This window comes from Ruditapes philippinarum, unplaced genomic scaffold (assembly GCF_026571515.1).
Source record: "Ruditapes philippinarum isolate M1 unplaced genomic scaffold, ASM2657151v2 ctg4244_1_1_1_1, whole genome shotgun sequence".
Classification (NCBI taxonomy): Eukaryota; Metazoa; Mollusca; class Bivalvia; order Venerida; family Veneridae; genus Ruditapes; species Ruditapes philippinarum.
Window position 1 is genome coordinate 40,706 of NW_026854973.1, and position 60,768 is coordinate 101,473.

Sequence of the window (60,768 nt, forward strand, 5' to 3'; positions counted from 1 at the left end):
CAACATGGAAACTCGTAAAACCATATATATTGACTGCGTAGATTTGCTCTTATAACATTTCAAACATTAGTTGAAGGTTTTGGAGGTTAATATATTTATAATCATGGAAACATCCAGAATTGCAATAGCAAGATATAGAATGACCTTTTGACCTCATATTTAAAGTGGCAGATAGCACTTTAATGTGTTTCCAAACAGAAAGTTTGAAATTCCCAAGCGCTTTCAATTAAGGTGACAACAGACACTTTCCGTGGTACTCACATAAATGTCATTTAAACCAACTTATTTAAGTAATAATTGTTATTCATTTAATCTTTGTGCATTAAATGTCGTTGATCATCATAAAAAATAACATATTTGAAAATAATGCCTTTGTAAATGATTGATTTTGAATAAAAATCCTAAAATTTTAAATCGTCATATCAAAGTCATTTTTTATTTTTTTGTCATCAAACTATTGGAAAATAACCATACTAATATTATCTGGGGAACGGTGTCTCAAATTTTTTATATCTTTTCTCAAAAAATATTACGTAACGTCAAACATTTTATGCGACTTTTTTCACCATACATATTACGTTATTAAAGATAATTAAGTCGCTGATTGAGCAAACAAAAATCCCTGACACGGTTCCCTCCGTAAATGAATTTCCTTTCATGTGCTTTAAACCGCATGTTAATTGCTTGATTATTAAAAAAGTTATGCCGATTCAAAGTTAGTCCGACCCGCATCAAACGAAGTGTCATAAATCGGCTGTTCTCTCTCGGACCCCTACGTTTCACGCTAAATAATTGCATAATACACAAATATCGCACCAGAGAGGGTCACAAGTTGCGGTAACATACTCTAACAACATTTTATGACCCAGTGACATCTGACCAATTAAAAAGCTGCTGATTAATATCAGTTTATAGCCGAAATTTCTTCAATTCTTAACGTGATTTACTGTTCGTCTGGTATCTGTCGCACATGTCACGTGACTATCGGTAAAATTTGAGGCACTCAGTGGGGGCAAATGGAACGCATTTGCGCACCGCTAGCGGGGTATTTAATTGTTTCCTATTTGAAGTTTATTATTATTATCATCAGCATTATTATTGTATTATACCAGTGTCACTCTGCCTGTGTATTCGTGTATGAAATTCCGTTAAAATATAAAATAAAATAACAAAAAACTGAGCTTCTGACAGTCTTTTAAAGTCCATGGTAGATGTACAAATAAGAACGGGATAGTATATATTTTTTCCACCAAATTGATAATGCTTCACATATTTTAATAGAAATAAAAGGCATTACTCGATCATTATGATGTGGCCTTCTTGACTTCTATTATCATGAATATCATCTATGCACGGCATAGAGATCCAGTTTCTACCGGGATAGACAATAAATTTCATACTTTGTCCCAGATTTATTAGTACTGTGTCGGATTTACTGGCGAACAATTTATTTTCACTGAGAATATATTTTAATATCTTTTTTTATTCATAGAGAAATAATCATCCTTAGACAATCTAAAATGGTTTAGAAATTTGTCAGGGACACCTTACCACAAGTCATATAAGCGTTCACATAAAAAATGTCGCCTGTTGTTGTTTTACTTGACATTGTAAGAAAACGAGGTTGAATGTAAAGTAAGCCCTTGAATCCGTACAAAAGTCTATCAACTCAATGTTATATATATATCAGATTAACGGGATAGACCAATTATTTTCACACATTATGGATATTTTAGCAACTACATTTTTAATCAACCCCGTGGTCGTGCGATTTGCCGCTATGCTTAATTATTTATGTTTCATACATTATGTTACGTACATTGGCCGACAATTTCTTAATTTATAAAAAAGGCTAAATGTTGAGATATTCATAAAAGATGTACGGTAGATGAACGATACATGTATTACGAGAAGTATGGACCAGTATGGACCTGTAATTCACGGATATATGGAACTACCGATTTCCCTCATTGATGCCTCAACAGGGGGCGGAGCGTTATCGATAATCGACAGGTTACGCGAATAGCAGATACAAATAGTATAGGTACCGTTTAAAATAGTTTAAAAACACATTTTTTGGACTAACTGCTTCCAAAATTAAATCACGAATGTGTTCAGAAAAGGTTGATAAATCTACTTAGCAAAAAATCTCATTTTAGGTATTTTCAGTGATAATTGACTCCGTTGTCACCTTAATGGCAAGTTTTATATTTCTTTATTTTCGTTATTATAGGTTCCAGTGATCTTGCCTATTGATCTTTAGACCTTTAAATGGTTTGTTGCGGGTAGAAATCATCAAGGTGCATCTACAAATAAAGTTTCAATGTTACGGCTATGTTAACATTGAAGTTAAAGACCATAAACGAAAACTTAACCGGAAGGTTAACCAACCCAGTAAGGCTGACAAAAGCTTCGCCTTTTCTTCGAAAATCGAAACTCAAATGACTCAAAACTCAAACTGAAACGCAATACTTATGTTAGTAAAGTGGTGATTTCGTCTTTGTCCAAGTTGTATGTTATCCTTTACTGTCTTTTAACAAAACTATGTGTTGAGTATATTTTGATACAGTCAGGTTTCATTGATAAATTGATGCATACTTGTTTAACTATTAACATCTTTTAATCCTTTATTTTCGTAAAGCTACCATTTTTAGTTTTGTTATTGTTTTGTTCTATGAATGCTAGGAGTTCCATAGATTAGTACAATGTAATAAGGTTGCAGTGCTCACCATTTAATTCACCATCGCCTAATTTGCAACTTTGAGATTCGGTGCATATCAGGGAGTTCTCACTGACTGTGCTGTTCTGATTGTTTTCAATTTGTTTGTTGTAAAGTTTGTATTACCACGAGCTTTCAAAATGTCTGCAAACACAACTTTTCGCAAACAACAAATGGAACACAAACCATAATAACAATCTCATCTTGTAATTTTTTCATTCAGTTATCTAGCATTTGTAAAATACGTAATGTAAGGAATATCTTAGCGTAACTGATGGATTCTTTCCCCCTCAAGATATGGCATTTTAATAGAACGTTCGAGCACATTCGTTACACAATACATAGGGTAGAATTGAATTGATCAGTATGTGCATGCATCCATTTGTTCAGTTGATAATGACAGTCCTTTCGCCAGAAGGTGTAAAAGAATAAATCTACCATTGCGCAGAGAATAACGTATACATATGTATTTCAAGGGCAGTAATAAAAATTTATCGTTTCATCTTGCAAGAAATATGGCATTTATTAATTTATTAAAATTGTATATGGATTTCATTAAGGTTGTTATTTTCAAATTTTTATATTTAAACATAAAGATATTTCACAATTTATCATTTGTAGTAAAGAAATAAAATATCTGGTGGCCATTCGTGATAACATCTTTGGTGCTGCATATTAATGACATTTTTCTTTATGGAAACTTTTTATGTTTAACACATGTTTAATAAACCAGGCAAGTCATGAATAGTTTTCCAAGACAATTAACAACATGTATTCACTAGGCTTAATACGAGTACAAATGTGCCGTGTCATGACAAAACCAACATAGTGCGCTTGCGACCAACATGGATCCAGATCAGCCTGCGCAGTCTGATCAGGATTCATGCTGTTCGCTATCAGTTTCTCTACTTGTAATAGGGTTTGTAAGCGAACAGCATGGATCCTGATCAGACTGCACGGATGCGCAGGCTTGTCTGGATCCGTGCTGGTCGCAAATACACTATGTTGGGTTTTCATGGCACGGCTCAAATAACATATGGACTTTCAAAATTCATGTTTTTGTTGTTATGTTTACTACCGAAAAGGATCAAGATAACTGAAAGTTTGTTTTAACTTTTATGTTCATATCATGTCCATTCAAGCAGTAGATAAATCTATATTATGGTTGTAATCAAAATTATAAATTAATATGAAATTGATAAATAATATTGTTGGTGTCAAGAACAATGTGAGCTTTAAAGGCCTATTATGCCCATTAAATGCTTTTACTTTTATTTCACAGCTATATAGGAGCTTTAATTTTTGGTGTTCTGTTCCAGTTTCTAAACACTTGCTCATTGGCCAGTTACATAAATCATCTTTTACATCTGTTCTTTTTTCTCAATTAGAACAGTTACAGTGATTTAGTATTTTGTATGGAAGTCAAAAAACTACTATGTTTACATTTTGCTACTTTTATGACCAATGATTTCACTTTCATTGCTACTTTCTTCAGGTGATGAGCAACTATGACACCATCTAAGACCATTGTCTAAATGTTATAAAACTCATGCTTTCCCTTTCTAAAGATGGAAAATGTTTATTTATATCTGTGGCATAATGTGCCATTAAGGTTCACCATAAAATTTTATTACTTAACAATACATCTTTGATATAAATAACGAAATGATAAAACAAGGCGAATAATTAAATTTCACTTTATTACAGCAAATATTCGAGAATGATAAAATTTCTAGGCATAATTTGATTTTATTACAAAGAAGATATATTTATAGCCGTTAGGAAAACATTGGCATCTGTAACATTCTTCTTTTTGTTATCCAATGTTAAAAGTATACCAGAATATAATTTTATGATATCTCTTTAACAATTGATTAAACAAAACAACAAAAACTACAAAAAAAAAATGGTGTACAAAAAATAACAAGAGGCTTAAAATATGATGGAAATAAACATTATTTAAGTAACAAACTTAAATATGATGAAAATATCACAGTTAAATGCTTTAACACATGGTTACATTAAATCTATAATACATAATAACATTATTTGCATATATTATATAATTTACAATTCAAAACATGTATGGTATGGGACAACTTCATTGTTTAAAAATTCATTTTTTAAAAATAATCATAAAAAATAAAAGACAGCAAATGTCCTAAATGTAACCGCATATGTATATGGAGGTCAACCATCTATGTGTTCATAGTACATAAGTGTTTATATAAGTACTGATGCGCAGGCTGGTCTGGATCCATGCTGGTCGCAAACGCACTATGTTGGTTTTGTCATGACGCGGCTCATTAATAATGTTAATGTCGTCGACTAGAACAGTTTTCCCATTTTATAAGACGTAATATCAGAAGCATAATGGATGTTTTGTTTGTTTATTTTATTTACGAAATACGTGTAGTCAACATGTCTATGAGTAAACAATATCATACACATAAATGCAGAAACACTTAGTCAATTCATTGTGCATATGTTATATTTCTAAAATGTAATTGACATCAAAGTTCGGTTAAAAACAACAAAAATAACAATAGTACAACAATGAGGCACAAGTTTTACAAATGGTCACAATTAAATACCATTTCATCTAAATACCGAATGTAAATTATGAGCCACCAATTCTACTTTAAACATTTAAAAGATGAACATTGATAATTTTCATATTTTGTGGTATTAACAATCCAATAAATCTTTTTTGCCAACACTATTCAAGTTGTTTTCAAAATCATTCAATTTGGTACATTCAAATAATACACGAAACTCATCTTCTAATTTCGAGTTATTATCATTAAATTTTCTTGCATTATAAGGGGTTGCTTCAGGTTTATGCGATCTATCATCTCTACCTTTAAACAATATGAATACAAATGAAGGAATAAAATGAATTAAAAAAATTGAATGGATGTATTCTACACGTTTACATGTAAAATATTGGTTACTTCCCTTACTCAAAACAAAAACAACAAAATTTAGATGGCCATCGTTTCTCCACCTATAAATGCCATCTAAACAAATCAATTTTTAAACATGATCACAAATAACAAATTATAGAAGAAGAAGAAGTAATAATGTTAAAGAGTATCTTTCATTTGAAACATATCACCAAATATTTACACAAAACAATAGCTTTTGCAAAAACTTAATACATTCTATTTTTGTAGACACACAGTTTCAATACGTAATATAAGCCGTGAATAAAATGATAATATATTTTATATATAAGCTGTTATTCAAAAAGAAAGGATGACGAGTAGCTTTTGATAAACAATAAAGACACATACAACAATCAGGAAAAAGTTGAATGATGAACGCAAATCATATATGTATAAATCCAAATTCACATAAAACTTTCACGGTAGAAATAGGGGTCAATGACCCCTCTCTTTTAATCAATGTATGCGCTTTCAAGCAGAATGTTGAATAGAATATTGGAAATTTAGGTTTCAATAGGCGTCATGTTGCCATCTTTGCTTGGTTCTATTTCATGTAATTTGTTTGTTTTATTACTTTCATGTTCAATAGACTCGCTATGGCATGCTTTGTCAGCAAATATTTCTTGAAATAGCAATTGCACAACGCTATTTAGAGAGTTATTCATGTTAAGCATGAATGCCGGTGGAATGCGAAACCCAGTAATATCATGCACAATGTTGATAAAAGTGACAGTTGACATGGAGTCAAATGCCATTTCTGCTAATGTAGATGATATCCTAATTTGGCTTAAGTCACCCCCAATCACTTTCCTTGAAACCTTCAGAATAACTTGCGTAAAAGCTACGAGTTGTCTCTCTGTCCCAACATTTCGTAATGCATTTATGTCGAAAGACATAGCCTCTATTCCATCATTGTCAAAGTGCATGCTGTGTGACACAGCTTCCTCTATCAAAACTGTCATTTGTAATCTCGTTCTCTCCAACTTTGGGTTTGTATAATCCTTCGCACATATATCCCAGTTAATATCCGTATATATAATACTACTTGTATTTCGCATTAAAGCATCTTGAAAACAACTTCTGATTTCAAGGATGGATAGAAGATTGAATCCTCGCTTTGTAAAACTTTCTACAAATTCGGGTCTAGATGCCATTCCAACGCACAATGCTCCCCAATTGATTGCTTGCCCTGGCAGTCCATGTTGTCGTCTCCATTCCATAAATGTATCAAGGAATGAGTTGGCGGCACCATAGCTACTCTGACCAGGTGATCCGATCAAACTGTTTATTGAAGACGCAACAACAAAATAATCGAGATCCATATCCTTTGTGACTATATGCATATTCATTGTTCCAATCACTTTAGGTCTTAGTACAAAGTCAAGTTGTGACTCTTCTAAATTCATCAGAAGTTTACTATTTAAGACACCTGCTCCATGAAAGACACCTCGAATGGATCCATTTTTGGCATATGATTCAAGTTCTTTAATTGCTCTAGAAATGGACTTTAAGTCAGAAACATCACCTTTAACCTGAATTATTTTGCACCCAGTTGCTTTCTCGACTTTATCAATATCATCTGCTTTGTCTGCTGAATGATCGCGTCTTGAAATAGATCCTATAAAACCAGCTCCCATTTCAGCTAGCAGGCGGATAATCTCCCATCCTAGACCTGTCATACCTCCCGTTACAATATATATTGCAGATTTACTAAACAAACAATCAATAGGATTTCTGATAGGCAATATGGCATTGCTATCGTTTATAATTTCAAGTGAAGGGAAGGGTACGTTGCAGTAATCGTCTGCCGAGCAACTATGCTCCGAAATTACTAATCTTTTATAATTCCTTTGCAGCCAGCAAATGATTTTAGGAAGACATTTAGAAACAACGTTCTTTTCTATCAATTCTAAAGCAGTGAAGGTTGCAATAGTTTGTTTGCCAGACCTCGAAGCTTTTAGACGCACAAGTTCTGAAACGCAGCCCTGAAGACATATTATCTTTTTACATCTTCCCAGTACAGGCAAAGTTAAATCAAGTTTTTCAAGTGTTACCAAGACGTCAATATTGCCTTTATTGTTATCTTGATAGTTTAACAAATCAACAAGAATGGCATTGTTCTGAGTCTGTAATAAAGTTTCTAATATAAGTTTGGACATTGAAGACTCCTGACAGCTGTACACAACAACAGTTGCTCGACTTGGAATATCTTTTGTAAGATTCCAACTTAAAACAGTTGTCAAAACAAGACCAGGTTGATAGAATGGGATGTCCTTCATTTGTACAGTACAAGTTTCGGGTACTGACATCTTTGTTGAAATTTCCGAAGGAAATATTGTTAAAATTTCCCATTTATTGAAACAGTCTTTCTGTTCAAAAGCATTAACTTCCGGCCTCTTGCTTGATGTTCTCCCATTTACAATGCCTGATAAAGGAATACCTGTGTATTCAAGGCCATATAAATGATGGCCATCATCTAAACATTCTTTCCATATATCTTGATCAAGGTTGATCCCACTTGTTGTTCTTGGGTAAATTGAAACTGGATGTAAACAAACGCTTTTTATCAGTACGGAAATGTGATGTTTTTTAGAAATGTCTTCATTTTCTTTCGACTTTGTTATAACCAATGACTCTATTCGTTTTGAACGATCTGCTAAAACCTTATGAGAAGAATGAATTTTTCTTGAAATGGTGTTTTCCAACCTTAGTGTTGGAATGATTTCTTTCCTCGGAACCTTTGTAAATTGTGCCCCATATATTTTATCATAGTTTATAATGATTTCTGGCTTCGTATGATTCATATTGTTGCATGTATCGTTAACAAAAGAAACTAAAGTGTGTTTTGTTTCTTGTATGGAGGGTTGAAGGTCTATCAATGTTATATCACCATGTATGAATTCGAGATGTATAGACCGAGTGAATCCCCAAAGTTCTTCTCCGACAATATTTATCTTAGACGATTCATTTGAAAAAGTTGGCTGTGTATTTTGCGTAACAACATATAGTGGTACAGCGATATTTTCGTTAGTCATAAACTTCACAATTGCAGTTAGAAGCATGCAGTTGTTTCGCACACGCTCGTGGATGTGTGGGGCTGACAATGCGTTTATATTAGAATTTTGACCATGTTTCTCGACAAGCAAAACAACGGCATGAATCTCCCGAGAGATACCATCTTGATGAATTGCATTTGAAATGAATTCTTCGTTCGACACATCTTGATCATTTTGATAAACGAGAACATTTTTAAATTCGTCAAACTCTAGACACACATGTTTCGAAGGCGTATTTGTTAGAACCAGAACGTTGGTGGGTTGGTTTTTCTGCTGAATTTTATTTTCAAATGGATGCCATGTCAACCGGTAGCTTAGTTCACGAGGTGCAATTGATGCGTTTCTCTTTCCGTATGTAGTATAGTTCCGAAGGTCTGCTAAAACCGCTCCATTCTTACTGAGTAAGAGTATATTGTAATGGACCTGTAGTACGGAATCTAAAACGGTCGTGTTGAATCTCCTTGTGAAAACGTACATTTTCTTTTCTGGTTTTCCAAACAAACGGAGTTCACCAATAGCGACGGGCATAAAGGTGAGCTTTTCATTCCTTATCTTGACCAGAATCTCCTCCGGTGTTGTGTTTATGGTTGATTGCATCATTCCATCTAGTACACACGGATGCAGTGTTGTCATTTCATACTGACACACTATTTCGTCTGGAATCTCTACTTCTGTTAAACTTTCAATACCATTTGTAATGCATGATTTCATTACAGTAAAATAATTACCGTATTTAAATCCCATTGACTCCAAATTTTCGTACATATCATATTCAGACATGTGCTTGCATCCACAACTAGAAATTGAAAGTTTCATACATTCAATATCAAACGTTTTCTGAGATTCACAAGGCCCTTCTGCTGATTTTATCCAGCCTTTGCACATTGTAACATGATTATATTTTGCATGGAATAGTAATTCATTTCTTTGAGCAACTGTGGAAACATGGAGAATGGTCTTTGTCCCAGGTTCTATTCTTACAGGTCTCAAAAATTCTAACGACACTAAAACATTCTGTTTTGAAAGACCGTAGACATTACTTCCAATTTCAAAGCCAACATCAGCATAAACTGCCCCGGGAAGTATTACTAAGCCAGTTACAATGTGTTGAAATACAAATGGTGTAGTGCTCTCACTTATTTCGACATTAAAATGAAAACTCTCTTCTTTCTGTGGAAGTTGTTTTACATACAAATGTTCAACATCAGTTGTGTCTATTCCTTGATTTTTCTTGACTGCAGTTGGGCTTTGGTAGAGTGTGTGGAATTTACGGAACTGATACGTAGGTATATCAGTAACATGACTTCTATATGGATATATATTTGTCCACTTTAGGGTTAGTCCAAGCTCGAACAGTGTACACAGTGCTTCTGTAAATGTCTTTGTCTCATCATTCTTCTGCATTGACGGAATTAATGTATAGTTGTTTCTTTCAACAACTATTTTTTCAATATGCGCTCGCAGCACTGGGCTGGGTCCGATCTCAAGAAATATATTGTGATCTGTTTTTGATTCTACGGCTTTTATAGCATCTGAGAATAAAACCGGCATTTTAACATTTTTTCCCCAATAGTTTGGTGTCGCAAACAAACCGTTCGTCTCCAGTTTTCCAGTAACAGTAGAAAGCATTGGTGTATGTGCTTTGCGGTACTGATTGTTGTGTAAATGCTTTTCTAGATCTTTCGCTGCTTGATCGACATATTTACTATGGTATGCACATTGCACGTTTAAATCGATAAATTGCGGTTTTATGCATTCTGATGTTGAAAGATTGTGCTTTAAAGTTTGAATATCTTCAGCCATTCCAGACACCGTGCACGAATCTTGGCTATTGTAAACTGCAACAGTTACTGATCCGAGTGTTTTACAGTACTTTTCGACGACATCAACTTCAACATTGCGAATTACTGCCATGGTACCAGTTGTTACTGCTGCAAGGAGCTTCGATCGGTAGAATATGATTTGAACTGCTGTTTGAAGATCAAAATATCCAGCAATATAAGCAGCCGCAACCTCTCCAACCGATTGCCCAACAACCACATCAGGAACAATTCCCAATTCTTTCCATAATGAAGCAAGGCCAATCTGACAAGCAAAAATGGCAATATGTGAGATCATCGGATAAGTCAATATATCGTAACTGTCAATGAGTTTGCTTGAAATATTCCAGCCTGATAGTGGTTTTAGATGTTTATCGATACTACAGAGTGTGTCCTTAAATACTTTTAAGTTCATCAGTGAGCTGCACATTCCTTTCCATGCTGTCCCAACACCACAGAAAACGAACACAACTTTTGTTGCATCTTTTGATGGGAAAACCTTTCCACTTTCGGTAAGAAAGGAACCAGCAGCTGAAATAATACCATCTTGACTGTTTCCGAAGATTGCTTTCCTGTATGGCCTATGCTCACGCTTGTATGTTGATGTGTAAGATACAGCACTTATGTCATAGGTCTGCTGTTTCAATGCATCGTACAAATGCTGTACATTTGTAAAGAGGCTTTCTTTGCTATATGCTGTTATGGCAATGACGAAAGGTAAACACGACTCAATATTATGTACCTGTTTGGATTTTTGTATATATTCTTCAACGATGCAATGAGCATTTGTGCCACCAAAACCAAAACTATTTACACAAGCTAAACGGTTTTCATTACCTACCCTTTTCCAATTTGTGCATTTTGTAGGTACAACAAATCCATGCTGTGATAACCTAATCAAAGGATTTTCGTTTTCCTTAGTATACCATAATGACGGTACAATCATATCATATTTCATCATTAAAAGAACTTTGATAAGTCCTGCAACACCAGCAGCTGCCTCTAGATGACCTATATTTGTCTTAACAGAAGCAATGAATACTTCATTTTTAGCATTTGCACTTTTTCCAAATTGTGTTCCAAGTGCATTGACTTCTGTAGGGTCTCCTATCGCGGTACCGGTTCCTTGAAAGAAATAAAAAGAAACAGCTATACTTCAGAAAACTTTGATTAAATAATTGATTGAAAAATTATTGAATGAAACATTTTATCTTATCATTATAAATAAATTAATGCCATATAATGCAAAAAATAAATAAAAACAATTTTTCTTTGTGCATTTTTATTGGTTGAGTTTAAAGATATCTTCTTGTATCCCTTTAAGGCTTTAAAGGATCTTTAAATCCAACCATTTAAAAAAGCCGTGGTAGTCATGAAATAACTTTCTGCAAGTTATATTGGTCATGTATCATAAAACAAATACAGCAACTTCTACTCAGCTCATCAACCAAGATTAGTCAAGACTGCCCACAACTGGGAATAACAGAAGCAACATCCTAAATCTCCATTACAATTGTAATCTAAACAGAACAAGTCGAACAGTATAAAATTCGTTACAAAACCAGTAAAAGTGTTGGGAAATAAAGGGAGGTTACCTATTAACACACAGGGAGTGTAACATATTAATGAATTAATACATACACTATAGTGTCCCTTTGTATAAACTGATATATTGAATGAGCCAGTGTGACCCTGGCCTTGACTGGAGAAAGACAAAACCTGTACTTTTCATATTTTCTTAGTAATATTAATATTTCTGCCAAATATTTTTTAGTTCCTTCTATCGGTTTCAAAGATACAGAAATTTTGAAATTTATAGATAATGACTGTGACCTTGCCTGCTCTGAGAAAGGTCAAAGATATGCTGTGCACAGCGTATCACTAAAGTTAACATTTTTGCCGAAAAGCTTCAATTTGTTTCCAATGGTACATTGCGGACAGAAAGAACAAATGGACGGTTAGCCAGGTGCATTACAATATTCGGGCGTATAGAACACGAGAGAAGGATATTCTCGATATGATATTTGTTTTAGTTGTACATTTGTATTCTTATTATCGCATATCTGCAAACGCATCTTTCAAAGGCAAAACCATATTATTTTGGATATTTTTGCCGTTTTATGTAGTTATTTAATACGCAAATACGATGAATAATAGCCATTAAGAACCAACGCCTAAAATGAAATACGTTCAATAAAGACTTTGACTAGACATCCGCATTTCAACTTCTGTGACCAGATTTAAGTTCGTTTGTAAGTTATAAAACATTGCAATTAATTACGACGTAAATGTGACTTAATTACATTTGTACAATTTAAATTCAATTATATCTGTCTTTCAAATTTAAAAGCACCACAAGCAAACGGTTAATTATCTTTAGCAGTAATTTTCGTTCTCATAACCTAAAGCTCCCGCGACTATAGATTACTGAAACCGTTAATTTCATGCGAACAATGATGTCTTTTCTACGGTCAGAGACCGGGGCTTTTTAATCCCTTCCGATTGACCACTTCTCGTCTTCCCTTTACTACTTTGACTACACTGTTTTTCCCTAGAATTATCGGAAACATGAGTTGAGCAACTTAAATAAACTTACCATGAGCTTCAATGACACTTATCCTATCTTTGGCAATACCATATCTTTCAAAGATTTTCTTGATCAGCTTCTCCTGTTGAAGTCCAGATGGTGCTGTAATGGGCGAGGCCATGTGCCCATCTTGATTCGTCTCAGTCCTTAATGTACCCCATATCTTATTACCATCAGTAATAGCCTACCATCAGATTGTATATATAGATATATCTAGATATCTTTCGATTCATACATATATAACTAGAAATATTTTTGATATTTTTTTTTAAGTCACACCCAGTATATAAGTAAAATTAGACGAAATTTATATTAATATTGATTACATTTTATAGTTCCATTTCGAGTTTATATGTAATTTAAGAATTTTTTATTCTTTAACGTAACTGTTACAGCAATTTATAATATTTGACTGATCATTTAAAATACATGTATCAATAAACAGATGAAATTACAGCAACTTGTATTGCGAATAAATATTAAGACTAAATAGAGTTGCACTTTTTGAAATTCATGCAAATCAAAAATGTCACGACGAAGTGAGAAATAGATAAGATACAAACCATAAAAACGGCAAAATTGAAAATGTTTCAGACTCGGTTAGATCGAACCTAGTGATAAATGCAATCTTCTGGCTTTAGTAAGCACATTAGTGTACATTTATTGCATTGAAAGACTTAACGTAAAATAAAAGTGCACAAATACAGTTAGCTTCTTAAATAGTTAAAGACATAAAATTTGCTTACATTTTTCAATGTTTTAAGAATCACTATTCCACAACCTTCTCCACGGGCATAGCCATCAGCATCTTTCGTAAATGTTTGGCACTGACCGGTCGGTGAAAGCATCCCAGCTTTAGAGAGAGCAACGAATAATTGTGGGTCCATGAGTATATTTACCCCTCCGCATATAGCCATGCTACATTTTCCTGTTTATAAATGGCATGTATGTTAATATGCTTTTCTATAATCAGGGTGTTAGCTTTTGTGCTTTTATTGAAAAAGGGTCAACTTGAAGAAAGGAATTGCAAAAAACGCACATATCCTTATAATATTGTCGCATTATGAAAATATCATATAAAGACGTATAATCTAGTAAAACATTAAAGTATTCCATGCCACAAGACGTTTTGATTTAACTTGTACAATGAAAATAAAAGGGATTATGAAATGAAATAAGAGTTTACTGACAAAGGAATGTTGATGAACCAATGCGATTACGGACAACGAAATACACAAACCTTTCTACATACCTGTAATCAAAGCCTGTGAAGCAACATCTATGGCGACTAATGACGACGAACAAGCAGTGTCTAAAGTTATGGAAGGACCTAACAGATTATACGTGTATGACACCCTGGCACTAATAACGCTGTTTTGAGTACCTGTTACGGAGTATGTACTGCTTTTTGAACTGTCATCCATCACAAAACCTTTGTAGTCATCAGTCATTGACCCTTAGAACACAAACAAAATCATAAATTGTTTTTCGTTATAAAGTATATTCATTAGTATCACAAAATACAGTAAGTTCAGGCGAATATGTGAAATGTACCAGGGGACGGCATTAAGCTATTCCGATATATAACTCAAATCGGCTCTTACTCGGCAGTAATTAGTGTAACCGCTTTTTTCATGAAGAAACCAGTGCTGATAGTGAAAATTGTGATTGGCATATTTTAATTAGCCAGGTCAGGTGTTTCTAAAAAGGCTGATAACACTGTAGCAATGTGAGGATACATTCCATTTATTACATAGATAATACACGTGGAGCTCAGCTCGCAGAGACAAATGAGTACACATTAACTTTTTGATATCCTTTTAACTCTAAGAAAATGTCAATTATGAATTGCTGACTGTTTATATTTTCTAGAAAAAGTAAGCAACACATTATTGTGTTTCATATGACAGGAATGAATTGCATTAACAATCCTAGGTATTGTTGAAAACTCATTGTTTTACTTGCCAGAGTAAGTAATTGGACCCCATCCTTGTTTGTACGTGGCTGCTCGGGAAAAACAATGTTATGCTTAATTAAAGAATTGACACTTTCTATATTTTTATCTGATATCAAGTTGTATGCGCCGATTTGCAGTTATATGGGTAAGAGTTTGATAAGACTCCCTTACAAACTCTTACCCATACATAATATTTATTACATTCTTAACAGTAAAAAACACATTCATTATTATTATTATCATTATTATTAAACAATAAGGTCTAAATAATGTAAATGTTCTATATGGATGCATGATCTTAGATATTCGGACATACGTGCGCAACTCTATTTCCATGCGCGTAACACAGTAAAACGACAGTAAAAAAAATCTGGAAACAAAGTGATCCTTCGGAAGCATTAATCACAACAAAATAACATAAGAATTGCTGACTCGGTTTGATTGAGTCTGTACATGAGAGATAATGAATAAGTGCAATATCCCTCACGCCCCCTAGCACCGGCTTGAGCGGTACTCAATTCTCAACACTTAATAGTGCTGGCTTCAATGATCCTGAAGGACCAGAAAAATATAACAACACTGAAGTGAAGTACGGGGCAACTTTATTACAGCTGCCACACGGCACTTAACACCTGCTGTTGTGACGTACAAAATTCTGGAAACAAAGTGATCCCTCGGAAGCATTAATCACAACAATATTACGTAAAAATTGCAGACTTGGTTTGATTGAATCTGTACATGAGAGATGATGAATAAGTGCAACATCCCTCATGCCTACCACCGGCTTTAGCGGTACTCAATTCTCAACACTTTATAGAACTGGCATCAATGATCCCGAAAGACCAGAAAAATATAACACCACTGAAGTGAAGTACGGGGCAACTTTTTACAGCTGCCACACGGCACTTAACACCTGCTGTTGTGAAGTACAAAAATTCTGGAAACAAAGTGATCCCTCGGAAGCATTAATCACAACAAAATTACATAAGAATTGCAAACTCGGTTTGATTGAGTCTGTACATGAGAGATGATGAATAAGTGCAACATCCCTCACGCCCCCTAGCACCGGCTTGAGCGGTACTCAATTCTCAACACTTAATAGTGCTGGCATCAATGATCCCGAAGGACCAGAAAATATAACAACAATGAAGTGAAGTACGGGGCAACTTTTTATAGCTGCCACACAGCACTTAACACCTGCTGTTGTGAAGTACAAAATTCTTGAAACAAAGTGATCCCTCGGAAGCATTAATCACAACAAAATTACATAAGAATTGCAGACTCGGTTTGATTGAGTCTGTACATGAGAGATAATGAATAAGTGCAACATCCCTCACGCCCCCTAGTTTTTTAAGCAAGTATTTTACCTATATAAACACCAGTTTGTGTTCCATCAATATCTTGTCTTGTTATGCCGCCATCCTCCAATGCCATATGAACACAATCCAACACAATCCTTTGTTGGGGGTCAACAAGCTCTGCTTCCATATCATTAATACCATAACAACGATGGTCCCATTCGTCAATACTTCATATAAAATAGAGCAGACATTTTTGAAATTAATTTATCATTTGTAACTACTTTGTTTGCCTATTTTGAGTTGGTTATTATTATGTAACACCGAAACAGTTATTTGTTATAGTCATATGGTGACATTCCTTTTTACTTGTAGTGGAAAACTACAAGGTAATTATCCATCTGTGCATTTAACATGGATTGACTAAACGCGTTAACATTCTGTAAGCTACCAAAACAATGTGTACTCGTAATTCAATGTCTGTGATAGGAATCTTGCCCAATGTGAAGTAATATAAGTAGTTTGAAATTAACACTGTACAACATACGGTAATGTGTAACATAGAAGTAAATATCATTTCTAACAGTAATCAAATTTGATCACATTACATAACATCTTATCTGACATTTCCTCATTAACGAGTTTTCTAGACAGTTCAGTCATAGATAAGCATTCCATATATCACAATTTGCATTTATTTCATCATATCGTACATATGACATATGGAACTGCTTCAAATGTAATGCATCAGTAGTCATCTAGTGAAAATTTATCTACTCCCACTACCTTTGATTTTTCCTAATAGGACTTTAAGCGAGAAAAGATATATAATTATGGCATTAATTATTTTATTACCTTTTAATGAACCCTGCAGTGCGAACGTAAGTTTTTCCAGTTTTGTTTCGGTCAGGGTCATAGAATACGTCAATGTTCCATCTATCTCGTGGTACTTCCTTCACATGATTTTCTCCATTTTTCAAAACATCCCAGTACTCTTTTATATTATCAGCGCCAGGAAATCTACACCCGACTCCTACAATGGCGATTTCCTCGACCTCTCCCATTCGTGTTTGGTATTTTATTTATGAATACTCTCATTCGCATCGAACGTCATCGATCGAATGTTTAACTATCGCTTCTCTGAAAAAAAAACAACGTTAGTGTATTCAGTGAGCTGCGAAGGGAGCGTAACATTAGACCAAAAGGGACACTGTATCTTAAGATGTGTGTTTGTTTAGGCTTAAAAATTAACCAGTTATTATCCCAATCCTAGTCGTATCGTCGTAATGTTTCGTTACTAGGTGCAAGATAAAAATCATTATTTAGTACACAAGAACGGAATAAATAATCTTTGGTTGAATAAAAAACTGTGTCTGCGATTCTAATCGTTGTGTTTTTTTAATCTTCATATTGTTTCATTGTCGATATTTTTAATTTTTATAGCGAAAAAAAGCAAATTAAAAATCTAGGTAAACCTTCTTTATTCAAAGATTCATGAAGACCGGTGCAGGTATTTTTCGCAACATTGGTTATATTCATATGTGTGTAGTGATTAAACTAGGACTTACATTCGTATTTGTTTTGTTCAAATAAATAATTTGTAATCGATTCGATGCAGTGACCATTTTTGTTTATTTTTTGCAAATGACTGATTTATTCGAAGTCTGTGTAGGGAGTTTTTTTTATACATATTCCGTTATACAATACAATGATCCACGTCACGCGGTCTGTTTAGAATATGAGTTTAGAACACTTTAGCCATTAACATATCAACATAAAATTCGAAAGATCCTACACAATATCACATAATTTGCAGGTATCTGCAGTTTTGTTCTATAAGTATACTATTGGGAAATGTTAGTTACCACCTATCCCTTCAAAATACAGCTACCGGAATGTCCGATGTCTAACGATTTTTTTAACCAAGACAGGTAAGAGTCTTTCACGATCAGCAAATCTTGCAAACCTTTCAGATGAAACTTAAAATGAATGCCTGTCAGTCTCTATATATCTCAACATATTTTCCATAATAATAAATGTTTTACGTTATGTTTAATTTCACAATGCAAATTTAAATCTCCCTTTCGTTTATCCACAATTAACAACTAATTCGGACAAATTGTATTGAGGTAATATTTGTAGTGTTAAGTATTGTTACTGATATCGTCTTTTTATTTTATTTTGATGTAAACGTCTACATCGAGCACCGCCTCTTCTACCCCTTCCCCTCTTAAGCAAACACACGGTGCGTCTTTACCTGGAGGACAAGGACGATAGCTTTTTTCAGGGATAGTCCCAGAAACTATTGGAACAGCACAGCCAAAGTCACAGAAGTAAACAGGAAGAAATATCTACATACATTTTGCAATGCAAGACTTCAAAAAAGGTCACAAAATTACATTGGGGAAATTGACTAATTAGTCGTTACACGGACTCATGTCAAACCGTATTCTGGTGAAGTATTTAAAATTTACAGGCGCTGTCATTAAAGGATGTTTACCTGTCTACTGTCTCTAAAACACATGCAACAAGAAGAAATAAAAGAAACATTTTATGAAAGTGAATAACCAAATCCAGATTATTGAAAATTGACCAAGCTGTGAAACTCTTACAGTGTTTAAGAGAGCACTTAAAACTCTTTATTTGGACTGATTATTTTTTAGGTTCTTACCTTCTTAATTTTATTATTTATGTGGGTCTTTTGAACTTTTTTTTTTTAACTACATTTGATTTGAATTTGTGACTTGAGCAATATTGATGTTTTAATTTTTGTTTCTTTTAAATATTGTATCATTTATTTAGCTATATTGTACAGTACTTTTTAACGTGTCAATGTGCATGAAAAAAGTGCTTAAGAAGTTTGGTGTATAATAATAATAATAATAATAATAATAATAATTACTTCAAACGAAGCGGAGCGAATAAATAACACTTTGTGAAATGGAAGAATTACCCACAAAAAACATAAGTTCATAAGTCTCATGAGAAGGAAGAATTAAATGTGCTATTTGAAAACACCTTTATATCTTGGGAAATGAAATATTATACGAAAGTATTTTGTTCCTGCTTTTTTGTCATTAATTCACAATCACTGTGGTATGTAATAGTGACCTTCAAAGCGTGGCGCATTTAAGTACGACTTAGCTTGCATGAAGTTAATTGCAGGTATCCTGACTAAAGCCGAGGGGAGTGGCCCTTCATAGTAGGCAGAATCGACGAGAATTGGGTACAAGGGTGTGATAGCCCTTAGTACAAGTGACGGCTTGTAAGTCAGGCCCTTTGATTGGCACCAACAGCCCTTATAAGGGCTACGTCCTTTCGTTATTGTCTCAAGCTGCTTTACATTGCGGTTCTCAGAGAACGCCGTACAGTGAATTATTTTTGGCTCAAAAATCATATATTTGTGTAATACTCTGTGGAAATGGCATGCAGGTAAATTATCACCACTTTGTGCTTCAAAATTATACTTTTAAGGACATGACTGGTGACATGTCCGGGGTCCGTACTCGACAGCGAAAGCTGCTTTTTGTGCCTTACCTGGCGGATGGACTGACTACATACATACATCCATCCGCTCATTCAGGTGATGGGATTATTCCTTTATCGTTTATTTAACTGACATACCTGAGACGCAGTCACGCGAGTGTAAACATGCAAAAGATAGTTTCAGGTTACAGGTATTCATTACGACTATTTTTAATAGGTTTTAATTTGAATTTAGAATTCTAAAAACGTCCGTTTGGAAAAATTAACGTCTTTATGTGAAAACTCAAATTACACTGTTTGGCCGTTACATTAATTCAGAAAACGAAAAGAAAAAAAAAAGATAACATCAGTAAAAATATTCAACAATACAAATAAATATCACAATACACGACAGGTACGAGTTATTAGTAAATTGTGGTTACATGTATAAGCGCAAAATAGGGAAAATTTTAATTGCGAAGTCATACAAAACGTAAAATATAACAGAAAATCTAATAAAAAAGGGACAGAGATGATCAAAATATTTTTATTCTTAATATATTGCTGTTTACGAATTGTTAATTTATGTTAAAATGATAAGTAAGAATTTCAAGGTTGCTGTCTTGTGAATAACATTACCTAATCCATACTAAACCACTTGGAACTGTATCATCAATATTGCTTTTAAAGAACATTTTATGAAAATATTTAAAAAAAATACAAGATACACAAAAAATATATTGTTCGTATCGATATTTGAAATAGTTATTTGTTCATTGCAAAACAATCCAGGTTTGTAATACCGCACTTTGGGGTCAAGCGCACTTTTGGGTCTAACCCCGAAGCGGGTAAAACTGCACAACCCACTTTGGGGCCAAACGCACTTTGATGTCAAAATCGAGAAATTGACCCCAAAGTGCGTTGATATGCTATATATATATATATATATATATATATATATATATATATATATATATATATATATATATATATATATATATATATATAAACGCACTTTGTGTCTCAGAGTTATGAATGTGCCATCTGAGTTTTGCTTAAATATTGAGTACTGACTTATTTCCAAATATTTGAGGTGGAGTTCAAGATAACGGTCGATACTTATATACATCAATAAAATAAATTTTCGTGTAGCAGTAATAAAACTATGTGTTTAATAAGTGGTAAGTGTTTTATTTATTTTACCTCTTGAAATATCTATCTATATTACAAACTACCATGATAATACTTAAATTGCGAATGTATTTCTACAAATTCGAAAGAAAGTCGCCACGGATAAAATCATACTACACCCCATAAATAATCCCCTCAGTCGCAGAGGGTAATACATTATTCTTTTTGTATCAAAGTGAGTAATATCCATATTCATAACATAATTTAATATATATAAACTTTGTTTTTTGTACAGATACTTTAGTATATTCAAATAAATCGTGAAACTCGTCCAACATCCTGTTTCAATACAGGGGTCTAATGTTTCGTGTTCTGAACTTAATTTACATACAAGCAAGAAACACATCACAAGCTATCCGGATGAATAAAAAACACTACACCTGTCTAATTATAGATCCGACATGTACTACTTATTTAATGATGGGGTGTATAATGCATTTATCTATAAATAACTGCATGGTGACCATATCTTGTCCATTCTCCTTTTTTTCTTTTTATTTACTAGTAGATCTATACACGCATAAACCAACGAACGCAGAATATTGCGAAAAATAACTTTCCGGAAATGACCGATTTATTACGATATTGGCCGATGTTAGAAGATTTCTTGTCGGAATGCATTGCAGTGAGACTACCTTAAAATTGTTTCTTTTACCCCCTGATTCTGAAATACAAAATTTATGCTATTTGTTCCTTAGCAGCCAAACTTTTAACAAACGTTCCACTTACTTTACATTACAAATAATTTAAAGATACTACTATATAGTTCCATCACTTCCCCTTCATATTTAACTAATTAGTTATGTAAAATGCATTTTGACACAATTATATTGTTTGTTTTCAAACTGTGTTACAACTATAACTGTCTCTGTTTTGATGATTGTATCTGTTCACATGTTTTTACATATTGTAAATATTGTAACGTAAACGAAAAATAAACATCGAATTGAACAAATAGTTTTCTGAATAGCGTTTTACTATTTCATGTCATGAAAAACAGTAACAGTGAACATAATATAGCTACAATATCACCATGCACTATTATATGAGTGAGTGAACCGTGTACCGAAATTTTGCTGCTCCTTGCTGCATGAAAATGGCACACACTTTCTAAAGTTTGTTTTTCTTGAAATATTGTCGTTGGAGGCATGCAGTTGTATATACTTTTTATTACAATGTTATATACATTTTTTATGTAAACCTGGGACTTAAAATGTTTTGATTATTATACTTTATGCCCGTTTTGGAAAATCTCTGTTGCAGAGGAAATGTTTCCATATACTTTCCAAAACATTAATCGAAAATTTGATTATTGAATTTTACATCAAACTTTATTTTGATACAACTTTTAATATATATGATTTATTTTAAAATTAATTAGATAACATAACATAAATTGTTACCTTTGTAGAAAAAATATTCCTGATGCGCAAAGAACATGTCCATTTCTAAGGCATATAATCTTACAAACATTAAAAATTGAAGTGTAAAATAAACTTTCATTATACATTATAATACTATACAATATTTAGTATATATAATAAATTATATTTCGTTAAATAATTGTAATTTATAAACATTCATTGTGCCTTTTATGCAAAAATATCTCCAAATATTTTCTAATTAAACAAATATTCCACAGCTGCAAAAAGACCTCTCGCATGCTTCTTTTTACAGAAACAAACCTGTATTGTATTAGCAAATACCTATTTTGTGATTAGGAAATTCCAAATAGAACCATACATTTGGGTTTACAAATCTTACAATTTAGTCGTAGTATGCTTAATCCAATATAATATTTGTCTAAAAACACTGACACGTGTACTTGTTTTAAAGTTTTAAGGGCTATATGATACAAAGAATTGTAAAAAAAACATAAGATAAAACTATATTTGGCCAAAAACCTTTCATTTAGAATATATATCAATAGAAAATAGTTCAACACACCATTCCCCAAATACAGTACAGACCGGTGTACTAGACCTAATACCAAACATATGTTAAGGGTGCTTTTTTGTTCAAGAATGCAATTGGTCCCGTCGACATTCACATTGGTTTGTCAAACAAATCGACTTGCAAAAGGTTATTGAAGACTTTCTACATTATTTAACCAACAATACATTGCTTAAACAGTTTGGTTTGCAGGATAAGTCTTTGCTTTTAAAACACCACCACTCCTATGTATTGTCAAAAGAGTAAGGCTTTTTGTTTTTATATCTAAAAAGTATGTTTTCCTTTTTGAAAAATACAAGAAATTTAGTTTTTAATGTACTCACTCTAATCCCAACGTCTGTGTAATCTTATAGCAATTTGTGTATAATTTAATAGCAACTTGAAAATCATTTGCTGTCACCCAGAAAAAATAAGTGTCATCTGCATCAATTGTAATTAATACTCGTACTTTAACAAATTCCAGTTGTTCATCATGTGTTACACCTTCCATATAAAGAAATAATATCGGTTTAAGCGTTTTATATCGGCTGTTTAACACCGAAGTCAGAATGCTTATTATTCTTACTAAAATACATTGTAAATTTGTACGATCTGGTTATATCGGATTTTTGTTATATCATCGTATCAAGGAACATGTGTCGTCATTCTTTTCGCGTGCAAATGTCATGTCATATAACAGTTAAGTTTTGATGATAAAAATAACCGGGCCATTATGGCCTGAGTCACGCATATTATATATAAACGTACACCAACGGTGTGTCCTCGAGAAATTTTATCCGTTTATACATGTTGCCTATTCTATTGTTAATATTCTCGCATTTGCGTTTCCTATTCTTGAATTATCATATGCGAGTAATTGGTAATCTGAAGAGTAGATAATTCAAAACAATATAAGAAAGACATACTCTTTCAATCTATCCAGAATAAAGTGTCAGATTTTTTACAAGGATATTTATTTTCTTAAACTTTCGATGCACAGCTCAATATATTTAGACATTAGAATTTCAGAGAAAAAAGTTTTTTTATCTATCATTCAAAGGACATATCTGTCATTTATTATTTCAACAATCTTTATGTCACCAGGAAAGTCGTGCAAGTTGTTGTAATGAGATGGCGGTTAAGTCGAAAGATGTTTCTGTATTTTTCTTGACGAGTTGTTATCTTAATTAATACCTAAATCAAATATTTGTTTTTGTCATGAAATATACTATAGATATATTTGTAATTAATACACATACTTACAATACATTTTATTATGGCATTCTAAAGATCAAAAATTAATAAAAAATCCCTTAAAAAGCAAAAATTATGTCTTTTACCTTTTTTCTATGACATTGTTTACGCTTTTGAGCTCCAGTGTTATAAAAGAAAGTAAAGAACAAGAAGAGAGATGATAAGATTTCGTTATTTTAAAAAGCACGTACCTGGTGTATGTCTGATATCAGTATGTAAAGGCTTTAGATTAATTGGCATTATTTATAGAAAAAAAACTCTAGAAAGGAATGCGCTACGAATAACTACATGTCATAGATGATTCATGGGATTGGAACATTTTAGACGGAACACCTCACAAAAATACCCGAAAGAAATATATCACCAGTAACTGGTACTTTCCTTGAATTAAATTACGTGTAAATAGATCAGAAGACACCCGGAAGAGATGATCGATTCGTCGATTCCAAACAATGGGAGCTAGGAACTATAAACACAATGCGCTAAAAATATTATATTTTAACCAATCAAAATAAGCGTAAATTTATTAAAAATTCCCCTTTGGATTATTTGTTTGGAAAAATTCGAAGCCCGTAGTTACAACATTGCACGTTGTTAAAGAGATTATATAGTAAACAAAAAATGCATTCAAAATACTGCATAAAACCACGTCATGTGGAGGGAGGAAAACACATATTCAATTTCAAACAAAAAAATCTATAAAAGCAGGAAGTAAGACAAAGAAACTTGACAGACAAACATGTCTTAATCTATGTACGAAATGATCTTTCGTCATTCCAATTACATTGCTGTAAATTAAACTATCTAAAGGGATTATCAAAACAGACAAAGAAGTCTTTTATTCATGTTTGGAATTTACCCTGACGTGTACCGCGACATGACCTGTTTGCAAATATTTACGTGCTTAAGGAAGTCTAGATTAAGCGAATCAGTGGCTAGATTGTAAATATATGTAGACACGGCAGCACAAAACAGTTTTAAACCAGTTCTCTGAACAGTTTTGGTATTGCAGTATAGATGTTAAAACCGTGAGTATTGAACTTTTTTTTTAAATCAGAATTCTATTCATGAATTAAAATGTATTAATTTAAGTTACCTGTCCATTGTTTACAACAAATTTGAAAAAAAGAAAGAATAAAAAGGTGAATTGCAAACAATGATGCAAAACGATTTTGCGAAGTTACCGTAATGGTATAGTTGACTTTACTTCACATGAAAATGGCTAAAGAATAGGATTTCATAGAATTTCGCTAACTGTTAAGCATAAACCTAATTAAAACAAGCAATTATCATAGTATTGCAAGCAATCCATAAGTCCCCTACCGGTTAAAACCCCATCAACATTCTGAAGGGCCATTGGCCATTCACTAATGTTTCAATTTTTCTCTATTTTAAGTAAATTTGTTGGAAAAGTTCTTTAAAAGTGATCACAGGAAACAGTTTTTATGAACAGACAGACAGACGGACTGAAGGACACTCTAAAGTTAATATTTGAAACATCCCTGTTACCAAAATATAACATTTTAAAAGCAAAATTCTTAAAGAGGAGATAACTCTTGAATTAAAGATGCAATTTCATAAAAATTTTCAGCTCTTTTTGACTAATCACAAATATTTTTATATTTGCCATGTTTTTAGCCTATTTGTTGCCAAGGCAACAGATATTTTTTCAAAATAGGAAGAACAGATAAGACATGCATAATCTCAAGACTGCTATCTACCCATATGTCAAGTTTCATAAAATATTTCCAGTACTTTTTGAGTTATCACTGGATTCAGTTTATGTGTAAAATTTGCCATATTTTAAGTCTATGTGTTGCCATAGCAACCAGAATATTCAACATAGGAAGAAAAGAAAAAGACGTGCATAATCTCAAGACTGCCATCTACCCATATGTCAAGTTTCATTAAAATATTTCCAGTACTTTTTGCGTTATCACTGGATCCAGTATATGTGTAAAATTTGCCATATTTTCAGCCTATTTGTTGCCATAGCAACCAGAATTTTCAACATAGGAAAAAAATAAAAAGACGTGCATAATCTCCATACTGCCATCTATCCATATACCAAGTTTCATTAAAATATTTTCAGTACTTTTCAAGTTATCGCGGGATCCAGTTTTGTGGACGGACGGACTGACGGACTGACAGACAGATGGACGGACGGACGGACGGACAGACGGACGGAGGGTAAACCTAAAGTCCCCTCCGGTAAACCGGTAGGGGACTAATAAACATATTTACGGAACTACTGATCTGAAAAACTTCAGATATCCGTTTGCATCTTTGAATGGGTCCGTCGTGGATGCATCATCACTAAACTTGTTTTATATCCGTTCCATGAACTGTTTTGTCTCATTTGTAATTTATTTAAGGTTCATTTATTTCAGCCATAAGCCGCACTGCTCGCACCAAATTCTAGGTAGCCAGATGACTGCTTTATAATCGTTTTTTTAATTATAACAACTGCTATTATCAACTGCTTCTAAATATTAATGCTGGTGCTAGGGGTGAAAAACAGTAGCGTATTAAATCACACCCGTTCATAAACGAGTGCAGTCAAACCAATTTTCTAATTTATTTACGCTGTTTGCCTTTTGTGGCGATCTTTGTGGTTCCCGTTTTACCATTGTACCAATAAGTATCATATTTTGTGCACATTAATTGTCCATATCGGTATAAACAAAAAGTCATTTACGTACAACAAGTTGATGAATATTCGATTTACTGAATGGTTAATCTAGAAATCGTAAAGATATACAATACGAATGTCTTTAAAATATCTAAATTATTCTTTCATTATTTCAATTCAGTTTAAAAAAAAACAAGAAATGTTCGAAAAGGTATTATTGATTTAACAGATTTCTACACCTTTATTTTCAAAACTTTTTTTTGTGTATTAAAGCGAATCATGATTAAAACATATTTATGAATTGATAAAAACAAATTTGACATAAAAAGAGCAAAATAATAATAATAATAATAATAATAATAATAAAAATAAAACTAAAATAAAAATAAAAAAGGCAGCACAATAAAGAAGTCATTTGATGACCTAAATTATTTAACATCACGATTTTCTTTAAACGTGCAAAGTTTAAAACGTATATATGCGGTTGTTGAATTTTGCCTTCTTTGCCAGTGTAGAAATATTAAAGTTTTCAATTGTAAAATCTACAACAGGAAGTCATAAATCTCAACGTGCTTGTGCATATAAAATGAAAGAAACGATTACTTCTATTGTCATATTATTGACCGAAAAAGGTTGGCGTGACTAAAAATATGCGATTGAATAATGTATGATTATATAAACACTATTTTTGTCAAAGTTATAACAAAATATTATATTCATGCACGAAACAGATTTTAAAGATTAAAATATTATTGTTTGGTAATATTTACCTGATACTCGTTAATTTTCGGAAGGTATATCGTAAGCTTCCGTTATTATTACGATTTACGCACATGATTTTAATGCTAAGACTGTTCTCGATATCTTTTATTTCAAATTACGGCCCGATGGCCTAGTGGTTAGAACGACGGAATGATATTTACCTGATTGCAAGTTCGAATCTTCGTCAAACCCCAGTTTATTCATAAACTGATTATATGCAACATGAGTTTATAAATGATATTTTTAATTTGTAGCGTTTTTTATTTTTCAATTTCATTATTTTGATAAATACATACTTTTTCAATTAATTTATGTTAATATGTAAAATCACACAATGAGTGATTCGCATGTATAAGTAAACAAAACATAGTGGTCAATTTTTCAAACTATAATCGAAAACATATGAAAAAAAAGAATAAAAAAAATAAAAAAAAATATTATGATTCGAACAGAAACCCTCAATTTATTTGACTGCCAGTGCTACACCTTTTAATCATACATTTAACAATTTAAGTGATCAGGATAAATTAAACTTTGTACTCTCAAATGAACATATTATGTTAAAAGTAAGTTCCAAAACGTGCTTTTTTATTTTAAAACCCAGAAACAATCATTTATATGAATAGTTTAACAGACTACATTTCAGGATTAGTCATATATCCTTTTTATTATAAGTATTAGCGTAAATTGTGTAAAGCAAAGTTATATTATCTCATTCTATGTAGGAGATGGGGTATATATACAGATACTGACAGTTTAAGTATGTTTGTTTCACTGACAATTCTATTTTTATTTTTTAAATAAGTGTTAGTCTTTAGAACATTTCTTAATTCATAAACAAGAATGTGATGTAATGTCTGTATCTAACCTCCTGCCTGGAGTGAACAGTTAATATAATTTTAAACACATTGAAATTTTTATATAGAATATGATATATTTTAATTACATAAATAAGTTTCTTTATCCCTATGTTTTGAACAGTTCATCCATGGTCTAACCATGAGTGATAAATGACTTTGTAAAACCATTTTTTTATATTGCGTGATAGTGCTTTTATTACAAAATTTAGTATTTTACAGTATACTTTCTTATGGCAGTTTTTAAGACAAGGTCAGTAGAGGTTATCAAACTTTTAGAATGTAAAAAGTCTATTATAATTTTGTAATGAAATGTCTCAAATAACTTTTTAATAATGACAATGTGCAATTACGTCATCCTATTGCAATTGATTTATATGATGTTAATGTTGAGAATGAGAATATACGTAAATAAGGGAGGTTAAATCTACAATACACATTATACATTTCTATAATTTGGACTGTGGAGTTATCCCTCTTAGTATTAGCTATAACAAGTCTCTTGTAATTCTTTCGAGAATGGCTATATACAAATTCAATGTTTTAAATGTTTTATATGTATATATGTGTATAGATGAGACTATAATAAAGAATTAATATATACATTAAAGTTCGTATAGTTTACTCCAGAGACAAGAGGTCATTGAATGTTCAAATGTCTCAGGTCAATATTGCCAAACAATAATTTACGTCTTTTCAAAACACTTCTTAAACTATTGAAACAAATCTTCTTTTTTTATATGGCATACATGAATTGAGTTCACAAACACATGCATCATATGAAATAACTGAAATGTAATTTAATAGATTATTAAGAATTATTTTCGTAAATATTTTTTTTCATTAAAGAAAGAAGAAAAAAAGAACAACAACAAAGAAAACAAAACAAAAACAAACAAAAAACAAAGAAATAAACAAAGGAAGGATTGCACTCATATCGTTTTGTAACAGACAAACTGTTCAACATGAATATTTCATAAATTGTTTTATTTCACCTTCATATCTCTGTAAATCGTTAATTATTGCGTTTCTTTTAAATTTACTAAATGCTGTTTTTATATTAAGGTTGACTTACGATCTGAAATGGCTGATTGTTTAAATAAATGCTACGATGCAGTCGAAAAGAGGATTGGTGCTGTATTTTCAAGATATGGCCGCTTCGTAGCTAGAAATCCATGGAAGATAATCATCATCGGAATTCTGATAAATGGACTTCTAAGTATTGGTATGCTAAGGCTAAATGTTGTTATAGATGTACAACGTGTCTACACTCCAATAGGAAGCCAGGCAAGCAAGGATAGTGACAAATTAAGTGACATCTTTCCTGACATGAGTGGTTCTAACTTCATTGGATACCAAATGCCTAATTTTGGTCGATACGGAGAGGTAATAGTTATCCCAAAGAGCGGTAACATTTTAGATGGAGTATTCCTCACTCAACTAATAGAACTGTACAATCTTTTGCTATCAATTGAGACTTCTGATGATAATGGAAGAACAGTTACATTGAATGAAATTTGCGCTAGATTTCACGGAACTTGTAGTATAGACGGAGACATATTTGTGGACACGCAATTTATAAGTGATATCAATTCAAGCAATCCAATTCCCTTTCCTTATTACAATCACGCATCTCGTGGTCAAATCTATTATGAACAACTTATAGGTGGCGTTAATATTTCCCTAAATAATTTAGTTTCTGCTAAAATGTTAATCATGCGTGTGAATTTACGCACTGATACCGAATATTTTTCAGAAACGGCAAAAAATTGGCAAAATTCTTTTTTATCGCAGATAAAAGAGTATTCATCAAACCATTTCGATATTGCATTTTCTCACTCTGATTCTCTTAGTGAAGAATTGAATGAAAACGTGTCAGGTGACATTTTGATATTTTCAATAACATTCACAATAATGATTACATACGCATGCGTAGCGACAATGACAGCTCGATGTGACGTAGTTGGTCAAAGGTCAAATTTGGGATTTGCTGGCGTTATTGCGGCTGGTCTTGCAATAGTTTCAGCATTTGGTCTTGGAAGCGCCTGCGGGGTGGAATTTGTCAGTATTGTTGGAGTTGTCCCTTTTCTTATAATTGGTAAACGTATAATATTTTCTCTGTTATAAATGATTGAATGATTATTTAATCACTACCAAACTATATATTTTAAATGATAATATATTAGGAAAGACTGATTTGTGTTTAGTTTATGTTTTACTTATATTAATAACAAACAACCCACAATCAGAAAAACGAAAATGTTTTGTAAAGCAATTACCTGATAAACGTCAATATGTTTTACTGACGTAGAGTATATATTACATCCGATAAAATTAAAAATATAATGTGATATAAAATTTGCCTAGTCATTAAAATAAAAATACATGCTGAATTGAATATTTGTTAATTCATATTTCTTTAGGCAGAAGTATCTCTTTAAAAAAACGTTCTGAAGAAAGTGTGTTTTTTTCGTTTTAAGGAATTGGAGTTGATGACATGTTTATGCTTATGTCTGGTATAACAAGCACCAACTACGCAGACGATGTTGAAACAAGAGTTGGGGAAACAATGAGGACCAGTGGTGTATCAATCACAATCACTTCTCTCACCGATTTATTAGCCTTTGCCGCTGGAGCTTCTTCTATATTTTTAAGTGTCCGAAACTTCTGCATTTATTGTGGTATGTACAAAAACGATCAGACGAGCTGAAACTTCTCCCGTGACAATTGATTTTGGACATTCAGTCAAATTGTTTTTGACTCTCACCACCGAACACACAAACATACAAACACAAAGGAAGAACAAATAATTCAATTTTCCACATATTGAGAGAATCGTAAACCAGTTTAAACTTCTTTATGCATATCATACATATGTATATATGCAGCAATATATATCAGAACTATTAGATTTACTAAGTTTAAGTTCAGTTGTCTTTTAAGATTTGTAAAACAACACTTTATGAAATTATTAATCCAAACTGTTAACTTTCATTAATTTCGTATTTTTCTTTCAGGTATAGCTGTAGTGTTTTGCTACATCAACCAAGCCACGATTTTCATCGCATGCATAGCCGTAAACGAAAAAAGGACAGCCGAAAACAGACATTATGCTTCATGTTTTAAAGTAAAGACACCAAGTGAAGAAGGCACAAAAAATTGCTACATGCTTTGCTGTACAGGCAGGAAACCTAAAAATCAGTCTGAATCTGAAAGTTATTTAGATAAACTGCCTAAGTTATTGTTACCTAAAATTATATTGCCGTCACCTGCAAAAATCATCATTCTCGTTCTTTTTGCAGGGTATTTAGGTGTTTCCATTTTTGGTGTCACTCAAATGGAACAAGGCATAGAGCTGAAAAATCTTGTCGCCAAAACATCATACTACTATGAATACAGGGATCATTTAGATAATAATTTTCCTTTAGGAACCCCATTGTCTATTGTATTTGATAGACCACTTGCCTATTCGGATGCAACAGTTCAAGCGAATATTGATACTCTTTTATCAAATCTTAAGAGCGAAAATACAGTACAGGATAATCTGGAAATAAACTGGCTGTCTGAATATAAAAAAGACACTACAAATTACAATGATGCAACAGAGCAAAATTTCATCTCAGGCCTTCAAAAATTTTTGATTATCCCTAGCAACACACGATTTCGAAACGATGTTGTTATCAATTACAGCAACACTAGTATAACGGCCTCTAGGGTTCATTTAATATCTGAAAGTATCAAACAATCACAGGAACAAGGAAAGTTTATGTTGCGCATGCGTGAAGTGGTGTCACACAGCCCTCTTTCAGTATTTGCCTTTTCTCCTGCTTTTCTTTTTTACGAGCAATATGTAGCCATCTTGTCTCAGACACTACAAACAGTTGGAATAGCTGTCGCTATGGTATTTTTTGTAACGTGTATATTCATGCCTCATCCGCTGTTGCTCCTATATATAACAACAACTGTTGCAATGATTACTCTCGGGATATTCGGATTTCTTTCATTTTTAGACCTTACTTTAAGTGCTATTACAATGATTCACATTATTATGAGCATTGGTTTCTCTGTAGACTTTGCAGCACATATCTGTCACGGTTATATGATTTCGAGTGGTGCTAACCGAAACGAAAAAATGAAATCCGGTATTGAAAGATCCGGAGCTCCAATTTTTCATGGAGCAATTTCATCGTTGTTGGGTGTAGTTATGTTGGCAGCAGCCAAATCATATATATTCTATTCATTTTTTCAAGTCATGAGCCTTGTAATCACATTCGGGATCCTTCATGCTCTTTTCTTACTTCCTGTTATCCTGTCGTTGATTGGTCCATCTGCTCAAGGAATGGGGTCAAAGGTTGATATTAAACTGGAAGACGAGAAAGACAGACCTAATACGAAACAAAATGAAACAGGTGCCCATGTCCCCTTATCTGACTTAGGGCGTGAAGAATCTTCGGTTTCACCGGCAACCCATATTTGGACAGTTGTTAAAAGTGACGATTCCTTTGATCGTAAAGGTTTAACTTAGACAAGTGGTTGGTTATCGACATTTGTTATTGTATTTGATTGCTTTGAAACAAATAAATTATAACAGTCAGTGATAAGTACATGTTTGTTAAAAAATAGTGTGTACAAGATAGGTAATAAAATGGTTCCCACATTCCTTGATGCTACAACCTTTAGAAAGTATTTATCGGGATCTACGAGGTTATCCTACCATGAGGTGTCTACGAGGTTGTCCTACCATTAGATGTCTACGAGGTTGTCCTACCATGAGAGTATTTAAGGAGAGGGGACACAGATGACTTTAGATGTAATCAGTACAATCATTGTTTTGACATAAACATTGAAATGCTGGTCTGTGATTTCTACCGTACACGAGCATATATGTTGTGAAATCCTGTATTCGCGTTTTATTATAGTCAGTATATTTATGCTACAATCATGGTAATATTGCATCCATTCTATTGTCTTAGATATGACATTGTGATGAGCCATTTTAGATACATGTATTTGTTTTCTATATTTGTGTGTGTGAATTTATTTTCTGTCCAGCAGGATTGCATCATTCTAACACAATTGTTGTGGTAAATCGGCTTACTATTTAAGAAATAATATTTCCCAAACAGTGATTTTATCGCTCAATAATATCACTGTTTGGAGTTTGGGTGCGAGGAATTATATCACGAGGGCGTAGCCCAAGTGATATAATGATGCACATCCGAACGACAAACAGTGATTTATCAGGCGATAAAATCACCGATTTGGATATACACATGTATTATTTCGATTCTAACACGACATCAACAATAAATGTTACCGTACCTGATAATAAGCTAAATTGCACCTGATTTGTTTCCGTACTTATTTTCAGCGCGTTGCATTTTAGTGGTTACGTCTCATGTATTTATGATTACGTCACAAGTCTAAATATAAAACGTCAGCAGTGATTTTGTTGCATAATAACACACACTTTCGGTTCTTCTATGTTCAATAGGGAAAAATGCGGGTCGTGTTAGAATAATCTGTTTTAGTGGACTGGTTATTGTTCATTGCTAAGCATTTAACACATTGTCTAAATACTTACCAATTAACATTAACCTAAACGAATATAAAGGATTTACCGTTATACGTTTAATTCATGTAATGGAAATTTAAATTTACGCATCTGGAACGAAATAAAACTATATAATGTTATAATGATAATAACTGTGAGAACTAACATTTTCACTTTGAATTATTCTAAATTCACAATTGTATTAGTATGATATACGGTCATATGCTGTACATATTGTTTAAGTTAATAAAGTGTTGCTTATGTTAATTATGTGTTGTGTTTCAAAGAGAAATAATTTCCATTTCTTATATTTAGATGATAAAAAGTGTCATTCTTGATACCCACCAATAACTTGGTTCCACTTTTAATCACTGATGTTTAATGAAACCTTCCTGATGTCAAAACCTGTAGAGGATTTGCATATAAATGAAAGATACATGTATAGTTTGGCAGAAACAAACAACGCCAAAATGCGAATCGCCTTCGAAATGGTTATTAATTAGCCGTCTAGTGAGATTTTTGTCCGGAACGTTTTCTATAAAAAGGATGGGGAACAGCTCTTTTAGATGCAGTAGAATATACTACTGCGAGTTTAGTAAAAAAGGGGGATAACTATAGAAAACCCAGGGAATGACCTGAAGACCGATTTAAGTTTCCTTTGAAAGATAACTGGATATTTAGTGATTTGCGAAACATAATACAACTGGCACATGCGTAGTTGTTGTTTGTTTTTTTTGGTAAAAACGAGGCTTGTTGGATATATAGTTCCAGATAATCATCGAAATAATTAAGGTTCCGTATATATTCTACTCCATTCAGGAAGGACTTGTATTAGAATGAGGAAAGGAAAATAATAAAGATACATATGGAAAGTTATAGACATTAACTAAAATAATTTAAATTGGTATATTTTAAAAACAGTATTTCTTAATATTTTGGGAGGCATTTTTTAAAATCTTATAAAGAATGGTGCTGTAAATGACGGCTTAGTAAAACTGTCATTGGGTTCATCTTAGTGTAAATGATGAGTGTAAAGGTAAAAGTAGAAAAAAAACTTTTTTATCGTCTTTTCTTTAGTGTTGTATCCTATTTGACAAAAATAATCAATAACGCACGTGACTCATGGAAAACTAAATAAATAAATACTTCAGAATGTTAACGTGGGATAGACTTTTTACATTCTAGGGGGAGCTTTGTATATTTTATCCCTACAATTTAGATTATCAAAATGCATGTATCTCAAAATATATCATAATAATTGACATTTAAATTATTATTTTTCACAAAAAAAGAAGAAAAAAAAAGAAATTTGACTAAAATGTTTACATTAATACATTCAAGACGTGGAAAAGTCATATATTTAAAAATATGAAGCTTGGGTTCTTTCTCATGTTTAAAATTAATTAATTGGCAAAAAATAATCTTCATAAAATGTGACATGTTTATCAGATGAATGATGAGGTGGCGTGAATTCAAAGTGGCTTACTGCCATCCAGAGGGTTAAGTACAAAACCCACATCAATATCAAATAACAAAATAAGTAAGATTTATCTTTGAACAGATGCTGTTGTTTTACTTTTACCCTACATAATTATTTTCTTCGATGTTTAAACTCACGATTTATATTGCTTTCATGTATATAATTATATTTAATCGTGATGTGAACTTACAGATTTTTTTTTCATTTAATGATATATGTACGTAGTGTAATCCGGGAGGTCTAATGAACGATCACACGTGCGTCAATGGTTGACGCATATGATTTGATATTATCAGATATCTGCCTAATGGGTATGACGGCATATAAAACATTTCATAAATTATACACATTCAAGCGCATTAATTCGTGTATGCACAACTTGCAAAGCTATAACTGCACGTATATATATTTTTGTAACAAAACATATTACATGTATATCCTAGCAAGAGTGACTTTGAAGATTCTCTAAACTGATTTTCAGGGATTGACTACACGACTTTAACTTTTTAGGTAGAAACTTAATAATGCATTTATTTCACGATGAGGAGTATTTAAATTGGATTAAGTCTCTCTGATATCTTCTTTTTTTCTTTCTGTCTTTATTTAATAACAACAAAGCCCCCCCCAAACAACAAGCTTTCTTTTTGACATTTCTTCATAGAAAAGGTAGGCAAACATGAACATAAATATCTATTTATTAGATTTCATTGAAATTTTGAATATGGCACCCTATGCAAGAAAAGGGTGAAAGCGATGTTTAGAACTAGAATGCGTGAGTTGGATAACATTTTTATGAATGTATCGAAAAATTGTAAAAGATAATTGGTATTTGGTAATAAATCAAGACAGTTATAGTATGATGATATTTCAGGTTAAAATTACTTCCTTAGCATCATTAGGTTATACATTTGACTGAATGAATACCTCTTAAACTAAGAATAAATTGAAAATCATATTGTTGTATGTTTTTTTTTTACAGTTGTAATAATTACAGCGCAAATAATCTGAAATTTTGCACACACGTTATAAGTCTAGACCTATATCAAGTGGATTAGTAATCTCGAAAACATATTTCCAGTCCCATCATGTCAAAATAAACCTTAGTACAGTCCCTTTCAGTTCCCCTTCTTCGTGTGTATGATTAACTTTTTTGATTGGTTCGTACGATTCGTGAGAACATATTTAAGTAAACCAGTTCAATAATCAATAGGTCAAGTAAGTTAATTATATGAGCCACGTCACGACACAACCAACATAATGGGTTTGCGACCAGCATGTATCCAGACCAGCCTGCGCATCCGCGCAGTCTGATCGGGATCCATGCTGTTCGCTATCAGTTTCTCTACTGGCTATAGAGTTTGTAAGCGAACAGCATGGATCTTGATCAGACTGCGCCGAATCGCAGGCTGGTCGGATCCATGCTGGTCGCAAACCCATTATGTTGGTTTTGTCGTGACGCGGCTCATATTTGTTTTATTATAAAGAATTGGTTCTCCCTATAGAAAGGAACCACAGGCCATGAAGTTCAATTAAATGTATAAATATAATCTGTCTTCATCAACATCTTTTTAAACTCGTAAATAAAGACGACTGCTCATACATCAAATAATTTAATAACATTACTAAATGTTGTTTTTTACATATTTTTGGTCAATGACCAGGCTACTTGATATAATGGGTTTATAGAAAAAAGTAAACATATTATTATTATTATTATTATTATCATACATTTTACCAATGTTCGATGTTGACGCGTAGTTCTTTAATGACTTCTTTGCACCATAGTTTAATAATATAGTTGTGCGTAAGAACGTGTGTGTGTGCGCGTGCGCGCGCGTGGGTGTGCGTGTACGTGTGCGTCTTAAGTTAGCAATGGTTACATGGTCAATTCAAACAAAATTGGCATAATAGAATATTCTAATGAATCATTGTTTTATCGAACTATTCCAAATTTTACGCTTCAACATTACTTAGATCACCTTACCTATAAGATTTAAAATGATTATTCTTTAGATTAATTTAATCACATATGCACCGGGTATGTCCAGTAACGCTTTGCAAAATACGCAGTAATTTTGCAAAAGTAAAGCATAATGTGCAATTCTGTGGCCGAAATTCGATTAAGGTAACATATTTTCGTCCGTTTACCTACTTTCTTTTTCGTTTTGGCCATATTGTTGGACAGATTCGGTTTTACTTTTGCGTTACTTGCTCATTCATGATGCTGGGTATACTCGGTAACATCCAGAAAATTGAAGAAGGTAGCTGGTTAAGACCAGTGGCTTTACAAGTACATGAAATATTTTGTAATTTATTATAATGAGAGAAATAAAGAATCCCCAAAGAACGCACAAAACGACAAAATTGTAAATGTTGCAGGCTCCAGTTCATGGACGGTACAAGACCATCTTTTTATAATAAAATAAAATAAGATGAACTATTATCATATTTGTAAATTATCACAAAAATTATTGGCCTAGTTTGTTTAAGTTATAGAATTTATAGAATGTATAGCAATAACCAGTGAAAACTAAGTGATAGTAAGAATACTTGGAGCTTTCATGTGCAACGAAAATATTGAAAGTTAATAATTAACTTTGATTAAAGGAAAGCACATATTTTAGAAAATATTTTATCTTTATTTATTAGATTAAAGGAAGCACTTAAAATTCAGTTAAGTTAAAAATATTGTGATGCATTTAAGTCTGATTTCTTGAGTTTAAAGTCAAACATACACTATATAAAAGAAAAATAGATACATTCCAGCTTTACTGTTTGGGAAGAAGTGAAAATAACAAAAATAAAATAGGTTGAGTCCACACCTACGCATTACATGTTTAGTTAACCATCTCTCGCAAAGAAGCAATGCTTTTCGTTAATAACACTAAGATTGGCGTTTCATTCAACATCAACACTAACATAAAGGTGTTTATCAAAACAAAATAATTAAATTGTTTTGATGTTTCGCATAACTCAAGACTTAATTTGCAAATTTTAAAATAGGAAATTGTTAAAATTGATCAACAGTTTTGTCATGCGTCAAGATATATCCAAGATTGTATCACACAAACTGGTTAATAATTAGAAATACAACTTACGACTTGTTTTATTAGTACAATTCGTTCAGGTAAATAACTTTTTGGTAATTATAGTTGTATATAAGGATTTGCTTTTGAATAACCGTCAAATTTGACGATGAACCTTCAATATTTAAACAGTAAAAAATAAAACATGTGTATGTAAGGTTGTTTTTTTTATAAACTTGGTCGGTTTTTGCAAATGAATAACTTCATAAGAAAATGGACGAAATTGCAATAGTTGGTGTCGGATGCCGTTTCCCGGGGGCAGATAATCTTAGAGAGTTTTGGAGAGTACTTCACAGGGGTGAAAATCACGTCAAGGAGATACCACGTGAGCGATGGAACGTTGATGCGTTTTATGATCCAGACCCGAGTGCCCCTGGAAAAACATACGTTCGCAAGGCGGGTTTTGTCAGCGGGTATGTGTTATATGCTTTAACTCTTATAACGATAATGTTTCATACTTTTTGTGTGGGCGTAACAACAATTGATTGACTTATCGTGCACATTAAATGATTTCTTTTTCTTAAATGAATAAAGTATAGATTCTACATATACATGCATGCTCTGTTCTTATGTATTGTTTGGTAAATTGAATGATTTGTAAAGTAAAGGGATATGAATTATTCCTATTGTAAATTTATTTATTTTGAAATTTGAGGAATATTAAGATGTTTTTTTTTATTTAATTGTCTATTGGCTTAATACCATACTGACATAAATTTTTTGGATGATATTGAATCAAACATGTTTAAAGACGACACGTTGTCTTTTAAATAGAAGTGGAAAATAGAACCATCTTTTAATATAATTATATTTGGCGGCTAAAATACTAAAACACAGCTGCGAGTTGCGTATCTCACTATAAATTGTTTGTAGACTGGTCTAACTTGTGCTAGGTTTAACCGTAAATTGTAAAACTATATACTGAGACAAAGCTAAGATCCGGTGTAATAAATTTTAAAATCGGACATTAAATCGTCCAACACTAGCAGTTTAAAATGGCTGAATTTGTATTGTTTTAGCATTAGGGATATATATTTTACTCGAAGAAAAGGGAACAACTCGTATTTTTTCACTCGATATACCTCGGTTATTTACGTAGTTCATTTAGAGACTGTCAATGGGTGTATTATGACTGTATATAGAACATACGAAAGACCGGTGGGGGCATTTCAACTTCATGAATTCCCGATTTCAGCTTCATGAATTCTCGATTTCAACTTCACGAATTCACGACTTCAACTTCACGAATTCAGCAACGTGAATCACGATTTCAACTTCACGAATTCACGATTTCAACTGCATGAAGTTGAAATCGATAATTCGTGAAGTTGAAATCGTGAATTCATGAAGTTGAAATCGTGAACTGGTGAAGTTGAATTCGTGAATTCACGAAGTTGAAATCGTGAATTCACGTTGTTGAATTCGTAGAGTTGAAATCGTGAATTCATGAAGTTGAAATAGTGAATTCGTGAAGTTGAAATCGTGAATTCATGAAGATGAACTTGGGAATTCATGAAATTGAAATCGTGAATTCGTGAAGTTGAAATCGCGAATTCATGAAGTTGAAATCGTGAATTCGTGAAGTTGAAGTCGTGAATTCATTAAGCTGGACCATGAATTCGTGAAAACCGTATTTTGAAAACGGGAATTCATGAAGTTTAAATTGTGAATTCATGAAGATGAAATCAGGAATTCATTAAATTGAAATGGCCCTACCGGACTTTCGTAAGAACATCATTTAATTTAAAGTAGTTCATTTCTATGATCATACACGCTTATTTGGATAAAATCAAATACATCACATTCTAATATTTTCAATAGTTTTTTCATTTTGTTATGCTATTTATACCCAATGACATTAATTAATATCTTTGCTATTCTGTCTTTGATCTTATGAACCTTTTATGTTTGGTACATTTTATAAAGACGAGGAATTAGTGAATAAACACATTCCATTTTAAGATCATTGAGGTTTTCTCATCTTTACTAAAGAATTATTTAACGCGAATGCACATGCAATCTTGACTTCTTGCCACGTATTGATATGTTTCTGCTTTTCTTATACTGATGCTTTGTTAATGGCCCGACAAATTGCTTAAGTATAAGCAAAACTTTTTCTTTGATAACGTTGCTGCGATACACTACACAACAATTTGACGAAGATAATAACATTTAAGGATTAAACTTATTTCAGTCCATAAATATTCTATATGTGTTACTTCTGTTCCGGTATTTTTTAACGTACTATTTTTACAATTTTTATGACAACTTTGATAACTAGTATTATTATTACTATTAAAATATGTAGATCTATGCAGCGATCTGTAAAAGTAGATTGAATTTTAACCGAACTGCAATAACATGGTCCATTGAATCATGTAATTTAATGTGGAAAACGTCTCTTTAATCTATCACCAAACTCTTTCTAACCATTCATATAATATAATAATTATACTCATTTCATTTATTGTTTTATTTGTTTATAACCTGAAAGAAATAACGCTAAATGTGAAATGTCTTTTTTTTGAAATTGCAAGAGTGCATAAAAGGAAAAATCTTTGGAAAAAAAGTATATTAGGCTTTACAGGCTTTCAAATATATGCTCTTTATGTTAATAACCCGAAAACTAATTAATTGGCAGAATTCTAACGCCATAAGAAAACCATTAGCCAAAGCCATTATTTTAAAACACAGATAATGTTCCCATTTACTTAAACGCCCATAATGCATCAGAAATGCTATTATCATATCATATTTTTCTCTCAAAAACTTTTAATTATTAGTATCTCGAAAAAATATTCATTTGCCGTATGCAAGATATCTCTTGAACTATCTTTGCTCCTTTTGCTTTGTGAGCAATTAATTTTATTAAAGTGAATTAGCACTTGTTAATTTATTATTATAACATTATTAAACACATGTTAAACATTTTTTAAAGATTTAAGTTAACAGGATTTCCGAGGCATAACGTGCCTTTAAATTAACATAATAACCTTATTCAGTTTGCATCCATTAAAAAGGTGGGTTACATTGACATTTTACATATCAATTATATATTAACAGTTTGTTTGTGTGTTGTTTTTACGCCGATTTAATATACATTTTGGTTATGATTTTTCGGCTGACTCTAACCGACATTTCTTGATAATTAACCATAAATGTCAGATTTCTTCCAAAGTGACCGACTTTTAATCCCACACGAATTCAGCGATGAGAGACAAATGTTTTCTTGGCTCAATTCACCGATTTCAATTGTCACGGAATTGTTTTCTATTGCCCGGTTATCAAACATTTGAAATACTAATACCATTCTCTCCATGTTAAACCAAGCGAGCGAATAATTTATTTCCTAAGGACTGACCTGACATGATTTCATAACACATATTTTGACAGCGCAGTACTTAAGTTCGGTCTCCATTATTAAAGGATATATATTGTTTTGCTTTTAAGAGTATTTTGTAAGTAATAGGAACCTAATTTTGTTATTATTTCGTTTTAGATGCCAATAATGCCATGTTGTACTGTGTTTTATATACAATATGATTAAAGTCAACTAGACACCTTTTTTGTTTTAAACGTATCGTTAGATGTTCTAAATCTGACCATGCCCTAGAATCAACGCTGTTTTAGTTTATATCCCAAGAACTTGTGAGATACCCGTAAAAAAATGCACGCCATTTTCACCAAAGTACATTTTATGCATATGCGCAATTTCTTTAACTCATACTATTATTGCTCTTGTGATACTATTTCTTTTCTTCTATAATTACTCTAATGCTGCTATTTTTTCAAAACCAACTGATGTTTTATTTCATTTTACATTATTTTTGATCTCGTATAACAATTCATAGTACATGTATGACATTAATATGTTTGATTTTAATTGAATCCAGAAGGTCTTCTTTTCAGTTCATTTTCTATATAACATTATATAGCATAAATATTACAACTACATCGTATTACGTAATGGTGCAATTATTATATATAACAAGACAGCATATTTAAAAACACACACTATTGAAGAAGCGCCAGCCTATCAATCCTTGATAGTATTGCGAAGAACTTGATTTCTTGTCAAGCCGAAAATCCTACAACATACCTTTAAATCCTATCTAAACTGCTACTACTCCCGGCTCCTGGTGCTTAACATCAACTGATTTCGTGTTAAATATTTAATTCAATGCCCTGATGCCGATTTGTTATGATTATAATGAATGATCCTGTTTTATTTTTGAACATGAGCATTTTTATTTGCAGTATTGACAAATGGGATAGCAAATTTTATGGAATTAGCGACGTAGAGGCCGAGGTTGTTGACCCCCAGCAGAGACTTGTTTTAGACTGCGTACATATGGCATTAGAAGATGGTGGTATCATGAAAAAAGACATTGATGGCGCAAACATTGGAGTTTACATAGGTTTGACAAAATTCTAGGACTAATAATTGTCAATTAGCACATAGATATGTTAAAATAAAATTAAATTTCTACAGTATGCCTTGACATTTTACAAAATAGTAATACCGATTACCAAAAGACCATATCAGCAACCAATCATTTCTAAAAGTTTATATGTTTCAAAAGTTATAGAATCATAAATTTTTACTTGGTATTATCATGATAATTATAGGAATTAAGGTTCTGAAAACGCTTCCACAATGATGCCATTAATATAAACAAGTCTTTATATAAGTATTTATAGTGATTGACCAGAAAAGTTATTGTTGCGTTATCTTGGCTGTTGCTATCAGAATGAATCTGCTTTTACAGGCTCCATGACAGATGATTATAAAGTTCAGGCAGCAGAAGACAATACACTCAGTAACATATATACAGTAACAGGTACACACAGCAGTATTATTAGTGCTAGAGTATCGTATGCATACAACCTTACAGGTCCTGCCCTTACTCTTGATACAGCATGCTCGTCTTCTCTTGTTGCTATAGACGTGGCTTCTCAAGCTTTACAAACAGGTACTGTGTATATTCCAAATTATGCATGTATTGCCAACAATACATTTAATAACAGTAAAACTACAACCACGTAAATTGTTTCAGAACATAATATGCAAAGGTTCACAAATTTCTTATCTATTCTATGACTTGTAAGTTAAGAGAATCAACTAACTACTACGTAAAGACTATATCAAATAAGCAAATGCATTGATGCATTTATATTTTGTTTAGACTGGCTGGTTTGATTAAGCGATACATTTATTATATATAAGACATACTTATGCGTTGAGTCTCTTCGTAATGCTTTAGGAAAATGCACTGCAGCCATATGTGGAGGTGTAAATGTTCTCCTGGATCCTCAGATGTTTGTCATTCTTTCCAAAGCCAGAATGCTGTCTCCGAGTGGTCAATGTAAAACTTTTACTTCAGAAGCTGACGGTTACGCTAGAGGGGAAGGATGTGGAATTGTTATTTTAAAGACATTGCATGATGTAAATGAAGTTTATTGGTGATAATAATTACGAAATTAATTAAACTGGAAAATGTACTAGATATTTAATGTAATTTGAAATAATATTCTTTCCGTTCTCTTTAATATACCACGTTATTTCTATTTAATGTAACCTGTAAGTCTTCTATTTATAATTAATGTTATTTTATAACAAAATAGTATTAAAGAGAATTTGTCTACTATTAGCACATTTTTCAAGAGTGTTTCAAATATTGACAAAACAACAACAACAAAACAACAACAACAAAAAAAACAACACAAAAATACAACAAACAAACAAAAACACACAAAAAAACAGAAACAAAAAATAAACAACAACATAATGGTATAATTTGGATATACATACTTCTAAAAAAAAACAACACACACAATGTTTTAGAGTTATTAGTGATTTAATATCATGAGCATTTATATGATAAAACAATACTTTGTTCCAGAACAATTAGTTATCTATTATAGAAAATATGTAATACTGGATCACGCAATTCACACTAACCAGCATTAGCATTGCATAATTATTTCGTAGTTTGATGTCGTGTATAATACATAATCGTAACAACATGACTATTTTTTGTATAACATGCCTTTCTTTATGAAACAAATCACTCTAAATATTGTTATATTATAACATGATCTTCATCCCCTAAACAATAATTTTTTTATCTGACTAGGCTAAGCAAGACGGAAATAAAATTTGGGGAACGATAAAGACTGGCACGAATCAAGATGGTCACATGACTGTGCCTATCACAGCGCCATCTGGTTTGCAGCAAGAGCTTTTGATTAAAAACCTCTATGAACAACATCAAGTGCAAAAGTCTAGAATTCGGGTGATTGAAGCACATGGTAATATATTTCCTATGCCAACAATTTTTGCTGGAATTATAGATAGATAATTATAGAAAAGTTAACTAACCAATTGTTGTTAAAAACAAATATAACCAATTTTCTAAATAATGTCAATATACTCTTAAGAGATGGTCACCTTAATACAGGTGTATCGAAAGTATCCAACTATCAGTAAAAAATAACGAGTCAAATTACTTCTTTTAAACAGTCTAGACGAACAACTGACGATTTGATTGGACAAGGTGTTAAATAGAATAAAATGGTTTAAATGTTTCAACTACATCAGTAATTAATAACTGTCAACATTATAAAGTACATTTTGTACAGCATTGCTATCAGAAAATTGCTGCTATTAATCGAACGTTTTCAACCAATTTACAGGTACAGGAACTCCTGTGGGAGATCCGATAGAAGTAAATGCGTTAGCAAAGCATTTTGGCAAAACAGCATCGGTGGAAGCATACATTGGATCTGTGAAAACAAATATTGGTCATTTAGAAGCTGCAGGAGCAATGGCAGGGTTAATCAAAGTGCTTCTTATGATGCAACATAGATTGATAGTACCGTCTCTTTGGTATAACAAATACAATGAAAATCCTAAACTAAATCTGAACGATAAAGGGTTTATTGTTCCAACAGAATGCATCACATGGCAATCCAATGGCTCTGAAAAACTCACAGCCTGTGTAAACAGCTTTGGGTTTGGGGGAACAAACGCTCATGCAATTGTAGAGGAATTCGTTTATCCTGATGGTGAAGGACAGGTTGACACAATATTACCTCACATTGTTACAATGTCTGCTTATGATGAAATAAGTCTTGTAGAAATCGTAAAAAATGTCTTTGAACATTTAAATGTTCATGAGTACGATGTATCTGCAGTTTCTTGTACATCAACATGTAAACACGACCACAAACCATTACGGAAAGCAGTATTCGGTGAAACACAAGAGGCATTGATGTCCGCATGTAAATTATATCTCAATAATCCAATAAATGTTTCATTAACATCAAGTGAAAAGAAAATAATTTTCGTTTTCTGTGGTGTTGGGACAGCATGGAAAGGAATGTGCACCAATCTAATGAAAATTGAGGTCTTTAGGACGGCTGTTCAAAAGGTTGATGCATATTTACAAAAAAGGGTTGACTGGTCGATATCAGAAAAGATAAGAGAATCCAACGATTTTACCACTGAAGCTATGGTAACCCATATTGCAATATTTGCCTGCCAGATTGGACTAGCTGCTTTGTGGAAACATTTTGGTGTAGAACCATATGTTGTAATAGGCCAGTCTGTCGGAGAAGTGGCAGCAGCGCATGTCGCAGGATATATTGATCTTAAAACTGCTGTACGCATCATTTATTACAGATCAAAGTACCTGTCGAAAGTAAAGGAAGGTTCAATGGCCGTTATTCGTAATGTTGATGTTTCTATCACTGAAAAGCTTTGCAAAGGTTGTAAAGGAGTCTCAATTGCAGTTTATAATAGCTCATTATCTTGCACTGTAACTGGAAAAAAAGAAGATATCGACATGTTTAAGAAAATGCTACAGAACATAGACAGCTTGAATCCTGAAATAATCAACTTGAATGTAGGATGTGCATATCATAGCACTTACGTAAATCGTGCTGCCAAAAAACTTGCGAAGAAGGTACATATTGACGTAATCAAAAGTAAAATACCATTTATTTCAACGGTTACTGGAGAAAGAGGATACGCTGATGTTATTGGGACGGGTGAATACTGGAAACAAAATATAAGACAACCAGTTCTTTTTTCCAAAGCCGTTGAAAATGCAGGAGCTATGTCTTCTCAAAACATATTCCTGGAAATCGGACCTTCACCTGTTTTACGATCACACATAGGCAGCATACTTACAGACCAATCTTCCTATTCAATTTTGTCTTCAATGATGAAAAATAAGGAAATCACTACATTAGCTAGTACTCTATGTTCATTGTATGAAAACAGCGTGAACTTGGATTGGACCAGAATACACCATTGCAGAAAAGAAGTAACAGATATACCGTCGAATAATCTCAGAAAGCACAGAAAATTGTATCAAAGTCAAGAAACTCTTGCGAGGATCCAAGGGTCATATTCCTCAGATACAATGCACCTATATGTAAGGCAAACTGGATTTGATACAAATTTGTCTAATTATCAAGCTGAATTTGATCCGAAAGCAACTGCTTTTATATATGAACACGTCGTGTCTGGAGCATATATTATTCCTGGTGCAACTTATGCAGATATTGGATTTGTCATTGGACGAAATGTCTTTGGTATCGCCTGTTATAGCGTAGTGGTTTCTCTAGAGTTTCTTAGGCCGATGAAGGTAGAAACGGGAAGAAAATGTGTACTTTATGTAAATACAATAGAAGAGGACAAGGGAATTCTGTTTCACATTAAAAACAGTCAAAATACAATCTGCAAGGGTTGGGTACAACCTGCATCCAAAATACAGAAAGAGAACAGGATAGATATTGATACCTTGAAATTCAACATGACGGTCAATTCAAGCACACATTTAAACTCTGATGGAATATATGGCTTTCTTGAATCAATGGGGTTTAAATACGGAGAGTGTTTCCAAATGATGAAACATTGTGATACAAATGGAGAAGAAAGTGTCACGGAAATAGAAGTTCCTGATCTCGTCATAAAACAAAGTGAATCAACAATCATTCACCCTTGTATTCTAGATGTAATGATACAGTCAACCTTGCACACAATTAAAGAAGATAGTGTTCAAATGATAAAGACAGAAAGGATTTCGTGTCTCCCAGTTGCTATTGAGGAAATCAGTGTCTTCAGAAAACCCGAAAAGTATATGAATATATACACTTATCGCACAAACACGACCGTTTTAGATACTGTTTTGCAAACTCATTACAATGTTCTTTTGACGACGTCTGGTGGATTTGTTGTAGCGGAGGTCAGAAACTTTACAATTTACGGAAGCAGAAATGACTGTAAAGCGCCATGTGAGCTTAGCTACAATCAAGAATGGCATCAACTTAGGAATTTCACTCCAGCTGAATGTAAAGAGGTCAACATTCTGGCGTTAACAAACATATATGATGACAAAATGGAAACTCTCTTTTGTGATTGCACACATGTTTGTCTTTTTCAAAATCAAAAACGCATGAAGGTAAAAGAATATATTCAAGAAGCAATCGAATTTGGCTTTTCAAAATCTCAAAACATCAAAAACTTGTCCGCTGTGCTATTAATTGTAACGGAACCACCAACAGCCCCCAGTCTCGAAGCAGAAGACTCACAAGAGATTCATAATCATGTCATAGAAAACTGCTTTATCATTGTTGCTCTCTTAAGACATCTGACGGAACAGAATTTGAGTGTTCCAGTATATATTGCCACCCAAAATGCACAAAAAGTCGCATCTACTTCAGTAAAGCAAACACTTACTTGTGGAGCAATATGGGGCTTTGTACGCTCAATAAGCTTAGAGTTTATATACAACGAGATAACGCTCATAGACCTGCAGCCATCACTTCTGAAAACGAACGAAACTTTAATACAACTCATATTTGATACATGTCAAGATGTAAAAGCTTTGACACCTGAAATCGTTATTCATCGTAACACAATATATGGGGCCCAGTTTTCAAAGACAAAGAAAAGTAATCACATCCCTAATGTGAGAGCAGAGACAAGACTACTTGGAAGCCTAAGAGGACTTTATAAGGCATGTTCTCTGAGTTCAGATACTGAAAATTTGGTCTATCTTACGGAGTATTCACTTGAACAAGAAATTCAACCGAAAGGAAATATTGGAATACAAATAACATCAGTGTATAAACACCCTGTGTTAATATCACCGAGAAAGACAGATCGTTTAACTCCACCACATCAGGGTCCCCTGAAAGAAGACAATTTAAGTATCCTTGGCATTGAGTATACAGGCTACAAGATTAACAGAAAATCCGATCTTAAAGTACCTTCAAAAGATGCATGTTCCGATACGAAAAAGAAAGTAGTATGTGTATATCCGACACAAGTTATGACAGAGGTGTGTGTTCCAAAAACCTGTACAGTAAGGTTAGACAATTTTCCACATTACCAGCCTGGCACGCTTCTCAACACAATCCTTAGCTGGAAGTTTTCAGAATATGTTCCGAAACATTCCAATGTCCTGATCTACTGTGAAAATGAATGCAAGTCGCTTGCTATGATTTTGAAAAGCGTTTTATGTGAAAGACGACATTCACACGTAAAAGGAACAAAAGGAGATTTTAAAAGAGATCGGAAAAGAGGTCAGAATGTTCTTATCATCATTGGAAAAATGGATTCAAATTTTTCACTTCTGAGCAGTTGTAAATTGGTAATTGTCCTTCAAGGTTGTCTATCGGAAGCTGTTCGACAATATTTTACCTTTCAAAGGGAACGAGAGCTTGTTTGTTTAAACGCATCTGACCTGTTAACAGAGAAAAATATAACAATTTGTTTGAGAGCAATTGTTCCATGGCTGAAAAGCTATCATCAGGAAATGTCCTTGAAATCAAAGGCAACAAAAGACTTATTGTTGTCTGCGACTTTCCCGATTGTTTCATACACATCAAAAATGCACACTTTAACATTACAGGTGGTCAATGACGCAGTGGTCAATGAAGCATGTTCTTCTGTTAAGGTGACATAGAAATTCGCTCTAGCTCTTCCAATCAGAAACCCCCTGTGTAAACTATTCAGCAAAGGCGGGGTGTATGTTGTCACGGGAGGAACAACTGGTCTGGGATGGGAAATAACCATCCTCCTGATTGAAATGGGCGCTGCAACAGTTGCAACAATATCGAGACGAGGAATCAACTCTGAGAAAGAAAATGAGATAACAAACATAGAAAAGAAGTTTGGTTGTAAGATTGTAAATATAAAAGGAGATGTTACAAATTTGAAATCCCTCGAAAATGCAATGCATGAAATTCAAGAACGGTCTGGTTCTGCAAGCATACGAGGTATTTTTCATTGTGCAGGGGTATTGCATGGAAAACTTCTAAGTAATATAGAAGAAAATGACATCGACATTGTTTTGAAACCAAAAGTAATAGGGTCAATGAATCTGCATCATGTTACAAACGGACTTGATTTGGACTATTTCGTTGTGTCATCTTCAATCAACAGTTTGATTGGCATTCCAGGACAAAGTAGCTACGGGGCGGCAAATTGCTTTTTAGATGATTTTATTGATTGGAGACGAAAAAGGGGTCTTGCCGGCCAATCGATTCTTTGGGGTCCTTTGAATGTCGGAATGGCATCGAGGCCTGAATTTATCGACAATTTCGCTAAACGGGGTTTTAACCTACTGTCCGTTGCGGAAGTACGTTGCTGCTTGCAAGCAGCATTAATGCAGAACTCCACCAATATTGTATATGCTGATATAAACTGGGAAACAATGTCAAAGAATTATTCAGTTCCAATGATGGAGAGGCATAGAAATATCATGTCAGTGCTTTTTGATCAACTAGTTTCTTGTCATGAAACTTTTGATGAAGATAGTTCATTCTACGAATTTGATATCACAAGTCTCCGAGATACAAGTAAACAGGAACAATATTCGGCACTTACACGATTTGTTTTGCATGCTGCAAGCAAAGTAACAGGCGAAGTCGATCCCAGTACAAGCATTGATGTTAAACTGACTGATTTGGGACTTGATTCAATGTCAATATTAACTTTTATTAATGTTGTTCAGGACTACACGCGGTATCGTATTCCTGCAGCGTTCATGTCAAATATTGACAGAACCTTCCGTGACATCATTCAACTACTTGCTGAAAAACTGTTTGAACAAATAAACTCTGTATCATAAAGTTGACCGGATGAACTGGTAGTTACCGGTATGTGTTAAGTTAACGTTTTAAAAAGGAGAACATGATATAATATGTAAGTACTCAAAACATTGATCTGCATAAAATAATTAAATTAATTAAAGGAAGAGGTACTGAGTGTCACAAGTTCTTTTCTTTTTCTTGATTGTTTTTGCGTTGCAGCAAGACTGTAAAGGCTAGACGGTGACTTTCAATTTTTACCAGTGGAAGAAGACCTTCTATGCATTATTTCAGGCACGAGAGGGCACTAAAGAAGAACCACCGAGGTTCCGTAAGCTACATAAGCTTCATCACATGGAATAATCCCCTGGCAAGATTCGAACCTACAGCGGGGAGGGACAAGTAGTTTAAAGTCATTTACCTTTACCACAAGGTCACGGAAGCGTATGATAAAATACAGTTTTGTTATTGAAAGCAATGTGTATCAACTCCTATCAACTTATATTTTTCTATTACGTTGCAAATCGAAAACAACACAATTGTAATTTTTGCTATGTCTGAATTACTGTCCGGGACATGCAGTGTAACTTCTGAAAACCACACACCTCTTGGACAAGCCGAAATGTTAGGAATTTGGAAGTTTCCGGAATTCAGAAGTTCGAGTTATCTGAACAAGTAAAGATATTAAACATCAATTGTTTAAGTAAGACATTATGAAAAATATATGAAGCTGATTAATTCATAAAATGGCAAAATACAGGACTTTTAAAAAAAAGTTCATAACTATTTTAAATTTCATTATAATTACTGTATTTGTTGAAAAATAGGTGATAATGTAAATTATCACAATTTATCATTTTATATATGTCATGAAGTACCTATTATCTTTTTTCATCACATTATTCTTCTCATATTTCTAATTTTCACACTTTAATCAAGTGTTTGATATGCTTGACAGGTTGTGATTCTAATAGATGTTAAGATAAATGGTTACTGCTAATTGGAAGATACTAACATTTTGAAGGTTTTGCAATCACATGTATAATATTCCTTCACCGCTGTTTTCAATTTCCGAAATTAAATTTGAATTGATATAACCCAAATTCTACTGGAAAAATCGTTCGGAATTCAGAATTTATAAATTGGTATTAATAACATAGAAAACAGAGGACCCTGAAAATCTTCGGATTTTGGAAGTTTTCGGATGTTAGAAGTTCCTGGATGTTAGAATTTCCTTAAATTCAGAAGAACTGTATCATGAAAACATTATACTTAACCTATTCCTATTCCACATTTAAGTATTAATATACTGTAAGTCCCTTGATAAAATGACATTTTTTTTTGTGGCACTGCAAATGTGTGATATACTATTATACGTCCAGTTTATAGTTTTATAAAGCTATCAAAGTTAACCGCCGCTAAAACAATAACTGTCTTGTTAAAATTTTGATACGTTAATCTAGTAGGGCTATAGAGCTTTGCAATCGTTCGAAATTTTTGTATTTTGCTGATAAAGACAGAATATCTGGATGTGGTCATATCATACTTAATCTTTGTGCAACATGCTATTTTCTCATTAGTATAGCCCTTTCAGGCAATAATATCTTTATTTCTCATGCCATGTCTGATTTCATTTTCATAACATGTATATATATATATGTTTTTGCTATAAACATTGTTAAAATGTTTGATTTGCAATAAAGTTTTTTTTGTATTATATTGTATATTGTTACTGTTCTCTCATGTAATAGTTTGTAGTAAGCAATATAAAATTACAACCGAAGTTCAATGAATATTTAATTGATGCTTATGTTATAAAGATCCTAATTCTGTATGGGATCCCACGCAAAGCGGTACGATACTTTTTAAGCGATGTGAAATGGTACGATATGGTGTAATGGAGGAATGTAAAATATGCAAACATGTACAAAATCTGCGAAGATGGCGTCTGTACTGTTCAAATTTTTAAATTGACGTACACAATTTTACAGGAGACAAATATCTGAACATGTCCTCCATATACAGTGAAACAATTAAAACAATATATGTCTGTGAAAATTACAAATAAGAAAGCGTACGCAAATGGCGCACGCTCACAAAACAATAAAATTAATGACGTTCATGACGAAATGACACCAGCATTATTTTATTTCAAAGTTCTCTCTCGGATCTTAAGTGTCTCTGGATCATGTTACAATTTGGTATGATAATGCCAGAAAGAATCGGTCACCTTTCTCACACTCCACTTTCCGCAGGGAAGAGACCATTCAATTTTGTTGATGGTTGCTATGTTCGACTGACACATTATCGCCATCTTTCCATGGTCAAACCTCAAAAATCCGGCCAGTTCTTCTTGTCAATTATGATGAAAATCGTTACATAATCTCCAGATGATAATCATTAAATCAAGAACAATAATATGACTATTGCTCGTGCGTTTTTAAAGAGAAAAAAGTCATATTTTGATTATCATCGTTAAAATAGAAAGTCACCCACCCTGACATACGATTGATGAAATATCAAACTTTTAAAAGGTACGTCGGTATGTTTTATGCCAATAGAGGTTCCGAAATCGCCACGAGTAACGTCCATATAACTGCTTTCCATTTATAGAATATCACTCTAAGTAGAAAATAACTTTAAATTCCAGCTGAAATATATTGATGTTCCCCTATAAAAGTCCCATGCACGCTCACTTTATCAAAAATGTCCGCGAGGCTAGTCTAAAAAGGGAATGAAATGTTTTTGTTGGCTAATTCATTATTGCGTATGCATACAGAAAAAAAGAAATATGATAAAATCGAATTTGAATTACAAATTTGAGATATTGAGAGTAAAAATAAATGATATAAATGTAGTTGAAATTCATTGTATTAACATGCATGGAGTGCCATTTTGTGTGTGAATGGAAAGCATTTACAGGGATGTTTTATCGTTGGAAAACAATAAGATATAGATTGTTTGTATTAATTTATCAGGTTTGATACTTAATGTGTTGTATATGAAGGGAGATGACTTACTATCCTAACGATGATTTTATATCTATATTGTGCTACGTATAATAATATTTACACAAATGCGAGAGCGAAAATAATGACTGTGTCGGAATATACGCTTCGGCGAGTCATATACATTATACATATACATAAGTTTATACTAATTTATTTTAGGTCGGTTATATTGTGGAGCTATAAGCTGATTGAAACATTCTCGTATCAACCGGTACTAAGCAATGAGTGTAAAATTTGTAAAAAAGGAGCGTTTCTTCAATATGGGAATATCGGCCTCCTTATAGGTCAATTAGACCTGTCATAAATGACAACTTCAATGTTTTATGGAAGTTTTACAGATATTGCAATTCTGAATCATAATAAGAACATTCCAGAAAATGCATTGTCTAACAGTCAATACATTCATTGTCTAATTTAAAAAAATGTATATTTTTGTAATGTATGTGCAAATGTAATACTCTATTGTGACTGAAAGCACCCGATCTTCCACTTAATAAGTATTACGACCACTTACATGCTTTTCATTAATATGGCCCGTCAACCGTTTGTTGTAGCAAATTATAAGAAGCTATCGTAATACAGGGTTTATAAAATTTAATGTGAATAATAAAACGCTATCGTAATACAGGGTTTATAAATGTAAATATAAAAAAGCTTTTTCTATACAAGATTCATAAATGTAAATTATTAGAAGCTATCGATAATCAGGATTCATAAATGTATGCTCATGAATGTTCTTGTATGACTGTAATAAATATTGTTTTCAACATATTCATTATGTATCAAGATATGGTTCAACATATTGTGGTGTTACAGTAAACATTGTTAACAGCACAGAAATTGCAAAATTTAGATATCACTATTTTGCTGAAAACATCAAATGTTTTGGAACGGATTTCTTTGGACAACAGTGATCGTAAGAGAGCTCTCAATGGTAAGAACATAAAAAGCCCACATTCTGTTGATACTGTGACACTTTTCGTTTATTTTGACCTCCGATAGAACCGCTATATAATAATTCGTTATTACTTTTTGTCTGTCATTCGGTCTCCAAATAATAAAGGCATCTGTCTGAATGACACGATTTCTGAAACACATACTTGTGGTCATTACTGAAATGTTGGAGGAAGAAATTTGACATTCTACGATGTCCTCACAGTTCTAGAATACGAGTCGCTTAATCCGTTGTCCACATTTTCATTACGTTTACATTTTTGTTGCTTCTTATAGCGGACGGGTGAGGCATCAGAATAGCATCCACCGTTTAACCCTGTGTGATTAAAATTACTGGGGTTTATGCATCTTTTAGCTCCAGCAGGTGAAGTGGCTTTTGACCCCTGGCCTGGCTTTAAGTTGGTAACACCCTACGTTAGCTATAATCATCTTTCCTGTTACGGCGCCATATGACCTAAACTATGTTGGTGCGCCGTAAACACCAACCAAAACACCAACCAACCAACAATCAATTAACACTCATTTTTTGTTTTGATTGATAATATCATTAAAATCGTAATGTTTGTTTATAAACAACAGTTTACACCGATCAGCGTGTGTTGTCAGTAGTCAATGACCACATGCAATCAGTCCGTTTAAAATAATATCTGTTTCTTTCTCAAGCAATCAATCTAAAATTAGAGGCTCAATTTGCATTGAATATGTTATCAATGCATGATTTTCACCCATTTGATTAATGTAAATATGTAATATACAATTGTATCAAATTAAGTTTATTTTAAACTATAATCGTATATAAGTATGCTAGGTACAAAGAACGCGACACTACTTTGTTAAATGCATACAGCATCATAAAAAGTTTACAACATGTAACTTGATCTATTATCGTATATATATTTTACGTTCACGTATTAGAATGCGATATTTGTTGGCAATACCAATTAATTTTCAAGCAAGCTTTATGGTGGGTTATATCAGACAAGGTTACAAAGGCATTGGAGTAGAACCGCGATATTCCGTCAACTAGCTTAGTAGACAACAATAATTGAATTGTCCATAATTTTAAATTATGCGATTGCTATACATTAACTGAAATCGTTTATCAATAACTTTTTAATAAATTTGACATTTATATTTTTTTCTATATAAATGATATTCAGTTCATTTCACTTTTGTATTCTTAAACAAATTGAAAACCTTTAGTTACGCAACCTTTAATAGCTCTTCTTTCATTTAAGATTACATTGCGAATTTTGCCTAAAGAAACATTTTTAAGATAGAAATCAAAATTGAAAATAATGTTAGCAATCAACGGTAGAAAAAGTATAGTTTTAACAATCCAAAATAGGATATTAACACATGAAATTGTTTTGGAGTTTTGAATTAGATCCTTGTTTGTTGAGAAGATTCTGATTATAATATTACATGACATACACATAAAAAATTGGCGACACAGATTGTTCATCAATTATTTACCAAACATTCAGAAAATCTTTAAGCCACATCAATATATTAACATAAATTTTCAAAATATTGAGATACCAAAATGGGTAGTGAAATAACACAGTATTTATCACCAGGTTCCTCGTAACACGTGTAAATGCACGTCACACTATTTGTGACTTCATACAATCAATAAACATTGATGAGATTGGTATATGTAAAAGTTACTAAAATTATGATTTTTATAATTTCGCGTGATTAACTATGTCATGGCACAAAAACACGCCGAGTGAATGATACTGAAATAAACAACCGGTCAAGTGTCAGTCTGTTTGGCACTTACCGCATTGCCAATCCACTTATTCGAAGGAACTGTACAATACAAATTGTGCAATATTATGTGATACAGGAGAAATACAATTTAATCTTTGACACCCTGCTGTTTCAATTTAAATTTCTGATGGAAAAGTCGCCAAATGATATGTTAAAAATGAACTTTGTACATGCGTTTTTTTTCATTGTTTCGTATGTCTGTTATAGATACAAGAATGTTTTTAGATCTTACTGTTTTAAGTCATCCCAAAATTACTGGGTGACATAACTTGAATCACGTCTATTAAAGCCTTTAAATATGATAAGTTTTAATCGTCGTTATTGCGTGTTTGCTCCACGCAGAATGCGCATGCGCGAAATGCAAAATTCATAGCTATGGAAAGATCGTATTGTAAAAAGGTCTATAAGTACAGTAATAGTGATTAAGTATTTTTATGGAGGTCAAAATACTAGTTCATTCCGTAAAGTAGCTTGTTTATAGTGTTGATATTCGTGCTTTCGTGTGTATCTTAAATTATAATTAGGGAAGACACAATGGCTATAAAGCATTGCTATAGTATGCTTTACTTGTACTGTCTTAATAAACAAATAACCAATAAATTACAAATTAATTTAAGTTAAAGAGCTTAAAATCTTGACAGGAAAAGCTGTATATAAAGATTTTTAATAATTAAGTTGATGAGTCAGCCAATTAAAGTTTGTATCATTTGTTTTAAAGATCACTTGTATTTTTTTTTCAAATGTTGCATCATGACATGTTTATTAAATTTGATGTACTTCTATCAATCCTTTTTAAATTAAAGGGTAATAGTAGAGCATGACTTATCAAATTTAAATGAGAGATGAAAAAACTTGCATCTTTTATAAACTATTTGTTCATTTTCTTATACAATGTATTCTGATGACGTCATCTTGACACGTTTGTTAAAGTGTAGGGTAATTATTCATATTCCATTGTGTTGATTATTTAAAAAAAGTTTTCAATTTCAATAATTTATTTTCAATGTCATCTACTATTGATAATTGAAATCATATAATCTGACAGTTTCATTAATTTTTTGTTTGGTATATAAATGTTCTATTGCAAAGTGAATGAGAATCGATTTGTTCTGCCATTTTCTTTCATTAAGTGTATGTTCATAATTATATTCAATGTGTAGATAATAATATCAAATAGATAACTTTGAGTTGATTGTGGTATATTTGCCAGTTCATTTTTTGTTCAGATAAACTGTTAACCATGAATAACGATATTTATTACCGTGACCATAGTTAGCGCGAGGCAACTGATCGGCCCTTTCCGACAATCTTCGGGGAAAGGAGTACGAATAAACAGAACAGATATAGTATTTGAGTTTATAAATTTAACATGTTTATTAATACTAGGTAAATGCCGGAATTTGTTAACTAAGTTGTTGTTATCATAGCGTATAAAAGTCGTTTTATTATAAATTAAGTGACTATAGATATAAAAGAAAAAAGTACAATAACTTTATACTTGTTATTATGTTCATTCACTGTTTGTAATGTAGACGTTATTATTAAATGATAATCCAAATCGGTAATCCAAAGGATAGGATGTCATATAATACATACATTGGTAACTTATTACACACATATTACTTTTCATTTACCAAATGTCACGTGGTAGAACTAACATGTAATTCGAACACGATAACGTTTCAATTTTTCGGTCATACCATTTTGATATACTAATAAGAGGTCGTGCAAGATATTAAGTTATAACATTTTTTTTTGCAATTAAAAAGGATAAAAGTGGGAATGGACTCGTATGCCCGAGTAGCTTAGCGGTTAGATCTTTCAAGATATGAAAGTGATGTTTCGAGTTCAAATCTGCAATATTTTATAGTTGCCACGTGATTGTTCTTTTGTCTTTTATATATATATTATAGTGACATTGTTTCATATTAATCAATGCGAGGTTTTGCACAGCTGAAGGTTTAACGTAAAAAGGTTAACAAACTATAATGTTTTTGAATTGTTTAACCTTTATCAACCAGATATTTGAATTGTATTTCTATTCGATTTGAAACTTTGTATTTCACGTCGTAATTTTTTAAATAGTCTTATATGTATCAAATTAACAAGAAACTAAAATTAAGTTAATTGAAAAATATCTATAACAAAAGTAGAAATATGTTTGTGTATTATAGACAGAACAATTGCGTATATTGTTTTTAAATGCCTTATAATTTCTGAACAAATTGACATATTCCATTTGGTAGAGAAGGTTTTTGTTGTTTTGTTGTTTCTTTCAAGTACTACTTTAATAACCAGGCGTTGAATCATACCATTAGACGGTTTTGTAAAGAAAATATCTACCGATTTTTATTACATGTTTTTATCACCATTTTATTTATCTAGGTTCCTTTCAATTGTGAAACTCTACTTCTTTTAACATTGCCTTTTATGGATATATCTTAATGGAGTCTATTCCCAAAGCGTTTATTTGATGCATTTATTGACATGTGGTGTTGACATTATAATTAATGTCGATAAAATAACAATATAACATGATTAATATTGCTACTCCTTTTGTAATTTAACACATGTATACGCGATTGCTTTGTATTTACGTTCTAATTTTATTTCATGATTTCTTGATTAGATCAACAATATTTGTCAATATATTGTTATTTGCCTTTATTGTTGATTACTTTAATTAATGTCTTTTAACTTCAGGAAACTTGTTTCACATAATATCTTTAATAAAAATCATGTCTATTAGCGTGTACCTACGGTGTCCAGTTAAGGGCATCATGACACATGCATAACTGTAAAACGAAAACAGGAAATTATGATGGTGAAAATTCGGAATCAAAAAACCACAATGGTGAAATAACGAAGGTACGATGATGGAATGTAGACAGTATGATATAACGAAACTACGACGGTTGAAACTTAACTTAATTTTGTGTTTTCACCTGTAAGCGCTCAACGTGTTTGAGATCCGAATCAAAATTCGTTAGATAGTGAAGTTAGTTTCAAGTAAGTTTGTTGTGACCCCTGAAGATGTTTCACAATTCAAAATTTCACAATTTTATGTTTTAATATTAAATATTGATTACGCCGGTGCTAGGGGGCGTGGACGGTAGCTTGCAATATCACTACCGTCCATAAACAGGCCCAATCGAATCGAGTCTGCAACATTTTGAAATTTGCCGTTTTGGGCGTTCTTTATGGATATTTTTTTATCTCTATATTATTTTGTTTTATAAAATTTACATTCAGTTTGTATGTTATTTTGGAACGACCTCTTATCATTCTGTTATATAACTGATGCATCTTTGTTAAGTATCGTTTAAAAAGATCTGAATAATAATATGATAAAAAGTGTTTGTAAAACATATATATGAACTTGCCAATTACATTATCTATTTTGACAACGCTATCTTGTACCTAATATTGGTGAGTTATAAATTTTTCATCGAACCGTTTTAATATATTGAGAAAGGTTTCGATTTCAGCTATTCATCTTCAACGTTTTGTGAATTAAAATCAATTCATAAAGCACGTTGTTATAACTAATACAAGTGCAATTTTCACCTTACTTAACGTTGACATGAGGCATTGAAATAAAAAAATACGAACAAATCAAAGCAATATTAACAAAACAAGTAAAAAACGATTAACTAAAAAGCAAAGCAAAACAATATCACAATATGTCAAAAAATGTCTGAAAGATCTTGGTAGAAACATGAGCAAAACGTCTTTTTCAAATGTTATATTGTCTTTCATTAAGTCCAAACATGTTTCTAATTATTTAACTTCAATTACACATTCAAATGACCAAATATCAGTAACATTCTAAGAATCAATACGGAAATATAATAAGTAAATATGTGTCTTTCTTTGTTATTTAAAGTTTAGTTTTCACATAGTCTTACGTGCTTGTACATATCCGCTCTTTTGTCTTTTCGGTAGCATGGCATATACATCATTTCTCGTTAAAACTCGCATGGATCTATCTAACTTTAAACTTTGAGATATATCATTCAACATCTGGCCTTTTGTGAAATCAGTTGATACTAAGCATGGTGATGCGGACTTCAACGTACGTTCATTACTATGAAGATATTTCCAGGAGTGTGCTGCTCTAGCGCTGTGCTTCAACGAATATAAATGATTGAAATCGAGCCCTTTCTTTTCCATACTTGCTTTAGTATGCATAATAAACGGAGATGTCTTGCATCTTCCGGGAATTCTACTTTCATTGCGGTTAACAGTTAAACGTGGTGTGTACAGATTCATCATTTTTTGGTCGAAGAGCATAGTTTTTTGTTGAACCATATCGAGGGCACCG

At 32.6% G+C, this 60,768-nt stretch overlaps 4 protein-coding genes across 5 annotated transcripts; 3 read left to right on the forward strand and 1 right to left on the reverse strand.

The window, feature by feature from the left end:
- Positions 1 to 4,400: 4,400 nt before the first annotated feature.
- On the reverse strand, positions 4,401 to 24,483 carry LOC132741659 (phenolphthiocerol/phthiocerol polyketide synthase subunit C-like). The gene is made up of 7 exons (XM_060729878.1): positions 24,419 to 24,483; positions 17,241 to 17,525; positions 16,455 to 16,615; positions 14,383 to 14,586; positions 13,877 to 14,058; positions 13,140 to 13,314; positions 4,401 to 11,668 (listed from the first exon to the last, which is right to left on the reverse strand). The coding sequence occupies exons 2-7, from the start codon at positions 17,447 to 17,449 to the stop codon at positions 6,171 to 6,173; spliced, it is 6,429 nt and encodes a 2,142-aa protein (XP_060585861.1). The 5' UTR covers positions 17,450 to 17,525; positions 24,419 to 24,483; the 3' UTR covers positions 4,401 to 6,170.
- On the forward strand, positions 9,105 to 34,299 carry LOC132741661 (patched domain-containing protein 3-like). 2 transcript variants are annotated; one of them, XM_060729880.1, is made up of 4 exons: positions 9,105 to 9,108; positions 29,544 to 30,576; positions 30,959 to 31,159; positions 31,496 to 34,299. In XM_060729880.1, exons 2-4 carry the CDS (start codon positions 29,562 to 29,564, stop codon positions 33,001 to 33,003), a joined length of 2,724 nt encoding a protein of 907 aa, XP_060585863.1. In that variant the 5' UTR covers positions 9,105 to 9,108; positions 29,544 to 29,561; the 3' UTR covers positions 33,004 to 34,299. The 2 variants fall into 2 exon arrangements, with proteins under 2 accessions (XP_060585863.1, XP_060585862.1); XM_060729879.1 differs by lacking the exon at positions 9,105 to 9,108 and adding an exon at positions 24,858 to 25,255.
- A 4,212-nt stretch (positions 34,300 to 38,511) lies between these two features.
- On the forward strand, positions 38,512 to 49,577 carry LOC132741662 (narbonolide/10-deoxymethynolide synthase PikA2, modules 3 and 4-like). Its single transcript, XM_060729881.1, has 6 exons — positions 38,512 to 39,011; positions 42,856 to 43,016; positions 43,368 to 43,571; positions 43,863 to 44,044; positions 44,736 to 44,910; positions 45,295 to 49,577. Exons 1-6 carry the CDS (start codon positions 38,812 to 38,814, stop codon positions 49,575 to 49,577), a joined length of 5,205 nt encoding a protein of 1,734 aa, XP_060585864.1. The 5' UTR covers positions 38,512 to 38,811.
- Positions 49,578 to 49,700: 123 nt separating this feature from the next.
- Positions 49,701 to 50,881, forward strand: LOC132741663 (6-deoxyerythronolide-B synthase EryA1, modules 1 and 2-like). Its single transcript, XM_060729882.1, has one exon. It carries the CDS (start codon positions 49,701 to 49,703, stop codon positions 50,742 to 50,744), a length of 1,044 nt encoding a protein of 347 aa, XP_060585865.1. The 3' UTR covers positions 50,745 to 50,881.
- The last annotated feature ends 9,887 nt before the right edge of the window (positions 50,882 to 60,768 follow it).

Bases quoted from the DNA above. Each gene is read 5' to 3' on its own strand.
- LOC132741659 (XM_060729878.1), bottom strand. From the start codon at position 17,449: ATGGGAGAGGTCGAGGAAATCGCCATTGTAGGAGTCGGGTGTAGATTT. The intron at 16,616-17,240 runs GTAATAAAATAA...TTTTATATGAAG, and splicing joins ACTGCAGGGTTCATTAAAAG to TATTGACGAATGGGACCATC. The intron at 11,669-13,139 runs GTAAGTTTATTT...ATTTCTTTCAAG, and splicing joins AAGTGTCATTGAAGCTCATG to GAACCGGTACCGCGATAGGA.
- LOC132741661 (XM_060729880.1), top strand. From the start codon at position 29,562: ATGGCTGATTGTTTAAATAAATGCTACGATGCAGTCGAAAAGAGGATT. The intron at 30,577-30,958 runs GTAAACGTATAA...TTTCGTTTTAAG, and splicing joins TGTCCCTTTTCTTATAATTG to GAATTGGAGTTGATGACATG. The intron at 31,160-31,495 runs GTATGTACAAAA...TTTTTCTTTCAG, and splicing joins AAACTTCTGCATTTATTGTG to GTATAGCTGTAGTGTTTTGC.
- LOC132741662 (XM_060729881.1), top strand. From the start codon at position 38,812: ATGGACGAAATTGCAATAGTTGGTGTCGGATGCCGTTTCCCGGGGGCA. The intron at 43,017-43,367 runs GTTTGACAAAAT...CTGCTTTTACAG, and splicing joins AAACATTGGAGTTTACATAG to GCTCCATGACAGATGATTAT. The intron at 43,572-43,862 runs GTACTGTGTATA...GTAATGCTTTAG, and splicing joins TTCTCAAGCTTTACAAACAG to GAAAATGCACTGCAGCCATA.
- LOC132741663 (XM_060729882.1), top strand. From the start codon at position 49,701: ATGGGCGCTGCAACAGTTGCAACAATATCGAGACGAGGAATCAACTCT.